Source organism: Sapajus apella, unplaced genomic scaffold (genome assembly GCF_009761245.1).
Source record: "Sapajus apella isolate SASKATOON/1434 unplaced genomic scaffold, GSC_monkey_1.0 scaffold54, whole genome shotgun sequence".
Taxonomy (NCBI): domain Eukaryota; kingdom Metazoa; phylum Chordata; class Mammalia; order Primates; family Cebidae; genus Sapajus; species Sapajus apella.
Window position 1 is genome coordinate 6,000,631 of NW_022436994.1, and position 72,089 is coordinate 6,072,719.

Below are 72,089 nucleotides of genomic sequence, written 5' to 3' on the forward strand. Positions count from 1 at the left end.
GACTCATATGAGGGCATTTACCTTCTGTTACATAAATTATTAATAACATGTTATCTTTAATTTTTGTCTGTGTGAAAGATGTGCAGATGACTGGGCGCGGGGGCTCACGTCTGTAATCCCAGCACTTTGGGAGGCCGAGGCAGGTGGATCACGAGGTCAAGAGATCGAGGCCATCCTGGTCAACATGGTGAAACCCCCGTCTCTACTAAAAATACAAAAAATTAGCTGGGCATGGTGGCGCATGCCTGTAATCCCAGCTACTCAAGAGGCTGAGGCAGGAGAACTGCCTGAACCCAGGAGGCGGAGGCTGCGGTGAGCCGAGATCACGCCATTGAACTCCAGCCTGGGCAACAAGAGCGAAACTTCGTCTCAAAAAAAAAAAAAAAAAAAAAAAAAAAAGAAAGATGTGCAGATATAGAATAAACAGGCAATTTAATTTCATATCGTTAAGAATTAGTTTTCAAAACTCTGCTTCAGTTTTGCCTATGCAATCAGTCTTATAAAAAATGGAAAAAGTTAAGAAATTATTCATAAATTAGGAATGGGCTTTTACAATGAGATATCTCAAGAACAAAAAGTAATTTAAATGTGAACATTGCAATTTCCATAACAGTGAGACTTCTGCTAAGGTACATGCTGTTATGGTAAAAAAACAAAAAAAGGTTTTGAAGGAAATCAACTTTTGTGCTTATAATTTCCATTATGTGTGATATAATTAAAAGTATCATAATGCAGCTGGATCTGTGTGGAGGAAATGCCTACAGATGAGGCATTCATCAGAAAATGTAAGAACTTAAGTCCAACAGAGAGACTCAAGAACTTATTGAAATTGGTACAGATATTAAATTCTCATAGAAATAAAACATTCAAAGTCTGTGGTATGGAAATTATTAAATGCATTTGGGGTAACTTTCATATGCTACTTTATTTTTCTAATTTCCCTAGCTCTTTAATAAATTTATGTACATATTCCAATATTTTATCTTTTATCGGAAAATAGCATTTTGGCATCAATGAATCTTTTCAGAAACCGCAAAAATATTACATTTTATGCTAATAATGGTTAGACATCTGGAATGTGGATTACGAGTTGCTTGTATCTGGCCCTGCCTGACTTCTCTGGGGACACTTGTCTTCTACACCCCCACGTACCTTCTTCGACCTTCTCTTTAACATCCAGGTAGAGAAAAGTATGATGTAAGGCTTAGAAGCAGAACATCTGGAGACAACCTTATTGGTTTTGCATTTTTGGTTGATCTTGAGAAAATTAAGTCTTCCACGTTAACTGTACTGTCTCTTTCATTTGTTGAATATTTTATTGAGATAATTGTAGAGTCCCATGAAGTCCTAAGAAACAATACAGAGAAATTCCATGTATACATGTTCCGGTCCCTCCAATGGTAATGTTTTACGAAATTATAGTATAATATCACAACCAGGATAAGGACATTGATAAAATCCACCTATCTTATTCATATTTTCCCAGATTTATTTACTTATTTTTATGTATTTATATATATTTATTTCTTTATTAGATAGTCTTATCACAGGCATAGGTTTTCGTATCTGCCTCATAGTTAAAATATTGAACAGATTCATCACCGCAATAGCTCCTCGTGTAGTCCTTTAACAACCACACTGGCTTGCCTTCTGTACCTAAATTTTGACAAATACCAATATATTTACCATTTTCCAAAATATTATTATTATTATTATTATTATTTTTTTGAGACGGAGTTTCACTCATGTTACCCAAGCTGGAGTGCAATGGAGCGATCTCGGCTCACCGCAACCTCCGCCTCCTGGGTTCAGGCAATTCTCCTGCCTCAGCCTCCTGAGTAGCTGGGATGACAGGCACGCACCACCATGCCCAGCTAATGTTTTGTATTTTTAGTAGAGACGGGGTTTCACCATGTTGACCAGGATGGTCTCGATCTCTTGACCTCGTGATCCACCCGCCTCGGCCTCCCAAAGTGCTGGGATTACAGGCTTGAGCCACCGCACCCAGCCTATATTATTTTTTAAAAATGTTATAGTCATATAGTATGTAAAGTTTTGTGATTGGCTTCAGCATTATTATCTGGAGATTCATTCTGATTTCTACACTTATACCGTTCATTTTTTAAAAATTGCTGAGTAGACACACACGGTGTGTTTATACCAAAGTTTGATGAACCTCTCACTCATCGAAGGACACTTGCACTATTTCCAACATTGAGCTATTACAAATAAAACTACTATAAACATATATGCTCATGTTTCCATGTGAACATAAGTTTTTACTTCTCTTGGATAAATGTCTAGGGGTGTATTTACTAGGCTGGACAATACAATAATCACATACCTACATTTATAAGAAACTGCCAAACTTTTCTAGACTGGCTGCACCATTTTACACTTCCAGCAGTGAGAGATAGGCTAGCCAATTTCTCATCCTTGCCAGAATCTGGTGGCATTACTGTTTTTTTTTTTTTTTTTAATTTTCAAAATTAAGATTACCTTGTAGAGATATCTCATTGAGGTTTTAGTTTGCATTTGTTTATGGAATATAATATGGAACATCCTTTAATACACTTATTTGTATTTTATATTCTCTCATTTTCCAATTTGTTCTCTTACTGTTAGGTTTTGAATGCTTTTTCTTAAATGTATATTCAGACATGAGTTATTTAATACAAATATAATTTGGAAAATTCTCTAACTCTCTAATTTGATATTCCAACCTCTTAATGGATCTATTACAGAGCAAAAGTCTATCATTATGATAAAGTCCAATTTATCCTTTTGATCTTTTATAGATCGTGCCTAAATTGTGATGATTTTATTCTATGTCTTTTTCCTCTGAAAGTTGTATAGTTTTAAATGTTATATTTAACTTCAAGATCTATTTTGAATTTATTTTGATATAAGTTATGAGTTTTATGTCAAAGTTTATTTTATTTTTATATATAATGCCTAAATGTTATACCACCCTTTATTAAATTTTTGCTTCTCTATCAAAAATTATTTTGCCATATTTGTGTGGGTCTTTTCCTGTAAATATTGCCCCCATTCGCAGTTTTACTTGCCACAGTTTCAGTTACCTGTGGTCAATAACTGCCTTAATTTATTTTCTGCTGCTTAGAAAAGAGCACTTAAAACTGGTAATTTATAAGAAACAAAATGTATTTCTTACAGTTCTGGAGGCTGGGAAGTCCAAGTTCAAATGATGGCATCTGGTGATAGCCTTCTTGTTGGTGGGTACTCTATGCAGAGTTGTAAGGCAGCACAGGGGTTTCTCACATGGTGAGGGGCTGACGTGCTAGCTAAGTCCTCTCTTCACTTCTTATAAAGCCACCAGTCCCACTCCTGTTACAACCCATTATTCCATTAATCGGTTAATACATTCATCCATAAATGAATGAAAGTTCATAAGGGAAGAAACCTCAGGGCCTAATCACCTCTTAAAGGCCCCATCCTTTAACACTGCCACACTGGGAATTAAGTTACAACATTAGTTTTCCAGGTAACAAATAAGAATCACATTCTAAAACTATTAAGCTATTTTGAGACAGAGAGCATGCAAATTCACATCAGTTTTATTATACTATGTTGTTAAAATTATTCTATTTTATTATTGTCAGCATCTTACTGTACCTAGTTTATAAATTAAATTTCATCATAGGTATAATGAAAGTTAATTTCTAAACTAGATACAGTATATAAACTATAATAAAAGTGATATGAATGTGCTTGCTCTCACAAAATATCTTTATATATTTTATAGAGAGATATTTTATGCGGAGATATAAAAATAAATTTTTATACATTTATATATGTAAAAACATAGTAACAATGTTCAGTATTCAGTTTTGGGCAGCCACTGAAATTCTTAGAATATATCCTTATAAATAAGAAGAAGACCACTGTATTTTGTATTCTCTTCCATTGATCTACTTGTTCATTCCATTAACAGTGTGTGGATTACTGTAAGCATATAGTAAGTCCTGCTATCAGATTGAGTTCTACCTCCCACTTTATGCTTCGTTGTCCAGTCATTTTAATGCCTTTGGTTTCTTTTTTCCATACAAATTTTAGAATAATTTTGACTATGTCTATGAAAAAACCTTAAATTGTGATATAAGTTGTTTTAAACTTGTAGGTCAGTTAGGAAAGAATTAACACATTTGGTATGTTGACTCTTCTAACACAAAAACAACAGCAGCAACTGTTGCCGGATTCATGAGACCGAAGAGACTGCTGAGGATGCAGAGGGATTTATTTTGGGTGCACACTGGCTCGGCTCAGATTCAGATCCAAAACGGCTGAGCGCCAGACAAAGGAGACAGGCTCCTTTTATGCTCATAAGGGTGCAAAAACATGAATTAGGATGCAGGTTTACAGAGCCAGGCACAGAGACAGGTAATCATCCTTGACATGTCTTGTGACATGTCTTACATCTTGAAAAACATGTTTACAACTCGAGTTTATCTGCATTGTGGCCTTGCAGCTGCTCTCACAAGAAAACAAGAACTTACAGAACTTACAAGGAAGGTGGGGAATAAAGTTAATGGTTTCTAGAGAAAGGCAGTTAAAATTACTTTTTTAACTTGGGTTCTGGTGGGGGACTTCCATTCAAGCAGCACTCTGCTAACTAAAGTTATTACAACCCCTTATTATGTATTTCCATTTATTTATGTCTTTTGGCGGCATCTTTTGTAGTTTTTTTAATACATGTTCTTTACATGCTTTGCTTATTTTATACTGAAGTAGTTTATTAATTTAGGGTGATTGTGGATGATAATGAGATTTTATTTTTGGTTTCTGTATGTTCATTATTTGTATATAGAAATGTGATTAATGTTTTGTTAATCTTGTGTCATATGATGCTGTTGAACTCATTTCGTAGCTAAAGTAATTTTTTGCAGATTCTTTGAAATTTTCTACACGGACAATTGTGTCATCTTTAAATACAGTTTTATTTTATTCTTTCCAATTTGTATTTTTTCCCTTATCTTATTGCAGTATCTTCAACTTTCTGTAGTATGTTGATGGATGTTGCTTTGACATTGCTTTCACTAGGAAAGATTTCAGTCCTTAACCATTAACTATGGCATTTGCTGTATATTTTTAAATTAAATTATCTTATCAAGCTGAGGTAATTTTCTTCTGTTCTTAATTAGCCGAGAATATCTATCATGAACAGGTGTTGGATTTTATCAAATTCTCTTCTGTGTCAGTTGGGATGGTCATATAATTTTTCCTCTTTAGCATATGGATAGGAAAAATTCTATTGCTTCGTTTTTAAATGTTAAATAACTAGTATACATTTTGAATAACTTCACTTTGTCATAAAGCAGGTTTTTTTAATACATTGCTGGATTTCATTTGCTCATGTTTTGTTGAGGACTTTTGCATATAAGTTGATGTTAGACTCTCTTTTTTTTTTCTGTTCTCTCTTGTATTATCTTTGACAAGGTTTCATATCTTTAAAATTTTGGCGTTATAAAATAAATAGGAAGTGCTTTCTTTTCTTCTGTGTGATTAAATAGATTGTTTAAAATTGGTGTTTTCCTCAAACTTTTGATAGAATACTCCCGAGAAACCATCTAAAGCTGAGGACTTCTCTATCACAGACTTTCTGTGTTAAGGTTCTTTGATTTTATAGGGCCATAAGACTATCTAGTTCATCTGGTTGAGTTTTGGTATTTGATGGCTTTCTAGGAATTGTTCTATTTTTTCTAAGTTCATTAATTTATGGGCTTAAAGGGGGCATAATAAACCCCTATTATTTTAATGTAAAGAATATAAAATAATACTTTTTCTTTTATTTTGCACATTTGTGACTGGCATTTTCAAAAATTTTTTGTCAGTCTTTCCAGAACCAGCAAGAACCAGCTATAATAATTCTTTTATAGGACAGGGTTTTTGTTACATTTATTTTTCTCTTGTGTTTTTATATTTTGTTTCACTGATTTCTACTTTTACTTTTTTAATGTTTGTTTGCTCTTCTTCTTCTTTTTTTTTTTTTAGATCTTTGAGAAATAAGCTTATATTATTGATATGAGTTTTTCTTCTTTTAAAGTACAAATTTAGATATGAGTCTTTCTTTTTTTAAAAAAGCACAGATTTAGAGCTACAAATTTAAACTTCACTCTCAGCACTACTTCATTAGTATATCAAACATTTTGGTATATTTTATTATCTATTTTAGTTCCATTTAATATACTTTGTATTTACCTTGAGAGTTATTGACACCAAAATTATTTTAAAATATACTTTTTATTTTTTTAGAGATTTTCTGTTTTCTGTTATTAATTTCTAGTTTGACTTCGTCATCATAACACATTGTATAATGCCAGTTCTTTGATAGCTGTTGAATTTTGTTTAGTGACCCAAGATTTGGTCTATTATGGTGAATGTTCCATGTATGCTTGAAAATAAATGCGTATTCTGCTATTGTTGGGTAAAGTATTCTATGTTAATGTGTTAGATAAATTCAGTTGATTGTGTTTTTTTAAATTTTCTATATCCTTGCTGATATCCTGTCTAGTAGTTCCATCAACTGCTGAAGGGAAGTTACTGAATATTCAATGATATTTATATAGTTGTTTATTTATGTTTTGAGTATATCAGTTTTAGCATGATATCTTTTGTAGCTCCACTGATTGGGGTACATACATTTAGGATCAATATGTCTTCCTAATAGACTGTTTCTTTTATTTTAGTTGAATGTATTTCTTTGCTTCTATAATTTATTTTTAACTTTGAAGTCCTTTTTATTAGATATGGATGTACTCGCTCCCTTTTTTTCTTATTAATGCTGGCATGATACATATTTTTCCTTCATTTTACTGTATATTTACAGTAAATTACAAGCAGTTAAATTTAAAATTAGGTTTCTGTAAAAGACATTAAATATCTACTTTGTCAATCTATTTTGAAAAGTGTGTTTAGATTGTTTAAATTTAAAGTAATTATTGACATATTATTTCTTAAGTCTGTCATTTAAATATTTTGTTTTATGTTTATTTCCTCTGGTTATTGTCCTTTTATTTCTCTGTTCTTGCCTTTTTGTGGATTAATTAACTTTATGTAAGATCCCATCGTAATGTTTTTGTGTGTCTCTATATATTTTTTTTGGTCTTGTTTACTCTTAGTATTGCATTATACATATGAAACTTGTCACAGTCTACTGGTGTCAACATTTTACCATTTCAAATTAATTATACAACTATCACTGCCATTTAGGTTATTTTATCTTCCCCCAGATAATCACACTTTTAAACATCTTTGGGGTAAGGTATGGTGGCTCATGCCTGTAATCCCAGCACTTCGGGAGGCCAAGGTGGGTGATCACTTGAGGTCAGGAGTTTGAGATTAGTCTGGCCAGCATGGTGAAGCCCTGTCTCTACTAAAAAAAATACAAAAATTAGCCAGACATGGTGGCGGGTGCCTGTAGTCCCAGGTACTTGCGAGGCTGAGGCAGGAGAATCACTTGAACCTGGGAGGCAGAGGTTGAACCTGCAGTGAGCCGAGATCACACCACTGCACTCCAGCCTGGACAACAGAGTGAGAATTTTTCTCAAAAAAAAAAAAAAAAAAAAAAAACAAAGCAAAACAAAAAAGATCTTTCTCATGAGTTTCACACTGTGTTAATATTTTTGTTTCAGTAACTAATATGACTTATGAAACATGTGAGTTGAAATATAATCTAATGTATACATACAGATTTTTAATTGTTCTGTTATTTTTTCCTGATCTTCCAAGACTCTTCTCCTATTCAATTTCTTCCCAAATTTTCTTAAGTAAAATTTAGGGTTGTCTGCTAGTGACAAAATATCCTAGCTTTCTTTCATCTGAGAATGTTTAATTTGCCTTCATCATTGAAGGATAGTTTTGCTAGATACAGAATTTTGAATTTTCAGTTGACAGGTCTTTTTTATTTTTAACACTCAAAATGTCACTTCTTTCTGGACTCCAAGGCTTCATATGAGATCACCACTGAAAATTGAATAGTTCCACTATAGGTAATTCATTATTTTTTCTCTCAGTTGCCTTGAAGATTTTCACTTGGTCTTAAGTTTTCAGAAATTTAATTATGAGGTTTCTTGGTGGAGTTTTTATTGGTTTAATATTGTTTTAAGCTCGCTTAGACTCTTCAATATGCAATTTTATATCTTTTGCCATATTGGAACATTCTTAGCCATTTTTATTTTTCAAATTATCAGCCCTGCTCCTCTCCTTCTGTGACTGTAAAAGCACAAATATTTACTATTTTGGCATTGTTTCACAGGTCCCTGAGCCTCTGTTCTTTTTTTAAAAACTCTACATTCTCTTTGCTGTGTGTATTGGGTAAATCTTACTGATCTGTAGTCAACTTTAGTAATTCCATTTTCTGATCACCTATGACACTATGGTATTGAGCCAATCTCATAAGATATTAAAATTTCTGTTAGTATAATTCTCAGTTTTGCAATTTCTATTTGGTTCTTTTTAAAATAACTGCTATTTTTATCAGTATTTTCAAGAGAAAAAAATTGAGAAATTCTCAATCACTATTTCTTCAAATATTTGCATCCTTTCTCCTTCAGGCACAAAAATTACAAATACATTTGACCTCTTTAATTGTCCCACAGTTCAAAGACGCATTGTTAATTTTTTTTGAAATATTTTTCACTCTGCATTATATTTTAGATAGTTTCTATTTCTATCTTCAAGTTTACTAATTTTGAAGTTCAGTATCACTAATAATAACTTTTTAATGTCCTTGTCTACTCATTCTTACATCTGTGTCATTTGTGGCTTAGTTTGCATGTATTTTTTTCTTATGACACTTCCTATTTTCCAGAATTTTTTTTTGTAGTCCTTGTAGTTGTTTCTCAGTTGGTGATATTGTGAATGTACCTTTTGGATAGATTTTTTTTCACCCAAAGAACGCATTTTTATTTATTTTTAACTTTTAAGTTCAGGGATACAAGTACAGGTTTGCTACATAGGTAAACTTATCTCTGAGACGGAAGAAAGGTAAAAGATAAACATGTTTTAGATGTGTGTTAAGTATTAAGGATTCTACCAAGACTTATTATATTTTACATTTTAGTTAGTTCTTACAACAAAGCAAGATGGGACGTATTATATTAGCTTAACTAAAACAGAAAGTTAGCTTAACTTAACTACTCATGCAGTGAAGCGAATTTCTCAGTAATTCCTCAGAGTGAAGCGAATTTCTCAAAGTTACTAAAATAACAGGTTTAATGTATAACTAGTGAAGTCTGCAATTAAAAGTTATGACATTTGAGGCATGACAGATAATCAATCTGAGACAAGAATACATACAAAATAATCTAGGCTGTTTTATAATGCTATAAAACAAAAAAAAATTCAGCAAAATAATCTTTGCATCAATATGAAAAAGTTTTCCTTGGGCAAATATGGAATAATATAAGCATTAAAAGAATAAAAAATGCAATATATGAAAACACTATGAATATAGATATGTCTGTTTTCAAAATAGTTAATGTACTGGATTCATTCTTGTACTTGACCTAAAATAATAGAAATAATAATAATAATACGTATACAACCTGAAACACTGGTATTCAGGCATTAAACATAAGACGGAAAAGGACAGCAATCACAAAAATCAATATGGAGAGTTTGCTACTAGTGTTTTAATTGTCCTATTCTACCAGTAATTATTTAGAAAAATGATATATTCAACTAATTTAAAAATAATTTCTGAGGTACCTTCATTTTATTCTTTCTCTGTCTGAATTCGGATAAGTAAGTACATGATGAATGGTGTCTGCATACACTAAACATAATGTGCCATTAATCTTGGAGTCTGCTGGGTTATAAGTGCTGTGTCAATATATCAAACTCTCACCTCCATCTGCCCATCAGGATGTATTACACACCTCACAGAACTTAAGACAGGAAACCAATATCAAGTGACAGGGTATCAGGGCATCTTTAATGTCTGACATAATTCTTTCTCTGCCACACAATTATGTTAGGATTCATTTTTATCCCTTTCTTGGGGCTTAATGAATGGCAAATCATTGTTACTTCGAATACAGCTTATGAGTTGTTTATTTATTTGGATTTCAAAATAATACAGAGTGAAATTTATTAAGTAAAAATAAATTTCTGAGTAGAAAATCATTACTTATTATATTGGTAGTTGGCTTTTCTGAATTTCTGCTGTAAGCCCCATAGAACAACTACACTTTAAAAGAATAAAAGAGAAAGAGAAAGAGGTAAAAAGAAGAGAGGAGAGAGGGGAGAACAGAACAAAAGCGAACATAACAGAAGAGAAAAGCTCATGAAAATAAGTAAAAAACTGTATTGGTTTTATTGGAGCAAGATTTCCATCTACCTCCTAGTGTACTCAGTCATGTGAATGGTACAGGGTAGCAGAAGAAATGTGCTAAAGACATCAAAATAATAGGTTAGAAGTCACAGGTGCTTCGTAAGAGAGAATGTAGCAAAGGGCAAATTTGCTTTCTCCATCTCCCTCTATATTTGCGCTTCTAGTCCTAGCCCAATACTGTCAATACAGTTTAAAGTAGGTTAACAGTGAGAGAATAATGGCAGCATGGTTTCAGAATAATGTGGAATGGTATATAGCAGATCAGCTGGAGAATGTTAAAGATCTGAAAAGAAGACAGGATTGCACATGTAAATCAAGTGAGAAGTAGTGACAAAAGCAGTAATGAGCAATGACTATAGAAGAGGTACAAAGAACAGGAACAGGCGTTTCGTAAAAGGAGACATACATGCAGCCAACAAGCATATGAAGGAAAGCCCAACATTACCCATCATTAGAGAAATGCAGGTCAAAACCACCATGAGATACCTTCACACACAAGCCAGAATAGTTATTATTAAAAAGTTTAAAAAAAAAAAAACAGTTGCTGGTGAGGTTGTGGAGAAAAAGGAACGTTTTTACACAGTTGGTGGGAGTGTAAATTAGTTCAGCCATTGTGGAAGACAGTGTGGCAATTCCTCAAAAATCGTAAGACAGAAATATCTAACTCAGCAATTGCATTACTGGGTATATACCAAAAGGAACATAAATCTTTCTATTATAAAGCCACATGGGTGTGTATGTTCATTACAGCACTTTTCACAATAGCAAAGACATGGAATCAACCCAAATGCCCATTCGTGATCATCTGGATAAAAAAAATGTGGTGCATATATGCCATGGAACATTATGCAACCACAATAAATGAACAAGACTATGTCCTTTGCAGGGACATGAATGGAGCTGGAGCCCATTATCCTTAGCAAACTAACATAGGAACAGATAGCCAAATACCACATACAGTGGAAGCTAAATGATGAGAACTCATGGACATACAGAGGAGAACAACAGACTGGGGACTATCAGAGAGTGGAGAGTGGGAGGAGGGAGATAATCATGAAAATTAACTAATCTGTACTAGGCTTAACATTTGGATAATGAAATAATTGGTACAATAAACCCCCATGAAACACATTTACCTATGTAACAAACCTGTACATCCTGCACATGTACCCCTGAACTTCAAATAAATGCTAAAAATAAGAAAAGGTATCAGACATAGCACAATTTCTGTAACTTCATAAGATATATTCTGTTATGATGCCCCTTTACAAATGAAAAGAACTGTGCAGAGAACCTCAAATATAGGCAAGATGGGGCAGAATTGTTTCTCCATTCGCCTCCTCACAACTAAAACCCTGGAAATAAAGCAAGAGGAGAACAAAGAACATTAAACAATGATTAAAAAAAAAGAAGAAGATGAACCCGTTTGGGACAGGACTGGAGAAACACAGCAGCGGCAGAATCTCATATCCAACAAATATGATCTAGACCCAGGATTTTCTGACCTCCAGTATAGCAGAATAAGGTGGGCAGGTAGTTTTATTCCTCTTCTGGATCAAAAAAATAAAATAAAAGTTCCACTGACAGGATCAGGCAAGCCTGGCACCATGCTGGTTAGGGGGAATTCATCAGGAACCCTGATAGATACAAGAGACCAGTGGACAGATTCTCCTTCTCACTAAGCCTGAAACTCCCGTGACCTAGCAAGAGACAGTGGGCAGAAGGGCAGCATTAGAATCGGGATCTGCCATAGCCTTGCAAAAGGACTTGAAGGCATAGCAATAGATAATAAAAACAAATTGTATAAAGTGAATAGAGAACCACTAAATCCTAGACAATTCAAGAGGACAACTCAATTTGTAATTGGAATCTCCAAAAGAGAGGATGTAAATATTAGAAGAAATCATGGTTTTTTTTTTTGTTGTTTGTTTTAACTTGTCAGAAACTATTAGCCTCGGGCGGAGAAAGTATGGGAAATCAAAACTACATGGAAGTACATCACAATCTAATTGTTTAAAACCCATGATACAGAGGAAATGTTAATAACAGTCAGATTTTTAAAAAGACACACTATACAGAGGTATAAGAAAATTAAAATTAAAACAGACTTCTCATTACAAACAATTCAAGTCAGATGACAGTGGAGAAACATCTTTTAAATATTGAAGAAAACAAATGTCATGCTGAATTCTATCCTCAATCACATGTCTTTCAAAAATAACTGTAAAACAAAGACTTTCTCAGGCTTATAAAAGGTTAGAGATTTTTATCACCAGGTACCTATGCTAAAATAAATACTGTAGCTAGTCTTCAAAAAAAAATTATATCAAATAGAAATCTGCATTGAAACAACAAAATAAATAACACTGGAAATTATCATTACATGCATAAATATAAACATTATTTCTAATTTCTAAAACATTTTAAAATATAATTATTTAAAGGAAATAAAATAGGAATGCACCTTAAGACATACGACATGTATGAAAATGTTATGACAACAGAAGAAAGTTTTGGGAGAGAGAAACAAAAATATATCACTTTGTTATTCTATTGCAGTGTGTAAGGAAGTATACTATTGCTTGAAAATAGACTGTGTTCATATGTACTATAAACCCCAAAGCAACCACTGAATGGACAAAACAAAAACATAATAGCTAATAAGCCAAAAAAGGGAGATATGTGTAATAATAAGAAATACTTGATTAATCCAAAAAAACAAAGAAAACAAAAAGAGGGAAACAAACAATAAATGGGAAAATGTAGCAAAATGGTAGATCTAGATCAAATATCAATAATTGCATTGATTAAAATTATCTAAACATCAAATTAGTATCAGAGTCTTTTATATTATATGAAAAGTATACTCCAATTATATTCTTCTTGCAGAAAACCAACTTTAAATATAAAGACAAAAAGAAGTTTAAAATAGAAAGATTGAAAAATATGTGCCATTTCAACACTAAAGGAAAGCAATCTAGAATTGCTATATTAATATGAAACAAAGTAGTTTTCAGAGAAAAGAATATTGCCAGGAATGAAGTGGGCCTTTTTTTTTTTTTCTTTTCTTTTCTTTTCTTTTCTTTTTTTTTTTTTGAGACGGAGTTTCGCTCTTGTTGCCCAGGCTGGAGTGCAATGGAGCGATCTCGGCTCACCGCAACCTCCGCCTCCTGGGTTCAGGCAATGCTCCTGCCTCAGCCTCCTGAGTAGCTGGGATTACAGGCTTGCGCCACCATGCCCAGCTGATTTTTTGTATTTTTAGTAGAGACGGGGTTTCACCATGTTGACCAGGATGGTCTTGATCTCTTGACCTCGTGATCCACCTGCCTCGGCCTCCCAAAGTGCTGGGATTACAGACGTGAGCCACCGCGACCGGCCATTTTTTTAAAAATAATAAAGGAGTCAATTTGTCATGAGGACTTAATGCTAAATGTTTATTCATCAAATAATAGAGTTCAAAATATACAAATAGAAATCTGATAAAAATGGTAATAAAAAGTAAATAGATCCACAATTGTATTTGGATATTTCAGAACCATTTTCTCAATAATTGATATAATAAGAGAGAAAATAAATAAGAATACAGAGGAACAATAATATTAACCAACTTGACTAGTTGACAATTATCATCACTCTTTGCAAAAACAGAAAAATTCGTGTTCTGTTCAAGTCTATGTTGAATATTTTCTTAGCCAATATTCTAGGCAATAAAACCAAAATCTGTTTTGATCAAGACTCTCCAGAGAAAAAAAACCAAAAGAGCTGGAATGTATGTGTGTGTCTGTGCAAATATAGTGGGGGGGGGGGGGGGGGAGAGAGAGAGAGAGAGAGAGGGAGTGAGACAGATTATGAAGAATTGGATTATGAGGTTGTGGGTGCTTCAAGTTCCTCATCTGCAGGGCAAGTCAGCAGGCCAGAAACCCTAGAAATAATTGATGTGACAGCTCAGGTCCAAAGGAAATTTGGAGGCAGAATCAATAAATGTAATTCCAATCATTCAAATTATGTTTTCTGTCAACTATGAAATTGAATTAAAATTCAACAGAAGGAAGAAATCTGGATAATCCCCAATATTTGAAAACAAAATATATTTCTAAATAAAACATGAGTGTAAGAAGAAATCAAAAGAAAATAAGAAACAATCTTAACTGAATTAAAATGAAAATATATATAAATTTGTGAGAAAAGTAAAGCAGTGCTAAGAAAGAAATTTATAGCATTGGGTACCTATACTAGAAAAGAGGAATAATAAATAATATCAGTCCTAACTTAAGAAATTAGAAAAATGAAGGCAAATTAAACTCCATATAAACAGCAAACGGGAAACAATAAAGACCAGAGAATAAATCAATGAAATATAATATATAAACAATAAATAAAATTGATGATACAAATAGACAAATCTTTCAGAAGATAAACAAAATTGTTAAAAACACAGCACAAGCATAAAAGAGAGAGAGAGAGAAGAGAACATTTTTCAATATAAAGAATCAAGGATTTTCCATCGTGACAGATTTTACAGATATTAAAACAAAAATAAAGTAATATTATAAATAACTTTTCACCAACAAATTAGATGAGATGGACAAATCCCATAACAATGCAAACATCCAAGACTCACTTAAAAATAAATTGAAAACTTAAAATACACTATATCTATTTTTAAAAATATACTGAGTTTATAACTGATAAGCTTCTAATAAAGAAAACTCCACACAAAGTTGGCCTCACAGATTAATTGTATTTATAAAGCTATTATACCAATTATACACAAAACATTCCTGAATCATAGGAAGAATGAATACTTCCAAAGTTCTTCTATGAGGCCATTGTTATTCCAATAGAAAAATAAGGAGAAAACATAAGAAAAAAATAACTACAGATTATTAAAATTTGTGTATATAGATTCAAAAATTCTTAAAATAAGGCTGAGCAAATAAAATCCATCTGAGTGAGATTAATCCAAGGAATGCAAGGTAGATGTGGTATTTAAGAATCAGTCAATACATTAACAGAATGGTACTGGCATAAAGCCAGACATACAGACAAAAACAACATAATGGACGTCCCAGAAATAAATCCATACATTATGGTCAACCAATCTTTGATAAGTGTGCCAAAAATACACAATGGGGAAAAAATAGTCTCTTCAATAAATTGTGCTGAAAAAAACAAATATCCACATGCAGAAGAATGAAACTGGACTATTATCTCACATTGTATATAAAAATATTCTCAAAATAAACTCTTAAATGTAAAACCTGAAACAGCAAAACTGCTAGAAGAAAACAGTAAAAAAATCTTGATGTTGGGCCAGGCACAGGAGCTCCTGTCTATAATCCCAGCACTTTGGTAGGAAAAGGCAGGTGGATCACCTAAGGTCAGGAGTTCAAGACCAACCTGACCAACATGGTGAAACCCCGTCTCTACTAAAAAATACAAAAATTAGCCGGGCATGGTGGTGGGCACCTGTAATCCCAGCTACTCAGTTTGGAGTCTGTGTTAGGAGAATCCCTTGAACCCAGGAGGCGGAAGTTGCAGTGAACCAAGATCACAATATTGCACTCCAGCCTGGGCAACAGAGCAAGACTCCATCTCAAAAAAAAAAATCTTGACATTGACCTTGGCAATATTTTTTTCAGTAAGAAATCAAACACCCAGATAACAAAAGCAGAAATAGACAAGTGAGATTACATCAAACTAAAAAGTTTCTGTACAGCAAATGGAACAACAAACAGATTGAAAAGACGAAGTATGGAATGATTATCTGTAAAAACAGAAAAATTCATATTCTGTTCAAGTCTATTTGAATATTTTCTTAGATAGCCAATATTCTAGGCAATAAAACCAAAATCTGTTTTAGTCAAGGCTCTCCAGAGAATCCAAACCAATAGAGCTAGAATGTGTACGTGTGTGTACATGGAAGGAAATATTTGCAAATCACATATCTGATAAAAGTTTAACATATATATATATATATGTATATATATATATGTGTGTGTGTGTGTGTGTGTGTGTGTGTGTGTATCTGGAACTCATAAAACTCAACAGCAAACAAAAAATAACCATGTTAAAAAGTGAACAAAGGGACTCATATGGAAGTTTTTCAGGGGTTGGGGAGATTTTGGTCAAAGAATACAAAGACAGAAGAGTGACCTTAAAAGATCTCATGTAAGGCATAGTGACTATAGTCAGTGAACATATGTTGTATTCTTGAAAAATGCAAAGAGAGTAGGTTTTAGATCTTCTCACCACAAAAATGACAACTATATGAGGTAATACATTTTTTAATTAACTAGATTTAACCACCCACAATATATATGTTTTTAGAACACTATGTTGTACACAATAAATATCTATAATTTTATCTGTCAATTTAAAAAATAAGTCTCAACAGTTAGTCACACAGTTAAAAATTTAGTACACTTCTAAATTCACTAAATTAACAAAAGCAACAACTTTTATTTGAAGAAACATTCTAAGATTCATTTTTTCAATATATGCCTCCAAAGAACTCACTTATAGAGATTAGGTCCACTTACTGAAAGTTAAAAACAATATCCAAGGAAGACATACAAATAGCCAAGAAATATATAAGAAGGCACTCAACATCAGTAATCATCAGAGCAATACAAATCAAAGTTACAATGAGATATCACCTCACAAATGCTATTATCAAAATCATGATAACAAGTGTTGGCAAAGATGTGGAGGAAAGGGAACCCTGTACAGTGTCTGTGGGAATGTAAGTTGGCACAGCCATTTTTAAAAACAGTATATAGGCTCCTCAGCAAACTAAAAACAGAACTTCCATATGATTCAGCAAGCCACCTTCTGAATACATAGGCAACAGAAAAGAAATTAGGACCCCAAAGACATATTTGCACTTTCATGTTCATTGCAGTATTATTCCCAAGAGGAATTATGTGGAAGAAAACTAAATGACCATTAATGGATGAACGATAAAAGAAAACATTATTTATATATATATGTGAAGAAATATTATTTGGTCTTAAAAAAGGAAATCCTAACACTTGTAACAAAATGGATGAACCTAGAAGATATTATACTAAATTAAATAAGACAGGCACAAAGGATAAATACCGTATAATCTCACAATCTGTGGAAATGAAAATAGACTCATAGAAGCAGAGAGTAGAACGGTTGTTGCTATGGATGGCAAGGAGAAGGAAATAGGGAGATATTGATAAAACTGTACAAAATTTCAGTTATGCAAGGCAAATGAGTTCTGGGATTTAATGTTCATCATGGTCACTAAGTTAGTAATACCTGAAATTTGCTAAGAGGTAGATCTTAGCAAATCTGTGGTTCTCACCACACACACACACACACACACACACACACACACACACACACACCCAGAGAGAGAGAGTGAGAGAGAGAGAGACATAAAATGGCAACAATGTGATATGTTAATTTGTTTGATTATGGTAATCATTTTCCATGTATATCAAAACATCAGGTTGTACACCTTAAATATACACAATTTGTACTTGTTAAGTGTACCTCAATAAACTGAAAAATTTAATAAAATGTTTAGAAAAAAAATCAATGAACCTGGGTGAGGTGGCTCATGCCTGTAATCTCAGGACTTTGGGAGGCAGAAGGGGGCAGATCACCTGAGGTTAGAAGTTCAATACCAACATGGCCAACATGGTGAACCCCATCTCTACAAAAATACAAAAATTAGCCAGGCATGATGTCGAGTGCCTGTAATCTTAGCTACTCGGGAGGCTGAGACAAGAGAATCACTTGAACCCAGGAGGCAAAGGCTGCATGAGCCGAGCTCACGCTATTGCTCTCCAGCCAGGGAGACTGAGCAAGATTCTGTCTCAAAAGAAAAAAAGAAAAAAATCAATCAAATTCATAGTGTAAATAAACTAAAAAGAACAAAAATATCATCTCAAGAGTTAAAGGATTTAGGGAAATCCACCATCCAATCCTGATTAAAACAAATAACAACAAAAACATCAGAAATATATGCATATAAGCATATCAATTAAACCTGATGGAAAGCATCTATGCAAAAAACATCTATAGCTAACATTGTAATTAATGGTAAAAGATTAAATCATTTCCCATTGGGATACCAAACATGGCAAATATGTGTGCTTTTATGACTTCTGCTCAACATTGTACTGTAGATTCTACCTGCTGCAACAAGGAAAATGGATAAAGCAAACCTGGATTGCAAGAAAAAATTAAAATTCTCTTTACTCACATATTCACAAGCAAACTTGCTAAACTGACTTGTTTGTTCTAGTAACATGACAGTAGATTCAGCAGAATTTTTTCTATAGATCGTTACACACAATGGGGGAAAATAGTCTATTCAACAAATGGTGTCGGAAAAATCAAATATCCATATGCAGAAGAATGAAATTGGACCGTTCTCACATCGTATACAAAAATCTACTTAAAATAGATTAAAGACTTAAATGTAAGACCTCAAAATAGATTAAAAGTTTAAATGTAATACCTGCTTTTTCTATGACATCTATAGAAAAAATTCTGCTGAATCTACTATCATATTACTAGAACAAATAACTCAGTTTAGCAAGTTTGCTTAATATTCTTAATACCATGAAACTGAATATTACAAAATATTAGTGAGGAAAATTAAAGAATAGCCAAATAAATGAAGAGATACAGTGTGGTTACAGATAAGAAAATTCATTATTGTTACGGTGCCAGTTCTCTCAAATTGGTCTATAAATTCAGTGTAATCAGAATTAAAACCCCAGCAGCCTTCTTTGTAGAAACCGACAAGCTTATTTAAAAATTAATGTGGAAATACAAAAATAATTTTATAAAAAAGAACAAGATTGAAGGAGCTGCCTTTGTGATTCCAAGATTTACTATAATGCTAAAGTAATGAAAAGAGTTTGACATTAGTATAAAGCGAGGCACTAGTTCAATAGAACAGGGAAGAGGATGCAAAACATACTCACACACCTATATGTTCAGTTGATTTTTTTAAGAAAGGTGCCAGGACAAATGAATGGGTATAAAGCGTACTATTTTCAACAAGTGGTGCTAGAACAATTGAATAAATAGGAATAAAAAATAAGCTTCATTTACAACATACAGAAAAATTAATTTGACATGAATTATGGCTATGAGTCAACAATATAAAACATATTAAACATTACAAGAAAAATTTAGTGACTTTGGATTTGGCCTATATTTTTGTAACATTCAAAGCACAATCATTAAAAGAAAAAAAAGTACTAAAATAATAATGGATCTAAATGGGAAGATAGAAAGTCAAACTATCCATGTTCGCAGATGACATGACACGATGTCTAGAAAACCCCATAGTCTTGGACCAAAAGCTCTTTAAACTGATAAATAACTTTAGCAAAGTCTCAGGATACAAAATCAATGTACAAAAATCACTAGCATTCCTATACAACAACAATAGTCAACCCAGAGCCTAATCAGAAATGCAATCCCATTCACAATTGCCACAAAATATATGAAATGCCTAAGAATACAGCCAACCAGGGAGGTAATAGTATCTCTACAAGGAAAACTAAAAACCACTACTGAAAATAATCAGAGAGGGTCACAAATGAATGAAAAACCAATCCATGCTCTTGGCTAGAAATAATCGGTATCATTAAAATGGCTGTACTACTCAAAGCAGTTAAAAGTTTAAATGCTGTTCCTATCAAACTACCAATGACATTCTTCACAGAACTAGAAAGATGTATTTTAAAATTCATAGTGGAGGCCGGGTGTGATGGCTCATGCCTATAATCCCAGCACTTGGAGAGGCCAAGGCAAGTGGATCACCTGAGGTCAGGAGTTTGAAAACAGTCTGACCAACAGGTTTACTAGAAACCGTCTCTACTACAAATAGAAAAATTAGCCCAGCATGGTGGTTTTAGTCCCAGCTACTCAGGCGGCTGTGACAGGAAAATCACTTGGACCTGGGAGGTGGAGGCTGAAGTGAGTGGAGATCACGCCACTGCACTCCAGCCTGGGCAATAGAGCCAGATTCCATCTCAAAAAAAGAAAATCATGTGGAAACTAAACACAGCCTGAATAGCCAAGTCAATCCTAAGCAAAAAGAACAAAGCTGGAGGCATCATGTAGCTCAATTTCAAACTGTACTACAGGGCTATAGTAACCCAAACTGCATAGCACTGGTACAAAAACAAACACCAAAACCAATGGAACAGCATAGAAAGCTCTGAAATAAGGTTGCACACCTGCAACCATCTGTTCTTCAACAAAGCTGACAAAAACAAGCAACGGGAAAAGGATTTCCTATTTAATAAATGGTACTAGGATAACTGGCTGGCTATATGCAGATTGAAACTGGATCCCTTCCTTACAACAAAAGTCAACTTAAGAGAAATTAAAGACTTAAATATAAAACTATGAAACTATGAAAACGCTGGAAGGCAACCTAGGCAGTAACATTCTGGGTGTAGGAACCGGCAAAGATTTAATGATGAAGATGCCAAAAGTAACTGCAACAAAAGCAAAAATTGACAAATGGGATCTAATTAAACAAAAAAACTTCTGCACAGCAAAGCAAACTATCAAGAGTAAATGGGCAACCTACAGAATGAGAGAACGGATCTGCAAACTATGCATTTGACAAAGGGCTAATATCCAGTATCTATAAGGAACTTAAACAAATTGACAAGAAATAACTGCATTAAAAAGTGGACAAAGGAAATAAACAGTTTTCAAAGGAAGATATTCATGTAACCAACAAGCATATGAAGAAAAGTTTAACATTCTGATCATTAAAGAAACGCAAATCCAAAACACAATTAGACGTCATCTCATATCAGTCAGAATGGCTGCTATTTAAAAAGTCAATAAATAACAGATGCTGGGGAGGTTGCAGAGAAAAGGGAATGCTTATTCACTGTTGATAGGGGTGTAAATTAGTTCCACCACTGTAAAAAAGGCAGTGTGTCAATTCCTCAAAGAGCTAAACTCACAACTACCATTTGACCCAGAAATCTCATTACTGAGTATATGTCCAAAGGAATATAAATCATTCTATCATAAGGACACATGCATGCACATTCACTGCTGCACCATTCACAATAGCAAAGACCATGGAACCAACCCAAATGCCCATCAGTGGAAGACCGGATAAATGAAATGTGATATATATACCATGGAGTACCATGCAGCCATAAAAAAGAATGAAATTACATCCTTTGCAGGAACATGGATGGAGCTGGAGCCGATTATCCTTAGCAAAATAACACAGGGACCAAAAACCAAATACCACATGTTCTCACTTATAAGTGGGTGCTAAATGATGAGAACACAAGGAGAAATAGAGAGGAAAAATACACACTGAGGCCTACCTCTAGGCAGAGAGAGGAGGAGGGGAGGGGTCAGAAAAAAATAAGCATTAAATACTAGATCTAATACCTGGGTAACAAAACAATCTGTATAACAATCCACATGACACAAGTTTACCTATATAACAAACCTGCTCATGTACCCCTGAACCTAAAATAAAAGTTTTAACAATATCTATAAAATCAAAGCATTCATAAGCAAAATTATTCTTGTTCTTGAGACTTAATATAATTTCTGTTGGTTTAATTTTACTCATTTATTTATAAATATTTTAAAACATAATGTATAATGTAAGACTGTTCCTCTGCATTTGTCCATCTTCAGGATGAATCCTGAAGAGTATTAATAGTCACAGAGTGAGATTATCCTTTTCCATATTATAGTTGACAGTAAAGAGATTATCTATTTTACTACCTATGACCTAATATATATCTACCTGGAGCCTTAGTGGGAAGCTGAGTCAAGAAGGAGCCATCACCCTTGGGGGCAGCCACCTCTTTGCAGAACCCTAGGACTCCAGCAACAGAAGTCAAGCTGGAACTTAAGGTGAGTAATCAAGATAATTTCCCATATCTTCAAACTCCACTTCAAACATTTCCTTCACTTTCTAGTTCCAAGTAAACTGTATTCCTATATTGTGATCTTATTTTTTTGAATTGTAAAAGCAGTGAAACTCGTGATACCATTTCCACCTTCTACCACCACTCTCTTTTTCTTGTTTGCTTTACAACAAAACACGTTCACAAAGTTGTTTCTAATTATGTTCCCAATTCTCCTCAAATTTTTACTTGAGTAAATTCCAACAGGTTTTTGCTTTCATCATTCCACAACTCATGCTTTTGCCATGTCCAAATAATATCCATGTTGTTATATACAATGTTAATTCTGGGTCATCAGCACAGGACAGAGATGATCACTCAGTTCTCCTGGGAAGCTTTCAATGGGCAATTTTTTTCAAAACTGGAAATTTACTTTAACTCAAGACATTATGTAGTTAGCTTTCTTTTTCCCTTTTTTTGTGAGCTCCATTTTAATCTCTCTATCCTTCGCTGTTACTTCATCTGTTAATATTAAACACATGAATGCCACTTGGATCTGTCCTTGAATTCTCCTTTGAGTCTACCTATACTCATTCCTTTGATGGTCATGCCCATTTATATGCTGATTACTCTAAAATTTACATTTTCAGCTCTGACTCCTACCCTGATCTCCAACTTCCCAAATCCTACTGTCAAATTGATGGCTCCTGTGTGAATCTGATAAGCACCTCAAATTTGACCAGTTGAAATAGGAGCGCCTGACATTCAGTAGCCTCTTCTCACCAGCTTTCTCCCGTGAAGGCAAGTCCATCAATACAAACCTTAACTGTTCTTAACATCAAGTCTGGGTGATTAGAAAATGCAGTTGGTTCTATTTTCAACTATGGATATAGTTGTACCTAACCGTTTAAGATCACCCTGACAGTTAACTGATACAAACCACCTTAAAATCTTTTGAGTATTTTCCTCCTTTTCTTGTAACTCAAGTCATGCCAGTTTTCATGCTTGTCCTGACCGTGTTAGACAGACTCACCTTTATAGAACATGCAAACATCTAGGCGCAAATTTTGGATAAGGCTATTTTTCTTGTAGTCTGCTACAAGAATTGACAAATGTTAATTTTATGTAAATAGTACATATTTGAGATATGGCTAATTAAATATAAATCACAAACAAGGAAACTATAAAAACCTTAAAATGAGAGGCAATGCAATCTTTTCTGAATCCATCTGCCCTGGGTTCATTGTGTTTTCTTTAAGCACTGTAGCAGCAAGCATGCTATTAACATAGGAATTAAGAAGGAATTACTTAGGTAGATAGCAAGGGCATGGCAGTGCTCAGTAAGGTTTTTCTCTTTAATGAAAAGCAGCCCCAAATCATTTTCTAACAAAGAGCAGCCTCCGAGCTGGGAGGTTGCATGGGTGAATACCACAGGAACAAAGGGCTAGACATTTTCAAAATGGCAGTTCCATCTTCCTTTCTCTGCCAGCCATGTGTACTGTAAAGGAGCAGACAAGATGGTGCCAATCAACTGGAAAGACCATTTGCATAAGAAGATTAGAGTGGGATGACCAGCCTTCCCCATGCACTGTGTGGACATCATACCTTATGAAACCAATCTGTCAGCCCTGTGTAAATCAGGCACTGCCTTCTCCAACATGACTGTAAAATCTTCTGCAGTCCACTGCTTCTTCCCTTTTTCAGAAGTCTCTCTCTCCTGCAAGGAGCTGTTCTCTTCTCCCCTTTCTTTTATTAAACTTTCCACTCCATAAACCACCCACATGTGTCCACATCCTAAATTCTTTCTCAGCATGTGACAACAAACCCCAGGGTATATACCCAGGACAGTGTAGCCACTTCATTATTGCATTGAATCATGTATAAAACCACCTACTATCAGAAAGCATTGTCCTTTGAAAAAAAGGAATATAGTTTTTCTTTTGTTATTTCTCTAGTGCCTAGCAGATTAACTGACACGTAGAAAACATTCAATAAATATTTGTTGAATTAAATGGCTATTTCTCTATTTAATATTTCTTGCTAATCATTATGCAGATATAAACTGTCTGCCAAGTAATTGCTATGGCTACTTGAACAAGTTTCAATATGGAGGGTTCTAAAAACTTTGTAGAGTTAACTTTGTCAACTCAATTATTTCTGAAAGGTTTTTCAATATTTCTAAAGTTTAAAAAAATACAACATAATTTATCCCCTCTAACACACCACAAAAGCAAAAATAAGAATTTCACTTTAAAAAGGGGTCAGTTTAATTATATAAAGTCCAATTCAAAGTATAACCTTCAGTTTTTGTAAAAATGTGTTCGCTCTAATCCCTCAAAGTAAAGGAGGTAAGGCAATTGAACAGCCTGTGAAGGTAAAAAGAGATTTTCCAGTGAGAAATATGCTAATTGGCAGGCATATTTGAAAGTCTAAAATAAACTTCAAAGATCCAAGATCATCCTTCAAGTACAAAATTCAAAATTCCAAGAAAAAATAGCACAACAATTTAAAAAAAAGAATAAAGAGAATATGTTGTGTTTTGGAACTGGCACTAAAACATATTTATGAAGAAAAAAGTAAACTTACTACTTTAAGATTTTGGTCTTATTAAATCTGCATTAAAATGTTTAAAATTATTAAAATATTTGAGAAAGATGTTGTCTCATTATTTTAAAGTTGTTTATGAAAAAAAAAAGAAAACTAAGCCTCACTTCAAAAATATACTAGTGAGTGACGTTGGCAAAAATGGCAGAATACACAATGCCAATAGCTTCTTCCTTCATAAAGCAATAAAAATTGGCAAAAGCAATCGAATAAACATTTTTAGAATTCTGTAGACTAATCAGCAGCTTGCAGCAAGTAGGAGAACAATTAATTAGGGAAAAAATAAAACAGCTGATTCAAATCATAAAAAGACCAGCAACATTTTGAGGTGTTTTATGTATCCTGTATACAGTCAGCGTTCGACTTACGACCACGATTGGTTCCGACAGACCGGCCGTCACACGATTTGGTCGTAAGTTGAGTAGGCTATATGTACAGTACTGTGAAATGATGTTATAAAAATCTTTAAGTCATATTTTATCCTAATTTTCTTTCATTATTGTTATATATCATAATTTTCTTTGTTCATTTTATGCCATTTGAATCATCTCTACACCATTTTGTTTCTTATTTTTACATTCGTCAGGTTTAAGTAAAACACTGCATTACCAGTACAACTGGTTTAATATTTGCAAAACATACAAAATTACAAAATACAGGTGCATACAAAAATACAAAATACAGGTTTAAAAAATACCATAGGAAACATTTTCCCAATTGCAAAACACATCAAAATATATAAACACGTAAGAAACATTTTATTGGCCGCTGGTGCTTGGCTGCGGATCGTTGATGTCGTCATCTGAGGCAGCAGTTGGGGTTACCGGAGTTGATATTTTCATAAACATGGTGAGCTTTGTCTGAATTGTATGTTTCTTTTCTTCTTCATAAATTTCACGATACGGACGAAACACATCGTGCGCCATCCGTTCAATCCTTGCAAATCGTTCGATGTTTGGGTCCATTGCTTCGAAATGTATAAGAAGTTTATTCAGTAAAGATAAACCGTCTGAAAATCCCTTAGTGGTGAACTTTCTTTCTGGCTCCTCCTCTTCTTTCCCTGCTTCTCTTCTTTCTTCTTCCGCCACTCTTTCTTCTTCCAGTTCGATTAGCTCTTCATTTGTAAGTCCTCCGGATTCTTTGTCTGGCAACTCTTCAACATCTTCCATTTCACACTCGAAAGAAAGGTCTTTAGCGAGTTTTACTATTTTAATCGTTTCAAGTTCATGTTCACTGTCAAATCTGTCAAAATCATTAACATAGCGCTTAACACAATTTTTCCAGATGCCATTCATGCACTTTGTTGTCACAGTCTCCCAGGCGATAGCGATATTCTTGATACACATCGAAATGTTGTAGTGTTTCCAAAAATCTACAGCGGAGCAGTCGTGGCTAGCGATTGTGGTCGTAAAGTTGAATGGTCGTAAGTTGCATAGGTCATAAGTCGATCAATACCTTTATATGTATGTGGGTCTGTATTCTGCTAACTTGTTAGTAGTCTTGAAGAGTACATTCCACACTCCTACTACTGGATACCAGTAAAGTAAGAAGCAGAACAGATCTCATTTGCAAAAATATTGTTGTTGTTCTTTTTTTTATTTTACCTGTCTATTGGCTCCTTGGACTATCAGCTCAAAGGGCTTCCCTTTATCTCTTCTTACCCAGATCTCTCCTAATCTTATGCTCTGGGGAAAGCTTGTTTAAAATATTTAAAATATTGATAGGTAAATCTATTAGTCATTGCTGCATGTACCCATAAATAACAGTTGTAAACAACAGACAAACAAAAAAGATTGAGAGGAAAGTCTGTTTTATCAGATTCTTTGAGGAATGAGTTTTGATGCATCCCAACGTATTTCTGATAATTTCTAAGCCAGGTACATGCTAAGGGCTGTGTGCATGTCCAGGAAAGTTAGAAAAAACCTGTAACCTATTGCTTCTGGCTGATCTTCAGACTCTGAGCTAGCAGAAAATGGAACCTGAGGAAGAACAGAAAACTCCCTGACTGAATATCTAAGGGAAAACTTAAAAACCCACACAACCCATCTATGAACTGTTCAATCACTAGGTCACCAATAAGGTGAGATAATGGAACTGAGACTAAAGTGGCTACAACAATAAAAAATACACGCTTTAAAAACGTAGCTCAGAAAAGTCACTAAGCAAACAATGAACAACTACAATAAGCAGCAACAGGAAATTCTGGGGAAGGGAGGCAAACTAACTTTCATAGCCACTGCATTATGATACTAATTATGTTCAGCTTTCAACAAAAAATCATAAGGCACGCAAAGCAATTAAAAATATAGCTTACTCATGAGAAAAAAATAGAAATTGTCCCTGCGGAAGATCAAATATTAGATTTACTATACAAAGGCTTTAAATCAATCTATTTCTGATTATTACAAACTGAATTTGATTTAGGTACAGTAACTTTTCTTCAATATATCTTCATTCTCACCCCCTTACTTTTTATTATAATAATCATACAAGTAAGCTATTAATATAGTATAAGGCCATCAACACAGTTTTATAATTATTGCTATGAGGAAATGTCTCAAACAAAAAATACATTTATAAATAAGAGCATAATGGAGGAATAGGATTCACCTGGAACTAGAAGGTGAAGGCAATGTTTAAAGTAGAGCTTGAAGATATGTGGAATTATCTTGATTTAAGTTACAGTATGACCAATGAAAATATTTCAGGAGATAGGAACTGAGGAAGCATTGTTTTACATAAGATTTATATACCTATTATTGTTGCTGCATGTATTCTAGTTATTCTGTAATATCCTTTCACTTCAGCCTGAAGAACTCATTAATATTTCTTATAAAACATTTCTGTTAGTGATGAATTCCCTAAAGTTTTATTCATCTGAAAATTTCTTAATTTTTTCTTTGTTTTTGAAGAAATTTTGTCTGGTTATTAAATCAGGCTTGAGAATATTTCTTATAATAATTTGAAGGTATCATCCTAGTGTCTTCTAGTCTTCTTGCTTTCTGATGGGAAGTCAGCTGTTAACCTCATGAAAGATCTCTTATGTGATTACTCATTTTCACTCATTTCTTTTAAGATTTTATCTTAAACTTTGATTGTTTTTAATTGATTATGATGTGTCCAGGTTCAGCTCTCTTTTAGTTTATTCTTTTAGAATTGTTGAATTTCTTAGATGTGTAGATTAATATTTTTTATTGCCTTTCTGAAAATCTTGGCCATTTTCAAATAATTTTTTTCTCTCTCTTTTTCACTTCTTTTCCTGGGACTTACATTGAGTATGTTATTTTACTTGGTGGTGTACCACTGCTCTCTGAGGCTCTGCTCATTATTCTCCATTCATTTTCTTCTGCTCCTCAGACTAAATATTTCTATTAACCTCTATTCAAGTTTATTGATTGAATCGTATGGCTATATCTTTATTGGTACTCTCCATGTGGTGAAACATTATTGTTATGCTTTCTTTTAATTGGTTAAGCATAATTTAGTTTAATTCTTTCAATATATTTATATCAGCTAAAAGACTGTGTCTGCTACATTCAAAATATGTGCTTCCTGAAAGACATTTTCTATTTATTGTTTTTCTTGCCTCTATCTATAGGCATGTTTTTCTGTTTCCCTATATTTTTTATTAAAAATGGAAATTTTTGAAAATATAAAAATTCTTTCAATTCCTCCACCCTTCAAGGTTTATTGTCATCAGTTTGTTACTAGTTCTGGTTGTGGTAGTGTTGTAATTTTTTTGTTTCTGTTGAGTTGTTTAGCATTTTCCTAGATAATTGGGTACATTATATATTCTCTGAAGCGTGGAGCCACTGAATTATCTGTTAGTTTTTAATTTTTAATTAATGTTTCATTGTTAAGATTAGCTTTTTGGAGGTCACATCTATGTTATTTTAATTTAGTGGTAAGCAATGAGTTGCTAGGAAATTGCCTTCAATGCCCTACCTGTATGCCTTCTATCCTTTTCCAAGTAGATTTGTGTGAGAAAGCAAATATTTGGATTTCAGAAAGTTTGTGAGACAGCCTTAGCTCTTGCTTCCTGCTTGTGCAGACCAGCCAAAGCTGAGTAACTGGTGCTTCTCCTTTCCCACATCTTTCCTGAGTATACCCACAACCCATTAGATCCTCAGGAACATATTAGAGTTTCTCACAATCTCCTATGATTGTCTATTCTCCAAGAATTTCTTTTTTAGATTTCCAGCTAGGCTCTTCTTTGCTTCAGCTGAGAACACAGCCACAGGTACCTGAAATACTGCCAGTAGTTTGTTACTGTCTAGATAATGTTCTGGGGGTAGGGCACAACATTCTGCCTCATTAGGTTGATCTCTCAGTAAAATAAAATAGCAACTGCTTTCTGAGAATAGATTTTTTTTTAGGGACCTGCAAGTTTAGAACAACATATTGGTTGTTCTGAGCCCTGGCAATGGTCCTTTTATTTATTTATTTATTATTATTTTTTTTTTGAGACGGAGTTTCACTCATGTTACCCAGGCTGGAGTGCAATGGCGCGATCTCGGCTCACCGCAACCTCTGCCTCCTGGGTTCAGGCAATTCTCCTGCCGCAGCCTCCTGAGTAGCTGGGATTACAGGCACGCACCACCATGCCCAGCTAATTTTTTGTATTTTTAGTAGAGACGGGGTTTCACCATGTTGACCAGGATGGTCTCGATCTCTTGACCTTGTGATCCACCCGCCTCGGCCTCCCAAAGTGCTGGGATTACAGGCTTGAGCCACCGCGCCCAGCCCGGCAATGGTCCTTTTAATGAAACTTCAAAAGTAGCCATATCCCTCTATTTTCTGCCATGCTGCCAGCTCTTTGCTATATTACCACTGAGATTTCATTGTTAAGACATTGCTAGGGAAAGTTGATAAATCTAAGTTAAAATTTGTCTTATCAAGGTGATATGATTTGGCTGTGTCCCCACTCAAATCTCATCTTCATTTCCCATGTGTGGTGGGAGGGACCCTTGGGAGGTAATTGAACCCTGTGGGCAGGTTCTTCCCTTGCTGTTCTCATGATAGTGAATAAGTTCCACAAAATCTGATGGTTTTATAAGGAGGAGTTTCCCAGCACAAGTTCTCTCTTTACCTACTGCCATCCATGTAAGACGTGACTTGCTCCTCCTTGCCTTCCACCATGATTGCAAGTCCTCTCCAGTTGCATGGAACTGCAAGTCTATTAAACACTCTTTCTTTTGTAAATTGCCCAGTCTTGGGTATGTCTTTATCATACCCAAGATAGCAGCATGAGAATAGACTAATACAAAAAGTTCAATAGTTTATCTTTGGTAGATAATTTTCAGTTTTTTCTTTGGCTTTGAACAAATGCAAAAGTTCTAAAATAGTTTATTTTGTTTACATTGCCTTTATTTCTTTTGTTTTAGAAGAAGAACAAGTTAACTGAGCACTTCACTTTCCCATTCTGGTAGATGATCAAGAAAATTTCTTTAAACTTTAGGGAATGATAATGAACTAGAAAGATATTTCTTCAGAGAGCCCATAGAAATCTTCTGGGCATTTATAATAATAAGATAACATTTTTTTCTATATTTTATTTATTTATATATACATTTTTGTTTCTTGAATACATTTTATACATTATCATAAATTTCAGGATTATCAGTACTAGTTATGACTGTTTTTGTTTTTTCCTCACAAGTGGAAAACCAAAGATGTAACTTTCTTGGGACACTTACATGTTTTTTTGGCTCTCTTTCATATTCAATTATCTCTAATTGGTTTTTTCACATGCACTCAGGTTTTTTTTGGGTTCCAACATAATACGGTCCCAGGTTAAGGTATAACTGAGAGTCAGAAACGAGCCTCAATAACTCTAGAGAAATTGTACTTTCTTGTTTCTTACAAACAACTCCTACCAGTAAACAACACAGGGACTTAGTATGTGGAAACAACCCAGCTACTGAGAAAATCTAAAGTGTGGAGTCTTGGATGAAAAAGAACTTTATAAATGTAACAAAGATGCTAATTAATTAAAGAAGAATCACGTAGTCATATTTGTTAAGTTTTAACTGACAGAACTGAATCAACAATGTGTTTAGCTTAACTAAATTCAGTTTTGACATTTTGAAAATGTAGAACAGGAAGCCATATAAGTCCATAACATAGAATTTATTACAATGCCAACTACTATCATTGTCAACTGATTTGTGCTCATATCTGGTCTATCTGTGCCACCAATAACCCTATTACATTCTTAAAGAAATACACCACAGGAATGAAATTTATTATATTATTATTTTCTGTAAGAGTCATATCAGATTTGGGTCGACTAGAAAGTGGGATGCATTTAGGAACAATATCTAAAAAATATGAAAGTGGCTTTGAAATTGAGTAATGGATAGAGACTTAAAGAGTTTGAAGAAGTTTAAAAAAATACTAGATTATTTACTGTATTAATCTGTTTTTATGCTGCTGATAAATTAAATTGCTAAGACTGGGCAATTTAAAAAAAAAAGAGAGATTTAATGGATTAACAGTTCCATGTGGTTGAGGAAGCCTCACAATCTTGGCAGAAGTCAAGGAGGAACAGGTAGAGTCTTTCATGGAGGGCAGCAGGCAAAGAGAGAGGGAGCTTATGTAGGAAACTCCTCTTTATAAAACCATTAGGTCTTATGAGATTTATTTACTATCATGAGAACAGCACAAGAAAGGCATGCCCCCATGATTCAATTACCTCCCATCAGGTCCCTCCCACAACATGTGGGAATTCAAGATGAGATTTGAGTGGGAACTCAGCAAAACCATATCACCAGATTTTCCTAAAAAAATTCTTAGCATAAATATGAATGTTAAAAGTAATTCTGTTGATAACTTGAACAAAAATTAACATGTTAGTGAAAAATGGAGAAAAGATAATTTTTTGTTATAAAATGGCAGATAGCAATATTGTGTTCTAGTGTTTCATGGAGAGTATAACATATAAGTGATGTACTTGGATTTTTAGCTGAGGCAATTTCTAAGCAAAGTGTTGCAGGTGTGGCCTAGTTTTTTCTTGCTGCTTAGAGTAAAATGCAAGAGGAGAGAAATAAACTGAAAAAGAAAATGCTGAGCAAAAATAAACTAGCACTTAATAATTTGGAAGATTCTCAACCGACCCAAACAAGATACTCTTGAAACAGTGCCAAGGGTGTGGCTGGACAACCATTTGCTAGATAGCTTTGCTGTGTGACTCATGCATCCAGTAAACCATCTCAGCAAAAGCCAGAAATAGAGATGTGATTACACAGGAAATATCCACTTTTGTCTACTGGTTTGAACTCCCACGTCTAGCACATGAGGCCAACAAGGTTTTTGAAAATTTTATGCCAGCATAACACTGCAAGCCTGCTTAGACTGAAAGAGGCAGAGAAGAGACAAAATAGAGGAAGAATAATTTTTAGGGTCTGTGGAACTATCACTGTCACCATAGACTGAAGGCCTAAATTAAAGGTGATGTAGCCACTGCCCAGGGCCAAGGAGGTATGGTCACCACCCTAGCAGATCTGTAGAATAGAATATGGAGTCAGCAAGGATTACTTATAGGCCCCAAATCCTGGTGGAATTTACCCAGCTAGATTTTGGCCTGGTTTGGAATCCATGATTCTCTTCCTCCTTCAGATTCTCCCCCTTCTAATGGAAATGCCTATCCTATGTCTGATCTACCATTATATTTTGGAAGCAGATTATTTTTCTAGTTTCACAGGGTTGCAGCTGGAGGATAATTTTGCCTCATGATGAATCACACCTCAAGTCTTACTCATACCTGATTTTGATAACACTTAGATAAGATTTAGGGCTTCTAGTTGATGCTGGAGGAGTTTAAGCTTTTTGAAATGTTGGGATAGAATGAATGTATTGTGCATAGGAGGAATTTTGGGGGGCCAGAAGGTAGTCTTAAGAATGGAATTGTGCTCCTTCCCCAAAATTTACTTGTTAACATCTTAACCTGCAGTACCTCTGAATGTGACTATATTTGGAAATAGGTTATTTGCAGATGTAATTAGTTAAGATAGGATGAGGTCATACTGGATTAGGCTGGGATCCTTATCTAATGTAATCAAAATCTTTACTGAAAGGGGAAATTGGGAGACAGACATGCACACAGGGAGAACACTTTGTGAAGCCCAACCCCAAAGATTGCCAGCTAATCACCAGAAGCTAGGACAGAAGCTTGGAAGAGATTGTTCCTCACACCACCAGAAGTAATCATCCATGTATGCACCTTGATCTTGGGCTTCTAGTATCTGAAGTATGAGAAAATAAGTGTCTGTTTTTTTAGCCTAACTAGCTTGTATTATTTTGTTATGGCAGCACTAGAAAATTAATATAGCTTACAACAAGAAAAGATAAGAGAAATTATTCATTCTTGGGGTTAAACCCAGCATTCACATGAACAATTTGTAAACTGGATATTTATTAGTTAAGATTGCCTATGATCATAAAATAGTTTTAAAAGCTGTTATATCACATTTTATTTCTCAAGTCTCTTATTTATCTCTATATAGCATATGAATTAATATTCAGATTTTATCATGAGCTTATATTCTAAGTAAGAAAATATCACTTTATAGTGAAGTAAAGTAATTCACCTTAACAAGTTTGCATGCTTAAATTTGTATCCGCAGGCTGGGCATAGTGGCACGCACTTGTAATCCCAGCACTTTGGGAGTTCAAGGCAGGTGGATCGCTTGAGCTCAGGAGTTGGAGAGCAGTCTGGGCAACATAGCAAAACCCCATCTCTACAAAAAGTACAAAAATTAGCCAGCTGTGGTGATGTGTGCCTGCAGTCTCACCTACTTGGGAGGCTGAGATAGGAAGATCACTTGAGTCCGAGAGGTTGCAGTGAGCTGAGATTTTGTCACTGCAACCCAGCCTCGGTGACAGAGTAAGACCCTGTCTTAAAAAATAATAATAATAAAATTAAATAAATGTGCATCAAGAGTTCCCTAGTCATTTCAGTAGCAGAATATACATTTCCACACAGCTTGCCCACTCTTCAAGATGCAGATTACTATGTGTGGGACATTGAGCTAATGATACGCAATCTCTGATTCTCATATCTGATTGAAGAGATGTTTGATGTAAGTAGAACATGGGGAGAATTAATTGCATAAGGGCTTTATTCAGACACAAAAGCATAGCTTGTCTGGAAGTATAGCATAGTCCTCAATTTCTGGTCTTAGAAATCATAGAGAATTCCAAGATTTTGGTCTCAATGAGATAGCCGTTTTTATTCTGCTCTTATTACTTTTGAACCTACACGTTTGACCATGTGCCTCTACTTTAACATTTTCTGTATTTTAATTTCAGCCTCTGCTTGGCTATTATTTCATAAAGCAGTTTAAGAAAATTACCGGAGAGACAGACTGTTCAGCACTTTCCTGAAAACTGTTCCCTGACCCTCGCCCTCACATGCATCCCTTTCCTCTGTAAACATTTTCCTTTATTTCCATGCTGCAGTGTTATGTTACAACTATTTTAAATCATACATTGAGAGTGATTTTCCTCAGCTTACCTTAGGAATACAGGGGGCACACAATAAAGTCTCTAATTTCCGTGATATCCTTTAAGCAAAGCCTCTTATTTTCCATGATATCCTTTAGGCAAATTATAATCACAGATATATATTAGACATTTCTAAGGTTTTGTTTAAAGAATTCAGGAAAATATGAATACACAAGAAAACAAACCTAAGCTTTACTCAATGTAACATTTACCCTACAACCAGAAAATACATTCTCCCAATTAGGTAACTCACATTAACAATAATCACTCACACTCAATATTTTTTTTCCTTTTCATACCCTGCGCTAGCCGAAGCTAAATTCACATTTGCAATGCATGGCTTTGGCAAAGATAAAGTACAATTTCTTCTATTGAGATTAACGTATCACAAAGTATTTTTGCCATTCCTTTTTATCTTCTCCATCCTCATGTTCATAATTGGAAATAATCCTGCCAAATTTCTGAAATAATTTCTGCCAGCTTGACATGCCCATTACCTTGAACAGATATGTCAGTGTTTTATTTCAGACATGTTACATTTATATTTTCATATGCTATGGCCTAAAAATAGGTAATAGTTTAAAATTACTTGCAAGGTGATTGTAAGGACAAATGGATAGATTGGTTGTCATAAATTCTATGATTTTTAAGTAAGTGATTCTGACCGCCAGTGTCGCTCCTATCCTTAAATCCCTGAGTGATTTATTTCAGGTTGGTACATTTGTCAGTAGCATTTCTAAATGTAAAGGTTTGGATTAGATGAGCTTCATTTTCTATTACATTTTCATAATGCTATAATTAATCTTTTGCCTCCAGAAGTTTTTGAACCCTGAATTTATGAGAAAACTTTGGTTAATAGTATGTGTGGTGGTTAGTACTGTCAACTTGATTAGACTGAAGGATGCAAAGTATTGTTCCTGGGTGTGTCTGTGAGGGTGTTGCCAAAGGAGATTAACATTGGAGTCAGTGAACTGGGAAAGGTAGACACACCCTCAATTTGGGTGGGCACCATCTAATCAGCTGCCAGCTCAGGTAGAATACAGCAGACAGAAGAACTTGGAAGGACTTGACTTATGGAGTCTTTCAGCCTTCATTTCCCTCCTGTCCTGGATGCTTCCTGCCCTCAAACATCAGACTCCAAGTTCTTCGGCTTTAGGATGTAATACCAGTTGTTTGCCTGGGGTCTTGGTTCTTTGGCCGCAGACTGAAGGCTGCACTGTCAGCTTCCCTACTTTTGAGGTTTTGAGACTCAGATTGGCTTCCTGGCTTCCCAGCTTGCACATGTTCTATTGAGGGACTTCATCTTGTGATCATGTGAGTCAACACTCCTAATAAATTCCCTTTCACATATACATTTATCCTATTAGTCCTGTCCCTTTAGAGAACCCTAACACAGCATGCTAAAGAGGTAGCCATTGATTGCTTATTTTGTAGTAGGAAGGGTTCCCCTATGTTGAGATAAGAGGGGTTTAGTTCACAGAAAAGTTCTCAAAAATGGAGCATGTAAGAGGCACTTATTTCTATTAATAAAACCTGATCATACATGAGAAATACTTAAATAAGAACACTTACTTTATTACAAATACACAATATATAATATTTGAATTTTCATGGACTGGTACAATTTTCAAGCCATTTCATAAAAATGCATCAGAGTAGCATTTATTGGTTGCTTGGTGTTTGCTGTGCATTGCCTTGTCTTGTCATGTAAATTATTGAGTTTAACCTTTCCTCCCTCTGAGTTATGCATAATCCTCTTCATCTTACAATTTGAAAAACTAATGCTGATAAAGCTTAAAGAACTAAAGTTTAAAAGGTCAAAAAGTTCTCCAACACTTTGAACTCAAGTCTTCTGATTTCATGATTTCTCTAGAGTATTTCATACGAAACAGAGTGGAGAGGTATAAGGGTAAGTACATCTGTAGTATGGCATATGCTCCTTTTACTTGAGGATCTGTAGACACCCACAAATCAGTTTTAAAGTGATGTTGTAAGGGCAACACTACAGTCAGGTACATAATCCCGGGCAGCCATTTAACATCTCTAGATCTCAATAGCATCATTTGCAAAATAAAGAGTTCAGCCTATGTGAGCTCCAAGGCTCTGTACAGCTCTATAATTCAATCAATAACATAGCTTCACAGGAAAAGCTGTACAAATTCACATAAAAACTAGATCTGTACGTACAAGTCTGATGAATAGAGAGAGGCTTCACTAAGAGCATAATTTATTGCTACCAAATGTTATATCTTCGTGGTTTCTTCCAAGATGGAATAAACATGATGAATTTTTAGAAACTAAATTTGATTTTTTTTATACTTATTATCCACAGAAATATATGACTTGTTTAAATCACTAGTTTATTTTTGTGCGCTTGTCAATCAATAACTTAACAAAAAGTTTCCTTCTTCCTATGATAAAGAAAAAGCAGAGAAAACAGAAAATGCACCACAATTTGAAGAATCTTTCAAGGAACACCTCTAATATGTCATTTCTCCATTGACTATCAGGGCTGCATTTTCCCCAAGTTAGAGTGGATCTTATAATTTCTTTCTCTCTTTTTTTGAAAAGGTGGAGTCTCATTCTGCCACCCAAGCTGGAGTGTGCAGTGATACAATCATAGCTCACTGTAGCCTCAAACTCATGGGCTCAAGTGATCCTCCTGCCACAGCCTCCTGAGTAGCTGGGACTAAAGGCAGTGCCACCACATCCAGCTTGATCCTATAATTTCTATTTAGGAGAAAGCACTTAGAATCAAAACTTAGGTAGGAGTTTAAAAAAACAACTTTCAACACTTTTAAACATGCCAAATGAAGGCCATTCACTGAGAAGCTCATGGATTTTTATAAAACTTTAAAGCACAGTCTTGATTGCCATAGCTCTCACCATTCGGTGTGCTAAGATACTCGGCCATGAGGCTTAGGAGAAGCCAGAATTGATGTATATCAGGACTTAGCTAAGGAAAACTGAGCAAAAAAGGGGCTTTATCATGAAGTATTAATTCTCAAAGTACACCTCCAACATCCCACGCCATGGTCCATGGCTATGGAGTCCATTATCAGAGCTGGTTGAGTCCAGCACTGTGGGGTTTCTCAGATGCAGGTAGCAACCCAGAGGGCTGTGTGCAGAGATCTCAATAGAGGGGATCTTCAGGGAAGACCTCAGCCTGAGAAGGAGGGTAAAAGCACTCTTCCTGGCTGCTTTATCCCGGACCCCACAGGACAGGGTCTAGAGGTTTGCATACTATTACAGAGGAGTTGAGAAATCAAGGACTGCTAAATGTTGCCAAAAGACAGAAATGTGTGAGGTTTTCTAGAGGGCCTGGCCACAAAACAAGCATGTCAGATTGTGTGGTGACAGATGCCAACCTTTCAAAAGCTGAAGATGATGAAGCTTATACTCTCACGGAAACCTGAGAGAGCTTAAACATTATTTGTTATTTTCTAGGCCTTAACATACATGGAAATAAACCATCATCTGTGCACATATATCTCAGTGTCTGCTACCCAACACCATACTTATTCTTTTTTATTATTGGGGGAATATGAATTCTGTCTTGTATCTCACCATTCTCTGCTGTTCTTGATGAATGATGAATTTGTCAATAAATACTTGTTGAGTAAATTTATGAATGGTTGAAAGAATGAATGACTAAAGGAATTAGGACCAGATATTCAAAGATAGACTGACTATGTCAGACGTCACTCAAAATGAGAAACATTCCAAAAGTTCCTGACTTTGAAGCTTACCACTTAGCAACATTTAAGCAGAAAGCTAACGATATGAATACACTTTAATAGCAAATAAAAATGGCCCACATTTTAAAGCACGTTGCAGTTTAATATGTGCTTTCATATCTTTCTTCAGTTAATTAGCATTACTGTCTTATGGGGTAGATATTATTCCCATTTTAAAGATGAGAAAAACAAAAAATCTATGTGACAAAGTTAGAATGAACATTTAAGTCTTCCTAGCTTCAAAATTCGTAATTATTTTTCCTGCACCTGATACTTCAATATAAAAATCTACATAGGGTTGATGGTGGTTGAGGACAGGTAAATGTGGAAGCATTTTGCTTCAGGGTGGATTTCTCCCTCATTTTCTAGGGCACTGGACCACTTTGCAGGTGTTTATATAACTTCCTGTAGGACTCCCCTTCCCCCAAACAACCACTCATCCTACCCCTTCTATTATAGAAATAATAAGTCTACATATGCTAGCATTGATTAAACTCAGTAAGCTGTTCTTAGAAGTGATCATTTTTATACACAAATATATGGTTCACTTCATTTTTTTCCCACCTTCCATACCAATTTTACATTCCAAATGTCAGGCAATAAACCACAGGAAAAAAAAAATAATTTAGACCACCTGATGTGTGAACAGCATATAATCATATATTCTGTGTACTCTACCATGTCATTTTTAAATGCCTACTGTCTTAAATTACCTAAAACATGAAGCTCAAACTCCTGAGCAATAAACTATAGACTTTCTGATTTAAAATACTGATGATCTTTCTACCTCATGTCTCACTTCTGTGTTTTTCGAACAATAATTATTTTGTCTTTCATGTTTTTCTTTTGACCACAGAAGTGTGACCCATCTACCTTTTAAAAGTTCTTCTGGAAGAGGAGTACAATGTCTTTTTCATTGGCATATTCTAAATTTTACTTAGGCTAAACTTACCTTAGTACAGTCCTCACATATAAAAGGAAATCAGAAAATACTTGCTATATTATTCATTCATTTTTGGATTGGAATGTGAAATGCTCTCTCTGTACCATGCAGTTTGCTTAATATTGATTATAGAAAAGTGCATAGAACATGTTTCCTTGTTTTAAGGAAGAAAAGTTGTCACTTAAAGCCACAAAACTAAATGACATCATTAACTATTAAATGAAAGATACATATTGCTACTCTTTGTAAGTGATATAATGGACTAAAAAGGGAGGCAAAGTTAACTCCATGATATGCAGGCAGTAAGGGTAATTGGGGAAAACTGTGAAGAGGAAGTGTCATTTAAACTGGCTCTTGAACCAGGAACTCACTGAGCAGTCGTGGGTAAAAAGCTCTCTTGCCTTAAGCCGTGAATTCCACAGCTGTTTCTCCAGATATGACAGTACATGCTGAAAATATCTATGAGGATCTGAGTTGTTACCCTGCTTTCCAGTTAGTGAGTTAGACTGCCACGGTTTCACAGATGCTGGGAGGAGACACCAGACTCCTGAATCAGACACAAAGGGCTTTTCTAGATAACACAGCAGGCAGCCTGAGCTCCATGCTTCAGTCAGCTCCCTTTTCCCCTAAGTCAAACATGGGCAACATGGCCTGAGTGGATTTTGTGTATGAACTGAGTCTGTTCCTTTCACAGGTGACAAACTTCAAGCTTAGGAAACCCAAGTTAAGTACAATTGTCTAAACTTTTTCCCAGAGGGACATGTGTTTATTATGCTAGACAGAAACACACCTACTCCCTTCTTCAGAAAGAGTTGCTAAAAGTCCAGAGAAATTCTTCCAAGCTATTCACTAAATGAACAATCTTGGAAAGGTAATCTAGAGCAAAAGGCTACCAAGTCTTCTGCTCCCAAGACACATGAAAATATGAGAGATCCAAAAAGAATCATCCCTCAAAATATTTACCACTCATTTTTGCACCATGTTGTCTTCTGGTAATTTTTTAAATAAAATATTGTTTCCTCTGACACTTTGATTTATCTGACCAACAAAGGCTGGAACCAAGTCTGATTAACGTGTCTCATACAGTATTTAATTAAGGGTATTTGTAATAGGATTTCAAACATCAGGATAAGCCCATCCCATGTCAATATTGACCTCAACTATGTCTCCATGTTTAATAATTTATTAAAATGTTGAGGATCTACATTAGGAACCCAGATAGGATTCACTCTCAGCGCCTTTCCACTTGGTCTGTGTCTAGGACATAATAGTGGATGCACAGACTCTGCCTTAGACTTCAAGGAAAAAGTCCAGAGCAATTCTGTAGTTCATGCACTCTGGCTGGTGAGGTAAGACTGACCTGAATGCTTGGCAGGACCAAAATGGTCCCATTAATTAATTTAGATAAAGTGGAAAAAATTGTCCAAATGGTCCACATAAAACGCCAGTTGGCTCTGTTTCTGGAAGCCTTCTCAAACTCAGTAACCAGGAGAGCTCCAATTTGGAGAGATCTTTTTGGAATCTAGGGCTACATGGCATTTTACTTAAACGCTTACACATCTCTTATAACCACTCTAAGGGCCAGTCATTGTGTTTTTGGAAGGGAGACAATTAACAGCTGACACTCACAGAGAAAAGTCACAGGGAGCACATGAGCCTCCTAGAAAAAAAAAAAGTGTTGTTTGCAATTTTCTCCCCTCATGAAACCTATATTATTTTGGGTGGGCACAGCTTGACAGTGTCCCCTTCGTGGTCTCTTGGCCAGCTGGTAGACTTTAGGTTGTTTCTAGTTTACTTTAAATAATTGAGGTCAGTCCTTGGCTTTGTAACGGTAACCTAAGGGAAATCAGTCAGTCTGTCCTAGTCAGTGTGTCCATGACATCAGCCAGATGGCATTCATTTGATCCACCAAATGACGGAGAGACCACTCTGGGGATGGGATGGGAAAGACATGCAGTGGTGCTCACAGGTGCAGGAACTGGGACCATCCCCTGGTGTTTCCAAAAGAATTTGCAAGAGGGTTAAGGGGCATATGGTCAAATCATGGTCAGAGTTCTCTCAGCGAGGGCATGGCACATCCAACAGTCAGCTATTTCCAGGGAATTGATAACAATTCAGGAGAGCAGAAAGGGACATTTTCCTTTATGAGAAAGGCTCCAAAGGGCAATTCTAAAGATGTGACTTAGCAATGTCCCTCCTTCCTCAATAAGTCCTGGTGTCTAAGGCCTTTCTTCCCCAGGTGCTGGGGTTGTTACTGTCTACAAAATTAGGATGTTCCATTTCAGTGACTATAACGTCACCTTTTGCCAGCTATCCCCTAATTTCACCTATGCTGTGCATCTGGAAGGGTGAGGAAAAATGGCATTTTTATAAAACTTAACCAGAGTTAGTATAAAATTGTTAAGCCCATTTAGGCCCAGTTCCTTTCCAAAGGTTGTACCAGCTTCATTGGACTGTGATTTCCTAAGAAGTTCTTCAGGTAGAAACTGAATCTTGCATTTCTTTCTTCTGAAATCTACTGCTACGAATACCTGATTCCTGTAGGTACAGAGGTAACCGTAGGGGAGAGTAAGTGTTTTAAAATCTGATGACAAAGTCTCAGTCTCTTAGCTGTGTCCTTGAGCTGTGTTTCTTCTCTTTTATTCCCCACTGACATAAAAAAGAATGGCTAGAGGGGGCCGGAGTGGGTGAATTCCCTCCACCCTGGGTGAGGTAAAGCTCATGAAAAGTGTATTCTCAAGCAAAAGCCCTTGTTACAGAGAACATTCTGGACATATTTCATAATGGTTATTTTTCCCCTCCATCTGTCAGGGACAAGACAATTTGTTTATTTGTTTATGGCTTTTTTGCTGTGAGAAACTGGTGGGGTTCCTAGAGGTAAAAATAAATAAAAATGTGGGAGTCCCAGCAGGATCTCTCTCATATTACTCTACACGCATCCTCCAGCTGTTCGTCAAAATGACAATTCATGATTCCCACGAGTTCTGGCCCAAGCAGAATCTGCTCCTGGTGAGCTGACCTTGGCTGTGGTTCTTTGCATTTGCTGGTGTCTTCAGTTTTCAGAGGGGCCATTTGCCCTGCTCTTCTCTTACAGGTCTAAGAAAACTCACTGATTTCCAGTTTGTATTGCTTTTTCTTTGGTGGGGGGTGGGCCAGGGGGGGAGGGTGTGAGGACTGTAGTAATAACTGCCATGCTTTTTATGTGTCAGAACTGACTAAGATTGTACAAGTATTTAAAAGAGCAAATTGAATATATCTAGGAAAATTAAAATAGGGAAACCCTTTTACCTTATTGCAACCAAGTGTCCTCATGTTTTCTAAGAAAAAAGGGATGAGTTAATATTTTCAAAAAATTATTTTCTCTTCCTATCTCACATTCTCCTGTTCCCTGTTTCCTACTTAGCCTTTCAGAAATGCAAATGTAACCTTTCACCTCCCCCTCAGCATACATTCTCGGCAGGGCAAGTTCTTCTAACTGCAGGCTTCAAGATAGATCGCTCCTGGAGAGTTGACAGTAGATTTGCAGACCAAAGCATACCTGCCAGGGACCCTCCACCTTTCAGGGTTTGCCCACAACTCTCATCTACCAGGAGGGCATATCAAAAGCATGCCTGCTTGGCCTCTTTTACAACTTATCTCTGTCCAGAAAGGTGCCAACTGATCTGCCCTGGTAGATAAGGCACCAAGTTAGGATGACCTGTTCCCTTGCTCGCTCCCCCCCTTACCTTGTAAAAGTGTCCACTTTCTGACCCAAACGCAAAGTGGCACATTTAAAAGCAGGACACTTTGTGCCCATTCCCCAAGCTGGCTTCGAAATAAATTGCTTGGTTTGAATTGGACCTCACTCTTGCTAACTGAGTTCTCCAGGTGGGGAGCAGCTAGCCTGCATTTTGGTTACATTATCATTTCACTTTAAATGGTTTATATAGACATTCCCATGCATTCTCAAAATTCATGATAAACATGTCCCATGCAGTACTCTATATAGAAATAAAAATTTAGAAAAAAAATGTTCATTGTCTCTTGGTGTAGGGATGAAGACAATAATTGTTTACTGCAATGAAGATTCACATCCAAAATAGAGTGATTAAGTTTGCTTTACAAGTACGAACAGAAATAAACCTCAAAACGTAATGCTGAGATAAGAGAAACGCCAAAGGTTGGCTGTGTTATTTTGTTATATATAGTGCTACTTACGTAAAAATTAAAATGCATTGAAGAGTGGTATAGAGTTTATGGTACAAGATACCAAGGTATGCATGGAAAATGTAGAAAGCAATTTCCACACAGTGCTATCTCTGGGGTGTAGCAAAAGCAAGAGATAGAGGTGAGGCTTTGGTTGTATTTGCAAACACTGTAAAAGTTATAGAGATCTGAAGCAAAAAATGCCAGTTTATTAAAGTTAAACCAGTGCTACATAAAGAAATTCCTGATATGTAATATTCTGTTCTGTATATTGGAGAATGATTCAAAATTTTTGAAAATGAAAATCTAGATAGAAATAGTTTTTTTCTTATTGGTACAGAAAAGAAAACAGAAGGGATGATGGGGAGAGAGGCAAAACATATCAGGGATCAGCAAAGAGGAAGAATTTAACATTTATTAATTGACTGTCATTCTCTCATAACTCTACATAGCAAACTCTCATACTTTTTAATTTTATCTTCACAAACAATCTTTAATGCAAACTTTTCTTCCATCTTTATAAATAATAGGATAACAACCTAGATGAGGCCAAAAACATTAAAAAAATGCTCATCATCACTGGTCATTAGAGAAACGCAAATCAAAACCACATTGAGATACCACCTCATGCCAGTTAGCATGGTGATCATTAAAAAATTTGGAGACAGCAGATGCTGGAGAGGATGTGGAGAAATAGGAACACTTTTACACTGTTAGTGGGAATGTCAATCAGTTCAACCATTGCGGAAGACAGTGCGGCGATTCCTCAAGGACCTAGAAATAGAAATTTCATTTGAGCCAGCAATTCCATTACTGGATATATACTCAAAAGATTATAAATTGTTCTATTATAAAGACACATACACACTTATGTTCATTACGGCATTGTTTACAATAGCAAAGACTTGGAACCAACCCAAATGCCCATCAATGATAGATTTGACAAGGAAAATATGGCTCATATACACCATGGAATACTATGCAGCCATCAAAAACGATGAGTTCGTGTCCTTTGTAGGGACGTGGATGAATCTGGAAACCATCATTCTCAGCAAACTGATACAAGAACAGAAAATAAAGTACCGCATGTTCTCACTCATAGGTGTTGAACAGTGAGAACACATGGAAACAGGGAGGGGAGCATCACACAGTGGGGTCTGATCCGGGGGACTGGGGAGGGACAGTGGGGGATGGGGAGGTTGGGAGGGATAACATGGGGAGAAATGCCAGATATAGGTGACAGGGGGATGGAGGCAGCAAACCACCTTGCCATGTAAGGACCTATGCAGAACCTAAGGTACAGTTAAAAAAAAAAAATAAGTAAAGAAGCGTTATTTTCTGATCACACCACTAGAAATGATAAGGCTGAAGTCCAAAACCAGACGAATCTTTTTCCAAAGTCAATCCTCACCATTTACACTTTTTAAAATTACAATCAACCCACTGTTCGGCATGGATTTCAGTCACTTTTGTGTAACTCAGATCACTCTGGCTGGAGGGTTATCACCACTGATTTCTTTACTTTAGAATGTACATTTGGATGGTTATTCTTGAGGTCCAAAATGAATGGCTCCTGGCCTTTGTGTCTCAGGTTTCTGTCTAGCTTCATGGTGCTTCCAGGACGTGGGAATGTTTCTATCCTTGCCTTAGCCTAGAGCCTTCCTACCGAGCTGAAGTCTGAGCTCCTCTGTCCCCACAGGTGTGTCCATTGTCTCTGAAGCCATTGGGTCCACCCTCACTGAAATCACACCAACAATCTTTATCCCCTGGTTTGGTTCAACAACCTGCATATCTCTCAGCATTTCCGCATAGACTCCCAGGGACGTAGACCGCTTACGTGGTGCAAACCAAATTGCATTTCACTTCATTTTGTCTAATTTGTTGCCATTCCATCTTTACTCTGCCTGTTATCGGCAGCAAATCTGATGGGTCTGCAGCAAACTCGATTTTTGCTTTCTTGGGGGAAATCATTCAGTGGAGGGGCAGAAGTAGTTTCAATGCAGAGGCAAGTTTTAGAGCAGGAGCGAGAGTTTATTTTAAAGTTTTAGAACAGGAACAAAAGGAAGAAAAATGCACTTGGAAGAGGGTTAAGCGAGCGATTGAGAGATCCGAGTGCCCCATCGGGCCCTTGACTTGGGGTTTTATACATTGGCATGGTTCTGAGGTTTGTGTTTTTTTCTCCCCTCATTATTCTCTTGGGGTGGGTTCTCTGCCTGCACCGTGGCCTGCCAGCAGCTGGGAGAGGCCACATGTGCAGCGTGTTTACTGAGGTGGTGCGCATGCTCACATGAGGCCTTTTACCCCTTACCTGCGGGATATTCCTATAGGAAGATCATATACCAATTTAACTCTGCCAGTTTGCCTCTTAATGCGTATGCTTGAGCCCATTCGCCCCCCTCCTTACATCTTGTCAGGAAGCTGCCGACCACCAGCTTTAGTTGTTTTCTATCTTTTGTGAGATTGCCTTTCCCTGTTGCTGGCTGTGACCAATTACTGTTTTAGAGAGACAGTTTAATAACCACCTAACACCTGATGGGCACCTAAAATTCCTGGGACTGGTGGTGGGGCGTCCTCTCGTGCCCTGCTCATGTCAGCCTAACTCCCTACTCTAAGATTCCCACTACATATGGAAGAGGCGGGAGCTGGAGCCATGGAACTCCTATCCTCCCCCTGAAACTGCATCCTTTCTGAAGCTGACCTTCCCTCCTCCGGCTCCTCAGACATCTTCCCATCTGCTTTTCCCATAGTCCCATCAGCAGCTTTGACTCAAAGCCTTGGGATTCCCTTTGAGCTTTTGTTATACACATGTAAACAAAGAATTATAAAAACACAGAGGGATCAATTAATTCTGCTGTAGGGGATCAAGGAGGACATCCAAAAAAAGGAGACTTTTGAATTTGGCCTTGAAGCATGATTAGTATTTAAATTAAAAAATACCAAGAATTTGCTTTCTGGTTAGAAAAGCAAATCTTGCTCTCTTGATTGACTGTCCTGACTGAAAACAGGAACATGTGACACTACTTTCTAACTTGCTTGGGATTTTCTGAACCATTAAGTTCTGGCTACAGCAGAGAGTCAGTGGTGCTTGGGATGATTCAGGTGAAATGACAGCAGCATCTCAACCTAATGCTTTTTATGGTTGCTCCAGGTAAACTGTAGATATCTTAAAAGCAGCTGAGTGAAGTGGAACATGGATATTTTCCAATCAACCACCTTACCGAGTGGATCGTCCGCTCAGCTAGACCAGCTGGGAAGAAGGTATGACACATGCTCATAAACAAACGTCTGTCTTACTTCTTACTTTCCTTTGCTTCAACCTCAGCCTTGAATTCTCCCAAACTATATCTTAAGATAAAATTAATTACATAGTATTCTGAACCGTGTATTCAAAGCCAGACATGAATGTTAACATCAGCTTCATTTGAAAATAAAAAGTAGAGTTGTGTACTGGGAAGAAAATTGGCTTTAAGTTCAAATAAACAAAAAATTTTGAATCCTTGTTTTATCACTTTATAGGGTTACTGAGGGAACTCACTATAACTGAGCTTCCATTTTCTCATGCTTATAATGGGAATAAAGGTGTCTATTTCAATGTGATGTTTCAGATTTGGAAACTATGTTTGTTGTACAGTAGCAGTAACTGATTAAGGCATGTGTTTATATTGAGTCAAAGATTTTCTTGTTTTGGTTTTCCAGTATTTGAAAATAAATGCAGATTCCAGGCACTAAAATTTAATCCAAATTTTCAGATTTTAAATTGAAATCAAGTAAAGAAAAACACTTCATTGATTCAAATGAGATATACGAATAAAGAGAAATAAAATTTATTCTATAAACTTTTAATGCTAAGTACCTTTTTCACCCTCTAGCCATTTGATTGCCTGAGATAACCATTCATCACTCTAAAAATATTCTGAATTTAAGATAAACAGGCAGCCGGTCACAGTGGCTCCTACCTGTAATCCCAGAACTTCCCAGAACTGAAGCGAGTGGATCACCTGAAGCGGGTAGATCACCTGAGGTCAGGAGTTCGAAACTAGTCTGACTAACATAGTGAAACACCATCACTACTAATAATACAAAAATTATTCAGTATGGTGGTGCACGCCTGTAGTCCCAACAACTCCAAAGGGTCGTGCAGGTGAATCTCTTGAACCTGGGAGGTGGAGGTTGCAGCGAGCCAAGATTGCGCTATTGCCCTCCAGCCTGAGCAACAAGAACAAAACTCCATCTCAAGAAAAAAAAAAGATAAACAGGTAACATAAACTAAATATTACCCTACATCACAGATATACTTCGTATTTTTGCTATTTGCTATACAATTGGAAAGATAAGCAGAAATTAAACATTTTAAAGACACATATTTAAAAATATCCCACTCAAGAAAATTAGAATGAAAACACTTAAATTTTAATTTCATCTAAGTTGGTTTAATTCAGAGAGTGAAAATAATGAAGTTATATGACTTCATCATAAAATTGTTATGGGTTTCAAAAATTATTTTGAAATTAAATTTGAACCCATTTTTCTAAATGAATCTTCTAAAGAGTCCTCTTATATGCACCAGGCATGAAGGAGAATATTCTGATTGAGGGACTTACCCATCCCCACCCACACTGCTTGCACTTAGCTGCCCCCTTCCTCAGAGCTGTCCCTGTTGCCTATTCATGGAGACCCTGGGGGTTTACAGAGTGCTAAGTACATAAAGTTGAGCAAGATGATTTATTAGGTGAGTGCAAAAGTATTTGTGGTTTTTGCATTTTTGGAATTTGCTGTTTGATATTGGAGTACATTCTTAAATAAATGTGGTTATGTTATACATCATTTTAATGGCCATTTCTTGCTTTATTTTTGCTAATGACATATTACTTGCAGTTTGTTTCATGTTTATTTTAGACGATGGAAATGATGTTCAACAAAAAGGAATTCGAGTTCAAAATGGATTGTAAAGCCACAGAGACAACTGGCAACATCAACAACGCATTCAGCCGAGCAGCTGCTACCTGATGTACAGTGCAGTGGTGCTTGAAGTTTTGCAAAGGAGAGGGAGCCTTGAAGATGAGGAGCACAGTGGTAGGCCATTGAAAGTTGACAGAGAGTAATTGAGAGCAATCATCAATGCTGATTCTCTTACAACTACAGGAAAAGTTGCAGAAGAACCTAACATTGACTATTCTATGGTTGTTCTGCATTTGAAGCAAATTGGAAAGATGAAAAAGACTGATAAATGGGTGCCTCATGAACTGAGCAAAAATTTAAAAAATTGTCATTTTCAAGTGTTGCCTTTTTTTTATTGTACGCAACAACAAACCATTCCTCAATCAGATTGTGTCTTGCGATAAAAAGTGGATTTTGTATGACAACTAACGATGACCATGTCAGTAGTTGGACCTAGAAGAAGCCCCAAAGCACTGCCCAAAGCCAAATTTACACCAAAAAAGGCTCGTGGTCACTGTTTGGAGGTCTGCTGCAGGTCTGATTCACTACAGCTTTCTGAATGCCAGTGAAACCATTACATCTGAGGAGTATGCTCAGCAAATCCATGAGATGCACTGAAATCTGCAATGAGAGCAGTCAGCATTGGTCAACAGAAAGAACCCGATTCCTCTCCATGACAACACCAGACTGCACGTCACACAACCAACTCTTTAAAAGCTAAAGTAATTGGGCCACAAAGTTTTGCCTCACCCACCATGTTCACCTGATCTCTCACCCACTGACTCCCAATTCCTCAACTTTTTTGCAGGGAAAATGCTTCCAAACCTACCAGCATGCAGAAAATGCTTTCCAAGAGTTCATCGAATCCAGAAACATGGATATTTCTCATTGGCAAAAATGTGTTGATTGTAATGGTTCTCATTTTGATTAATAAGGTTGTGTTGTGTTTGAGCCTAGTTATAAGATTTAAATTTATGATCTGAAACCGCAATTACTTTTGCACCAACCCAATATTTAGCTTGGTAATTAAACTTGCTATTAAAAAAAATGCTCAGGCCACTTTCTGTCTGAAACTTTTTATCACCTTCCTTTGCAGAATAAAGTCCCCCTGCCCTGGCTGTTGACGTCCCATAGTGACTTAAACAATTGTTCTCTTTGCATAGCAATTGTTCACAGCACAGGTGTTACAAACAGCCTGAGATCAATCTCAGCTACGTGGTACATGCCTGTGGGCCAATATCTCAATTCTCTGACTGTATTCTTCCGTAAAATAGGAAAATAATAATTCTTAAGATACTGTAGGTAGTAGTATATTGAATATACGGAAATATATAGAGAGTAAATAGAATTATGTGAAATAATGTTTTCCTGTGGAACTATCACATTCTCACGAAGTTGTAATGATTAAATGTGTTAATACAATAGAAATCCTTAAACAGTGCCTGGCACACGGAGAGCGTTGGCTGTTCTCAGCTTTTGTTCTGCTTGAGATTTTGTGCTATGAGATTTATATACATTGTTTTTACTTCTCAGAATAATCCTGTGTGTGTACATATATATACATGTATGTATGTATATATATATATACATGTGTATGTATACACATGTAAGTGTATGTATACACATATATGTATACACATATATAATCCATTTTAAGGGATAAATTAAGATTAGAAAATTAATTCTTGGGGCAGTTAAACATTGCAACGTACCCAGGGTAACCCAACTAAAACCTGACCCAGGTAAGAATCTAACTAAAATGACTGCCTTTCAAGGCTATGTCCTTCCTGCCCCACCTCCCCAGGCCTCTGTGCAGGTCCTGACTCTTCTGTGCTCACACTTGTGTCTGTGGGCCATTCCCAGGCTGGCAGAGCTACATGCTGGTGTATCCACAGCACTAGGGATCCTCCTCTATTTAAGAACTTGATGCATTTTCTTAATAGGTAATTCTGCAGTTACATACAAGATGTAAACATAGTCTGCTTCTGTTAGCATAGAGAAGTCTTATATCCCTTTCCACATCCAGTTCTTACCAGAGCCATTTACAGTTACAGTTCTTGTTACCATAAATTAGTTTGATCTTGAATTTCATGTGTGAAATTTCACTCCTTTGTACCTGACTCCTTTACCTCAGTGTAACATCCCTGACATCTTTCCATACTGTCATGTGTACCGGCAGCTTACTATCTTTTGATGCGTTGTTTAATAGGCCACAATTGCTACTTCCTTCTGTTGGGACTTCTAGATACTCTGTCTTGGCTATTATGGAGAAGGCTACTCTGAATATTCCACTCCTGAAAAAATACTTTGTGGGCAGATGTTTTCATTTATTGTGAATAATTGCTACGGCAATGTATATGTAACCTTATGAGTTAGTTCATACATAAATTTATAAGAAAATTGTTGTAATGTAACTATCTTTATTGCATTCCCCACTTCCTTGTCTCACTTCCTTGGCTCACTGTTTCCATGCATCCCTCCCATGTAAACTACTTGTACTGAGATATTTTCTCAGTGTCATTCTAAGCTTTTAGCTTAGAATTTTTAAACAACTTTGGTGATGCTACTTTTCTCTGAATATTTTAACATTTAATTACCTCTAGTTTTATTCCTTTACCTTTTTTATTTGAACTTTACCTGCCTTCTCAAATTAATTTTTTTACAGATTTTATCCATTCTATAATTGCCTTAAAATACATAAGATAGTTCTACTTTCATCTCCCCCAGCTTGGAGCTCTTCTCTCTTTGTCCTTTATCCATTATTGGTGATTTCTGATAGAATTTTTTACCTTGTCTATTAGCTCACAAATTTTATTTCAGCCAACATATTTTGCTATTTAACTCATAGTCTGAGCACTTTATTTTGATGTTTATATTTACCCAACTCGGTGTCTCTACTTGGTTCTTTTTCTACATAGCTGCTTGATTTTGTTTCTGTTTCTCTGAGAATGTTACTTACAATAATGGTGAAGTTTTATTTTTTTCTATTGGATTACTTCATTTTCTTCTAATTTGTTCTTTTTTATACTGTCCTTTGAATTCTATCATATCAACATTTTATCCTGTGTTTTATTTTATTTAATTATTTTTTAAGAGATAAAGTCCATTCTCTTGCCCAGACTAGAGTGCAGTGGCAGCATAATGGCTCACTGAAGCTTTGAACTCCTGGGCTCAAGTGATCCTCCTGCCTCAGCCTCCTCGGTAGCTGGGACTACAGGTGTTTGCCCCACCGGCATTTTGTTGTTGCTGTTGTTATTGGTAAAGATGGGATCTTGCTATATGACCCAGGCCAGTTTTTATTTTATTTTTTAAAAATTGTTCTATGTTCTCCCAAGTGCATGAATCCATCCGTCTCCCACAGTAGTATGGCGGTGGGGGATCATTTACCTGGATTAAATACCCAGTATGCCATTAATTAGCTGTGTTACTAGGACAGTTTCTTCAATATCAGTAAGCCTTGGTTAATGACTGTAAAATGAAGGCAATACTACAACCTACTTCATATAGGTATTTGGGATATTAACCGAGATAATACATGTGCAATGATATGAGTGTACCTGATCAAAGTGACTACTTTTAAAACATAGCCATTATTGTGATGCTGTTCATGAATCTGATTCTTGACCTTCTGAACTATTAGAAATGTCTCTGAAGGAAGTGATCTTCCCAAGTAATGTTGGGCCAAACACAGACATTATTTTAAAATTATGATATTCACTCAGTTCTCTTAGTTTTGGTGGCCTAAAAGTGATGAATTAACAATTGAAGCCAAGAGGCAAGATTTATGGGGCATATTGAAGAAATCCAAATATATATCAGAATTGATAACAAGTGTGTTGAGTGTAAATATAACAAGTTGCAAATACAGGAATTAAAAATAATTATGCACATGCTGCAAAATACAGCAATATGTTCCAATGAAGATGATGTAGGGAAAGAGCAAAGGACACGCAGAAGACGTTAAGCAGAGATTGGAAAAGGTGGAGTCTATTTTGATGAATTCAGAAAATATTCCTTTAGGCAAATTTACGGATAGACCCACCAGCTTCTTATTGAGAAGTAACTAGAATAGTATTCCCCAAACTGACTTCCAAGGAAAGAACTCCAGTCACATCAGATGCTTCATAAAAAATATGTATTTCCAAAGGGAAAATTCTGCAGGCAACATTTCAATCTGGGAGACTGACTCTTGGACATTACATTCTTGTACATCCATGATGAAAATATTTGAGATACATAAGCTTCCTTAGCTCAGCATATCTCAGATGTGTTTGATCACCAACACATTTATTAAGGAATTAAATTATTTTAATATACCAGAATACGGGAAGACACATTGGAAAAGTAGAGACTGTCTAGATGCCCACCAAGCAAACGCCTCTTCCTGGGAGAAGAGAAAAATTACAAATGAAACCTGTGTGTTAGGTTGGGCCATCTGAATATATTTTGGACAGTGTTGTGTGAGTTAACATGAGGTAGTCTGATGTATTCAATGGGACATTGAGAGTATCTCAAACTTTCAGGTGATGAAAATTTAATGAAGGCCCAGATACAGAGATGTGGGCAGGACTAGGAGATGAACAGGTATTGGAGAAACTTCCAGGGGATAAGAGGAGCAGAGAACCATTATTACCTGCATCTCATGGTCACCCATTGAAGCTGTCAACCCATACTGGATATAGGTAAATGAGATATGATTTTTGCTGCATTAAGCTACTGATTTTTTTTTACATCAGCTAATGTTAATTGGCTTGATTAATATACTAATTAAGAAGTTTATCACTGATTCTTGACAAACAGCCTTTGCAAGTAATATATAGATGTATGTTTAATCAGATCTGTAATAATGTGTATATTAATTTCATTCAGTAGCACAAACTTCTTCTGTCATATTACTAACACCTCCAGGAGTTAAGATAAATACTGCACTAAATACAGATACGTCCCAGTGATGGTGCCCGAAGTGAGAGAACCAACTAAATATTATCCTATTTGAGTGCTACCTTAGCCAGATATATTTCTGCCTACAAGAGTTATATGTTACAAGTGCAATTTCTAAACAATGAATGCAAATTTTATGACAACAATACTGGATAGATGGTGTTTATTAAATACAGCACAAGAAATTGTATTTAATAAAAAGGTGAACTAGTGAATAACTATTGCTTGCCTACCATCATTTCAAATTAACACTGTCCCAGTGTCATTTAGCGAATGAAATAGTGTGGATGGAACTGCATTTGCAGAAAATTAACAAAAACAACAAAAACAAATCTTAGCTTTTGACCGTCTGAGATTATGCAGGTACTATACTGATATAAAACTTACAAGTGCCCACTAAATTCAAGTCCTGAGGGTTAAAACAGTAAAATGACTTACCCATGAGCAAACTAAAGGATGCAGATGCACATTTATCTAACCTCACAGCTCACACTTTTTCCTCTGCGGCATACTGCCCACTGCCTTAGCTACTCTTGATATATTGCTCATATATGGTAGAGATTGGCTTGCCTAGCGCAGTGTTTTCCTGCATAGTATTTCTTGTTTGAGTTTTATTGTGCATTCAGAACGATTCCTCCCTGAGTGTTGCTCAATGAAATATTTATAACATTGCAGCCCATTAAATAAACAAGTGATGCCATTCTGGGTTTATTTGTCTGCCCTCAGCAAACCTTTTAGTTCTACAAAGTTCCTTCCTTAGAAGACCTTAGAAGACCCAGAGAATGGGATTCCTGTGACAATGCCCTTTCATTTCTCCTCAATCTTGATTTACATCATGCTTTATATTAGTTAAAGCTAAGTAAAAGAACAGAAAGTAACATCATATCCATGTGGGTTGCATATATAGTGACATTTTGCCATGTTTGGTTTAGACAGTTCTTAGGAAGTAAAACCATAGATACATTTAAAGTTTTCCTTAGTAGCCAAACCTTAAAATTTTCTCTCTGTGGAGAAAATAACAAAGTCAAAATTGTTGTATTTAACTACATTGATATTCATAAATATTATCTTATTAAAAGCAAATTTTAAAAATTTTATCTATAGTAGCATAATTATACAAATCCTTCTGTGTCTTTAAAATTATTTATTTAAGCTCCTTCCATGTTTATGTATATTTATCTAACTCATTCAATTTAGCTACAGCTTATAATTCCATACTATGAAAGCTAATGAAAACATTTCTAGGGATTTGGGCTTGTGCATGTGGATGAATAATATGACCCTTAATTGTGAAGGGAAAATATGGGGTTGAGAAAGGAGTGTGCAGGTGGAGATCAGGAGTTGATTTGGTGTCTTTTATATCTTTATTAGATATATAAAAAGAGACTAGAGTAGGCAGCTGGATAAGGAGTCTGGAGCTGAGGGGAATAGCAGAATCTGAGTTGTAAGGGAAAAATGCATTAGCATGGAAATGGAATCTAAAGCAAGAGGACTGTAAGTTGCAGGGAGTAATTATAGCTAAAGAATGAAGAGGTCCAGGTATTAAAGGCTTGGAAAATCTAACATTTAGAGCTCAACAAAGAATTCAGCAAAGGAGATGGTGAAGGAGTGGGCTTCTAGGTGGGTGAAGAATTTGCATGTGTGCTCATGACTCTCCCTATATATCTGGGACCCTGCTGTGTGTCGCAATGTCTGTGGTATCATCCCTGTGCCTGTTCTGTGGGATCTAAATTATTGTAGTTTCACTATAAATACCCAAATCTCCTTTTTGTGTGACCAAATCCCTCTTCTTTACTGTACTTCACAATTGCTCTGTTTTTCATAACTTTTATGAGTCATTTTGTCCCTTTTGATTCAATTTTTCTATGTTCCTTATATTTTCCACAGCTCTGTTTCACTGTCCTGCAATCTGATGACTGATCTGCCATTTGCAGATAATTGTATAGCTTTTCTCACTGCTGGACCATCTTTGGCCTCCCTGAGGGCAAATTATGATAATGTTCTCATGCTTTGGGCACTATTATATCCGGAATTATAGTGTATAGAGGATACTAGGAGCTCTAAACGCAATGTTCATGGTAGTACGTGGCCATTGAAAAGATGATTTAATCTTTTCATAATAACTTATCATTGGGATTGCAAAAAAGTATTTCCCTGCTCTTCTTGTTGGTTATAAGATAATTTTCTTTCAATAGTTCATACCTATAAAATAAATTTTTAGAAACAGAAGATAATACATTGGATAATTTTACTAGGATTATATGTATTTTCTGAATTTATAGCCTTCTTTTTGCTGTTGTAGTTTTTCCCCCTATAACTACTTGTACACTTTATGTATTTGTTAGTTAAATTTTCAGGGGCTTCTATGAGGCATTGATCATTTGATGACAGAAATTAATAAATGCGATGACTAGGCTACAGTTTTATTAACTTTATTTTATTTTTGGTATTTTTATTTTGAAGAAAAATAATTATAGATCACAAACAGAAAATAATATCTCAAAATATCACTGCCAGATAAATATAACATGAGAACATGATATTATGAAGAAAAATATTTTTAAATAAACTGATTAAAAATTCCTTAAAAGATTCAAAGGTGAATAAAACATTAAAAGCACATCCACAAAGTATAAAACAATCATTTTTCATGATGGGTGTTCAAATGTTCTGAAGTGTTAGATTTTAGAGAGACTATCAGGGAACTAAATCTTTAAACAAATTCAGCTTTGGAAGAATTGACTCTGGATGAATTAGTTTAAAAGAAAACATGTCAAACTACTACAGGAATCTAAAAGAGAAAACGTTTGGTATGATAGTCGGTTCTGCTAACTACTGCTCACATCCACGGCCTTCTTAAACTCCAGTGGTGAGAAACATTATCGTCAATCGAAACATTGCTCTTTAGCCTTCAAAAGGATCCAATATATTTAAACCGAGCAGCACATCTCTAATGTAAATGATCTCAATTATGTTATTGGCTAAAAATAAAAGTGCCTTATTGGGGATGAAAAAACACAGTAGCTTTATGCACAAATAAAACAGTTTAAAGGAAGGAGATTGCTGGAGTGATGGGAGTCAGTTTCAAAAATGATTACGTCAGATATATGGAGAATGAAATGCCATTGTTTCATGAAATATGGTCAAAGGACCCCCAATTCTCAGTCCTCTGTGCTGGGAGCCTGGTATGTCATGCTACTGTATGGTTGAGAAAGACCATTTCTGCTTCATATCTCGCAAAAGATGAGTGTTGACATTTTAAATCCATATTTTTCTTTCAAATGCAGCAAAAGTTACCTTAATAAGGATGTGGTTAAGAACTAGGAAGAGCCATTCTATAATACAAGTTCTCAATTGGGCAATGTCTAGAGACGTATTTGGAGGTATGTTTGGGGACCACTACTGGCATCTGATGATTTGAGGCCAAAGATGCTGCTAAACATCCTACAGTGCGCAGGGCAGCCACCACAGCAAAGAACTGCCCAGCCAAAATGTCAGTAGTGTGGGAGACGGGACACCCTGCTCTGTCCTTCCACAAGAACAGGTGAAATGGAATGATTTTCCTTCAACAAACACCAAATGCAAAAGTCAGTATTAACATTCATTTCAGAAATGGAGTAACTAAAGAACAGACAAATTAAAAAATTAAGACTCACTACAAATTTCTATCGTTGGCAGGGCTAAAGAGGATGCTGAACTTGTTTAAAAATGGAGCAGAGATGTCTGAAAGGAAAGTTAAAATATGACACACAGTTTAAGAAAGTGTTCTTAGGAAAAACAACAACAATAACAACAACTACCATCACATACATGATCACCAACAAAATTACATACTAGCAGCACGGATAGCCAGACTGGATGTGAAGAAATTCTTACCAGTATGTGAAAATGAATGAACTTGCCAGGGAACATTGAAGAAAATTACAAATGTATGACAACATGAAACAAAACAGACATGGTGGAGAGATATATACTCTCTTTCTCTCTCTCTCTCTCCCCCTACACACACACACACACACACACACACACACACACACACACACTTTCCTTTCTTGTGAGGAAAGCAGAGCTGCGAGGAGAAATGTAATGCTTATTTACATCATAAAATGAAATATTGAAGAGAAAGTTTTGAATCTTGAAATTAGCTATTTTGAAAAAATAAGTTTTCAAATTCTATAGGCATTCATGAAACAATCAAAAAGAGTTACTCCACAAAGGGAAAATAATTGGATGTCTTCAATGAAACATTGATGACAACGGGACAATTCCAATAACACTTGTATCTGCTCCATATGGTGCTTGTGACAACTAGTAAGAAAATGTCAAACTCTTTGCCCAGTGCCTGTCTAATGATCAGGATTTTGGAGTGTTGAAAAGAATTGTTGGTGTTTCTTAGAAAGTTATTGAGGCTCTAAGGACTTTGGACTTCACCCCAAAGTCAATGTGGTTTTACTGGTTTTCTTTGAATCTGGGAGTGACAGAATTATTTCATTATTTTGAAAAATCATTCAGGCAGTGAAATTAAAAAGGAGACAATTTGAGCTTACAGACTAATTGAATAGCTTTTCAGGAAGTAAGAAAGCTGGTTTTGAGATCTTTAATCACATTTGTGCAGTGAAGATGAAGAGGAGGGTGTAAATGTGAGGGACTTGAGAAATGTAATCATTAGGACATGACAAATAATTTAAGGTGCAGAGGGGGCATTTGGGAACAGCATCTGCTTTATGTTCTTAAGGTTTTAAACCATTTTTATGTGAAAAAATAAATGAGTGATATCTAAGGAAAAAACATTATGTCTTCAATTAGAACATAGTATGAATGAGCTTCACCTTATGTTCATAGTTAGACAGTTACCAAAATTGCCAAAGAAATATATAGTGTGCTTATTTTTAAATTATGTGTTAGGGATAGAGAGGCAAAAAGAAGCCCCCTTCGTAATTTTTTTTTTTTTATTAATTTTAATTTTATTTTTGAGAAAGGGTCTCACTCTATTACCCAAGCTGGAGTTCAGTGGCACAATCACAGTTCACTGCAAGCTCTGCCTCCCTCCTAGTCTCAGGAGGTCCTCCCGTGTCAGCCTCCCAAGTAACTGGGGTCACAGGTGCCTGCCGCCATGCCTGGCTAATTTTTGTATTTTTTTGCGGAGACAAGGTTTCACCACGCTGCCTAGGCTGATCTCAAATTCCTGACTGAGCTCAGGCAATTCTCTCACCTCAGCCTCCCAAAGTGCTGGGATTATAGATATGAGTCAGGGCACCCAGGCTCCCCTTCATCTTTTTAAAGTATGGTTGTTGTTGCTTTTTTATAAAAAAGGATATTGGGGCAAACAAATACATGGACACATTTTAAATGCACAATATTAGACACTGGATTAGAAGGAAATATAGTCAGTTATGGGAATGTGTAGGGGAATGACCTTTAGTACGTGTGAAAGGGATACCTAGAAATTGTATGTAATCTGCATGCTGAGAATGGACAGAAGTTGAGGAGGCAAAGCTGAGGGGAGAAGCGAGTCTAGGGGATGAAACACCAGGGACAAGACAGAGTGGCTTGGAACCACTGGAGTTTGCAGAACAAATTACCTGCTTACAAATTCTAAAAAGGTTCTACTGATCGTTGACAGCCTGTGATATTTGAACTGAAGAAAATGAGGTAGCCTTTGTTTTTGTATTATTAGTAGAGATGATGATTTACAACAACTCACTCAGCACCATTTCCAAACGTGAAGTAAGATACTGGGGTGCTTTATTTCTTGTTTTCTAAGAAATGTTTTGCTGACACTATGATGAGGTTGTGAGGATGATGAGGAGGAGGAGGAGGATGGTAGTGGTTCTGGTAGTAATAGTGAAAAGTAATCCCTATGGAGTAGCTCTACAAAAAAGTCACTGTTCTTAACTCTTTATTTAGTCCTGAAAAATATAAGTACGTGTTAACCATTTCTTATCATAAAGGTGATTGAACTGCATCTGAACATACTCTGAAAAATAAAATGGAGTTATTATTTTTCAGCTAGAATTTATTTGGCGCATTTTCCAATTACTTTTCCAAACAGTGGAATTTGACATTATGCATCCAAATTCTAATTGACAGTATTGATTACTTTTTAAAATGTAATTTTATGAAACAGTAAAATGGATAAATCAGTGGCCATTTCATAGCACATATTTAAAATTCCTTTAGTTACAAGAATGACTTCTAGAAATATTACAGACAAAATTGTTTTTCCTCAGAATTACTGTCATTTTATTTTGTATTTCAAATCTGGCAATAATTATGTTCATTGGATCTAGAAGTTTCAGATGTGCTATTTTTTTTTCATGTCAGCATTTTCAATTTCTATTCCATGGCCGTATTTTCGTTTACTTGAGCCACGGTCCCTGTTAAATAACTTTTATTAATAGTGTCCATCTCCAGTATGTTCCCTGTTCAATCTCTTGTGTCTTGTGAATTCTGAGGGTGGATCATTCACAAGATGGACTGACTTTAGATATTTGCCTTAGGCTATATTTTATTTCCTATCTTAACCTAATGTGGTGAGGAAAGAATATTATTGAATTAATGAAGATTCTACCTGGAGGTATGGCTACATTTTTTATTTTGAAGATTTGCCTTAAGGTAAACAATAATTAACTCAGAGATTTTAACACACAAATTCCAGCATAGGCTCTTTGCAATGTGGTCTGTGGGCTTATTGCACACAACGCAACTACGAGGCTATTCTCTCAGAGCATGTATAGAAAAACCTTTATGATTAAAAAATATATATCTGTTATTTCTTTGGCCACATTTCACCTTTACTTTTAAAAGTGAAACTAAAAATGTGACTAAAAGTACAGCTCCATACTATGAAGCCATAAAAAAAAGATGAGTTAATGTCCTTTGCAGGGAAATGGATGAAGCTGGAAGCCATCATTCTCAGCAAACTAACACAGGAACAGAAAACCCAACACCGCATGTTCTCATTCATAAGTGGCAGTTGAACAATGAGAATACATGGACACAGGGAGGGGAACATCACACCCTGGGGTCTGTTGGGAGTGGGGACTATAGGATAGATAGCATTAGGGTAAATACCTATTATGGATGATAGTTTGATGGGTGCAGCAAACCACCATGGCACCTATATACTTATGTAACAAACCTGCACATTCTACACGTGTATCCCGGAACTTAAAGTATAGTTAAAAAAAAAAAAAGTACAGCTCATGCTTATGATGTAAGAGTGTGTGTGTATGAATTTGCGTGTGTGTATGCTGTACAAGAGGTACACCTCTCAGTGTTTAGAGAACCTTTCTTTACAAGCTAATTATGATGTTCCTAAGAAAGAAATTTTGGTTGCGATAAAGTGTCTGAGACTTGAAATTTATGTATGTATGTATGTATGTATGTATGTATGTTTGTATGTATTTGTTGAGACAGAATCTCACTCTTGTTGCCCAGCTGGAGTGCAGTGGTGCGATCTTGACTCACTGCAACCTCCACCTCCTGGGTTCAAATGATCCTCCTGCCTCAGCCTCCCCAGTAGCTGAGATGACGCCTGGCTAATTTTTTGTACTTTTAGTACAGGCAAGGTTTTACCATGTTGGCCAGGCTGCTCTCGAACTCCTGACCTCAAGTGATCTGCCCACGTTGGCCTCCCAAAGTGCTGGGATTACAGGCATGAGTCACCATACATGGCAGAACCTACTTTTCTATTGCGGTATACCTTAGCTTATTCTGACTGATTGACATACACATGAGGTTACATATATGATTTATTAAATTATAAATTATTTTTTGCTTTGAGAAGTATCTGACACATGGAATATGCTTAATAAATGTTAGCTACTGTTATTTGTACTCTTCTTATTTTTGTTTTCTAGTATAGAGCCTCCAATAAGGCCTTTGGCTGACAATTGTGTGTTACATCAAGTAATAGACTAATAAAAGGAAGATAATTCAACTCATTACTGAAGGTATCAAGGTTCTGGTAGGAAAGATAAGTCACACTCTGTAGATGTCCAGGAGGGCTTCAGTGAGGGAAATCATTATCAAGGTAAGGACAAGGTCATGGGAAACCAACAAGAAATGATGAAATACCCATAGACAAGCTGCAAAAGCAAACTTTGTGCCTCACAGCTGAAGGGCAAAGGCAAAAGGTCATTACTAGAATGAAGCAAGAGCTACATCTGTAAACAATAACTGCCTTTCAAGAGCTGTGGCTTTTTGTAGAAGTGAGAGGACATTGCTAAGTTTCCTACTGGCAGGGAGGTTGCTGGTGGAATAAATACTTCAGACTCTCCTTCAACCCCCTTCAATCTGCCATAGATGCTTAACTGGAGGCCAAGGAAGCTTGTTTGATACAGCCCCTAAGTATTAGCCTGTGGTTCACAGAGCCAAGTGTGGCTGTGAAGGAGTAAACCAAGAACATGCCACACAATAAAGGACATATGTTGAAAACTCACACACACACACACACACACACACACACACACACACACATATACACACACATACACACACACACACACACACACACATAAACACACACACACACAGACACACGAGTTTTGATTCTCAGCACTATGGCCTCATGTAGTTCTGATTTTATTACCCTGAATTCAGATAATATATTTCTTATGGAGAGAAGAGGCAAGCAAAGATGAAATCAAAGTCCTTCGAAGGAAAAGGAATAATTTTTCCTAAGACTTGATACAACTGCCTAAGTTCTCTCCACCCAAAATGTCTCACTGTACCTTAGACCATGTCAGAAAAGTGGTATTTCTCTTACAGGATACATCCTCTAACTCTTTTTCCACATTATTTTATTGTGATATAAGGAAGAAGAAATTATAAAACAAACAGAACATATTAAAAAGTCAATAACTTTTATTTATTTCCATGAAAACTAAAATTCTATCATCAAATAATTTTACTGATTAATATATTTGCTTTCAGCTTACTGCTTTTTAGTGTTAAATGAAGTTTGACTTTCTAGTCCCCATTAATATTTTGCTAATATTGGTGGTGGCGGTGTCTTTTCCCCCCACTCCTGTATTTTCATTTTACTTTATCTCACTTATTTTTTTATCATAATTTAAAACTTTGATTTTTTCAATTATTTGATTAATTTTCATTCATCCTAGTTCCTTTTTTATATATGTTTTGTTTTGTTTGTTTTTAGTGATTGTAAATTTCTACCCCACAAACAATTGTTTCAAAATTTTACTGTTACCTTGTTGCCAAATATTTTTATGTGCCTTTTCCATTACATGAAAATGTCATATCTTTTTTTTTAAATAACACAGCTTCATGTCAGGAATTCAAACTATTATGAAAAAAGTAAATAAAATACAATTTGGCTATTTCTTTTCTGAAGTCACCCCTGTTGATAGCTCTTCCTCATTCTCCTTCTTCTCTCCCAGTCTGCTGCTCCGCAAATCATGTGCTGTTCCATCTAGGGAGAGGAGTCTAGGAGAAGCTTCAAGCTTTCACAAAAGACAATATGAAGTTTTAATCTAAATTGCACAAATCATTAACTAATTTCTGTTAAAGATAATTTATCACTTTGAAGCTTATTTTGCTCATCAGTTAAAACATTTGTTCGGTTCTTGTGGGAATTACACTTGAAAATAGCAGGGTTATTTGCAGTTTAAATTTTTTATTTCTTCACTTTCTCACTGAGGAGTTTTACAGAAGAATGATTGAGGAGGTGGGATATAAAAGGTAATTTTCAGTGAATTAATGTGAAATAATAGGCTAGTGCTTCATGGAAGTAGGCCTGCTCTGTCTAGAGATATGTGGCTGAAATGGCCTTGTTTTTACTTAAACGTTAGGTGGCACTTACTATGGGGGGCGTCATATGAAGGGCAATGTAAATCCATGAGTTTGATTCTTGCTTATGAAACCACAATACAGAGAAAAAGCATAGATATTTCCTTACTAGCCAAGGAATCTCCATGGAGAACAGGGCCAATGACCTGATACCAACCCTGCTAATATTGCCAGGGTCTTTTATGAGCACAGTGATATCAGATGTAGTCCACATCTACATGCAGGAAAAGACTCCAAAGGATCTCGGTAGTGTAAATGCTCCTGGTCACGGAGGGCTGACCAGTGGAGGTCAAAGCTCTTCCAGGATGCTCCCACTCTGGTCCTGGAGCAGATTGGCATGCCAGTGTGAAGGATATTGTTCACATTTACTAGAACAGATTAAATGCTTTGAGCTTGTTTTTCAAAGGGAAAGTTATTTGGGGGGAAATTCAGAATAATTATGCTGACTCAACCTCAAATGCCAACACTGAAGAAAAATAGTTTAATCTACTCTTGCAATAGAATTTTGCTAGTGGAAAGCACGGGCACAGGAAATAGGCAGAAATATTCTGAGATTTCTATTTACAGGAGGTTTGGCAGGAGCAAAGGAGAGAATATATTGCTTGAAATGTGCTTACTGGATTTTTTTTCTGTAACAACTCACTGGAAGTAGGAAGTACTTATGGAGATTTTCAAAGCCATATAATGTCACAGTAAGAAGTACTCTGTAATGAGCAGTATGAAACCACATTCCAAAATTATTTTTAACCCCAAACAGACCTTTATTTTAAAACAGCCTGACTGGAGCTTAGTAACATACTATTAGGCAAAGAAGAAACACCAGCAGTCTCACTGGATAGTACTGTATTTTTTCCACAGTGAGAAAGACTCACTGTCAAATTTGAGCTAAGTATCAATATCAGAAATCTAAGGACAGTTCCCCATCAATAAATACTTAAGAATATTTTTACTGAACATCTGCAACATACTCAGTATTGTGTTAAGGGAAATGGATGGCAAAGAAGTATAACACCAGGCTCACATCTTTGTGCAGCCTTCAGTCCTTTTGAGAGGGACAAGCGGAAGACAGTTGGCATACCAGGAATTTTGTGTTCTAGTAAAGTCAGTCATTAAATATTTCATTAAATGGATCAGATTGGCATAGTACGACAGATAGGTGAGAAATTAGGCAACACACCAGCTGGTAAAAACTTACCATCAAAGTATTAAAGTTTTAATGAGTGAAATAACAAATGAACTTTCTAATTTTATATTACATTGTGATGTCTTGCAGTATCTCTACTGTACTCAGTATATTTTCCATTTGATCGGAGCTTTTGGTTCAGGATTAAGCTTCTGAAAGTAAAAACTTAGATTAGATTTCCCTTATCCCCTAGCATAATGCAAAGTCCATAAACATGTCAATAGTTGTTCATTGGCTGAATTAATAAATACATGATGATCGTATTAACCAATGAGTTAGAAATCAGATTCAATCTCTACTATTAGGGAAGGATGTCAGTAATAATGATGTGTTCAAGTTTAGTGGACATGGGCACTGTTGCAAATGCATCAGACCTTTCCTTCTGTTGGAATACCACGTATGGCTGGGGAGTTAGATAGACTTGAATAATGAAATACAGGCACCGTAGTGCTACTGGATTCCCCAAGTTTGATATTTAGAACCCAAGGTGGGATAAAGCGTTAATACGTTGTTGTTTCTAGATAGAAACTGGAGCAGACTTAGAATTTCACTTAGCCCCCAATTTATTTGTTGATGAGAGCTGAACAGGAGAGATGTAGGAACGGCGGGTCAAGAGTTCACACTTTATTCTGACCATCTCTGAAAGATGAACATCTTCATGGGGAAAAGGATTTTTAAATATTCCCTATAGTTCTTCACTGATGTAGAGGGCCCTGCTGTTGCAATAAACTCCATCCCTCATCCCATATGCCTAACCTTAACCTGCTATCATGATGTCTCAGTACCTCATGTGTCCCAGAAGTTAAAGGAAAGGCCGGTGTTGAAAAGTCAATGAATAGACTCTTCTCCAAGAAGCAATGGAATTGAACAAGGATGCTGAATCCATTCCCAGACTTCTCTGAGGAAAACAAAGATCAGGAACACCAGGTTAGGTGCAGTCTGCTAAAATCAATTTTCCACTGCTTCACAAATTTCTCTTTTTTACAGCATCATGAATATGCTGAAGTTTATTACCCTTTCACTTAACTCTGTTGCCTCAATAGAAATTACAATTTGATCTATAACATGTTCAGATAATGGCTGATGTTTGTGGTTTCTTTTTTAAAATCAGAGTTCATTTTAAGAGAGTTCTTCAACAGAATCCAAAAAAAGAAAAAATATAACAAAAGGCAAGTGTAGGCCAAGGAAAATAAAAATCTTAGATAAAATCCAAGATAAAATTATTAGCCATAGGATTTACCAACCAAAGTGGATGAACAAACAAGTCTACATGCTACAATTAACAACAGGCACAATGGACACACACCCCATCTAGGCCTCTTTAGTGTGGCCTGTGGCTTTCTAATCTCCCCAAATCCCCTCCAAGTTAGCGAGAAGTCCTGGTGTCTCAAACTAGAAATCCTGGCTTCTTAAAGTCTTGATGCTGTTACTTACATGGCCCACAGCCTGATTTAGCAGTTCCAGATCACCTTCCTCATCTAAGGTGAAGGCCTCTAGAGCTTCAGGTCCAGTGACTCCCCAAGCTTTGGGGCACTGCTCCCCCAAGTTCTCCCAGTTCTCGGGACCCATTGCTGTGGAGACGTGGCACTTTGAGGGCTGATTCTGGGACAGAATCATCGAGGTCAGCATTAAGTAAAGGCAAGGCTTGGCTGTGCATTCACCCAGCTGGACCATCTCTCCCCACCTCCTACCTCCTGCCTGCACAACACCAGAACCATCACCCCTGGAGAAGCCCAGCGGTGGTACCTCCCTGGCATTGCCAGGGCTGCTGCTGCTGCTGCTGCTACACACTCTGCCCAGAGACATCATGCTTAGTTTCTTTCATTCTCTGTCATGAAGTTTCTTCTTTCTGTTGTCTGTCTGTTCTTGTCTTGTAGATATTCATATTTCCTTAAGCTGGCATAGTTCAAAGGAGAGGAAACACTCTGACATTTTGCTATGTTCCTGTTTTTATAAGATTCCTGCATTTTATTCCAGAGAATGGTCAACAGCTGAGCTGTGGGGAGGCCTGCTGTGGTCTCAGGACCTCTGTGGGTCCCATGTGCCTCAGTGCCCAGCACTCTGTGTCTCCTGGCTCCCAGCACCTGGCTTCACACTCATCCTCCAACTTGCATTCCCCATATCAGAGACTTAGAGGCCAACAGCTCCCAAAATTTTCCTCTCATCTTGCCTAACACTTGCAGAGAGTCAACTTTGACTTTCTGGATTTGTAATTACAATGAGACATAGCGCTAAAACAAATAAATAAAAACTAAAGCAAGAAAAGGTCGCTGGCCTTACTGATGTCGGCTACACACGCTGACCCAACTGAGTCGCTGGGGACAGGAGGTGATGGAAAGGGGGATCACCTCATGACCCAGTCACTCCAATAATTATCATGTTGTCAAGACAATAGGCGGCTATTCCCATTGACAGGTAACTAGGCAGAGAGGCCGAATGCAGGCAGCTCTTCATTTTGTTTTTCAGTAACCACAATTTCTAATACAGTTATGTTAATTGTACTCCATTACAGAACAATCCCCTACCAAGAAAGAAACAAATATTATAAATTGTGTATCAGAGTCTTTTTAATGCAGCTGAAGTTAAATACATATTTTAACATAATAAATCAAATTTGAGGATTCTGCTAAGTTTTTCCCAAAAGACTCAATTGCAGGGTGAAAACAAATGGCCTTTTTCTTATTCATTTCATGTAAAAGTAAACTGATTCACAGGTTTAACTGGGGCAATACAGGTGCCTAGATAAATTCCCAGCTTATTAGTCACTATATGTAGCATGTAAATAATCTCCCCTCTTACAGGCATCCCCAAAAATTGCAACCATTACTGTCTGGCCTTCATCAACCACTGCAAAATGATACATCTAAATGCTCTGCTAAAACTTTTTATATACGCAGAAAGCACTTCAGTCTCAAAAGACGGAGCAAAGCATTAGAAAACGAAGCATGAAGTAAAATATCTGTCCATAACTAGCTCTCTTAAGAAATTTATAAACTATTCTAACAGGAAAGTACCCAATCCAAGTAGAACACTTAATGATGTACTTTTATCTGGCTCATGACTGCATGCTGTGCACTCAGCTGTAACTGTCCTTAATTGTGAAAACATGATAAAATCTGGAACCCCTGCCTGCTGCAGGCACATTTTACTGCCTGGGAGGGTTTGCATGAGTAATAATGGATCTTTTCCTGTTTGAATTAGACCATTTGCATCTCACAATCGAGAATTTTCTGCAATTTCTGATCCTTCCCCAGCCTACTCTGATTTGATGTCATTCTTCTTTCCTTGTTTTTGTTTTCTTGAGATGGACTCTCCCATTGTCACCTGGGCTGGAGTGTAGTTGCGCAATCTTGGCTCACTGCAACCTCCGCCTCCCAGCATTAAGCGATTCTCCTTGCCTCAGCCTCCTAAGTAGCTGGGATTACAGGCGCCTGCCACCATGCCCAGTTAATGTTTTTGTATTTTTAGTAGAGATGGGGTTTCACCATGTTAACCAGGCTGGTCTCGAACTCCTGACCTTGTGATCTGCCCTCCTCGGCCTCCCAAAGTTCTGGGATTACAGGTGTGAGCCACCACACCTGACCCTCTTTCCTTATTTAAAATAAAGACATGCCTGCTGGCATATGAAGAAGAGGATAATGGTGTTAGCCCCAAACTTACAAAATGCAGTTCTATGAGATTTGTAAGCAAAATAAATTAACACATTCATACATATCCCCCACACAAGCTTTTTGCCACTAAACAAATCCTATGATGGTATTGTTATGGGATGGAGCTGGGCCAGGAAACAGCCAGATGACCATATCTAAGTGAGATTCCTCACTGCCACCTTGACAGTGTCCTGGCCAGGGGATGCCTGTAGAGTCCTGCAGATTCCTTGGTAGGGGACCTCTGTAGACCTTCCATCTGCTTTATGCTGTAGAATAACATGGTGAGCTCTATAAGCCACCATGATGGTCAGAAATAGGAGACAGTCAAGGTACAAGCACCAAGATTCAAATGATAAAACCAGATCCTGGAAGAGAAATTAAATTTTCAGCAACAGTGCAATTAGATGAAAGCAAAAGCAGTGCTGGCTAGGGAACAAAAAGAAAAAGATACTCCAGAATTCAGGGTGAATACGGTTTTTTTGTTTTGTTTTGTTTTTTGAGACAGAGTCTCACTCCATCACCAGGCGCCAGGCTGGAGTGCAGTGGCATGACCTCGGCTCACCGCAACCTCTGCCTCCCAGGTTCAAGCAATTCTTCTGCCTCAGCCTCCTGAGTAGCTGGGACTACAGGCGTGCACCACCACACCCAGCTAATTTTTTTGTATTTTTATTAGAGACGGGGTTTCACCATGTTGGCCAGGATGGTCTCGATCTCTTGACCTTGTGACCTTGTGATCTGCCCGCCTCGGCCTCCCAAAGTGCTGGGATTACAGGTGTGAGCCACCACACCCGGCCAGAATTCAGGGTGAATACTATTGTATGCCAGTCTTGTTTTGTAGGAAATATAAAAACCAAGAACAGCATTGACATAGAATTGTCACCTTTGGATCAAGCATTAATAGATTGGGACAGTATCCCAGAAGAGATTATGAAATTGGAAATAAAAGTGACTTCTACAAAAATTCAGTAGGACCAAGTTCCACATCACAAGTTCAAGTACACAATCAAAGGCAAGAAAATAATAGTATGCGTGATGACTTGAAAGATGGTGAAAATGTCCTGTCCCCAATCCCACTTGTAAATTTAAAGATGCCATTTAATCTTATCTTGAGCATAATAACAGGAAGGCTGGCTTTCCCAACCAACACCATTTCAGTGAATGCATATACAAGGGTTCTTCAAAGACTAGATATTAAAGGCATACCCAAACTCGAAGAGAGAAGACAATGTCTTACCGAATCTCTGTATTCACTCACTAGACTGTCAACTAATAGCTATGGGAAAAAGAGAGGAATAGATCTTACATACTGTTCCTTACAACTACTAGGTAATTAGATAGTCAAATGGAGGCTAAATATTATAAGTATTCTTATAAAGGTTTTAAATTTATTTATGCATATATTTGAGGGTAAAGATACTACACAAACAAAGCTAGAATATAGTTATTGCAAAACCTAGAAGAAATAATGATTTGCAAGTGACTGTGTTAACATTAAAAGATTAACCCACTTGGTTTTCAATGAAGCCAGTAAAACACCAGACATTGTATTTAAACCCAAAATAATATATTTTGTTAAATGTGTATCTAGTCTGGCTGATATTTATGATTTCTGCACACTGGAAAGATCCTATCTACTTACATAATCTTATTCTAAAGATCTTACTATTTGAATATGTTGTTACATGAGATCTAATTGCTCTAAATACAGTTAATCAAAATGTAATTGTCTCTACTAAAAAAGAAAAAATGTATCTTATCCAAGTTCTTCTAGACTGAATATCTAGACTATCTTTCAAATCAGTCCTTTTGTTTATCTGTAGAAAAGCGATTACTAATGACTTACCAAATGACCTAAGAATTCAAGACTCCGTACAGCGGCAAGAGTAGAGAATAAAAATGAGCAGTAGTGCACTGCCAAACAGGTAGAGCACCAATTCCGACTGCTACTGGTTCAGCATCCTGACATCTTGCTATTTAAGATAGCAGGGCATTATCAAATTTTACATTTAGCTTTTGTTAGTAAGTTTAGCTTGTTTTGTTTTGGCTTATTGTTTGTTTTATTTTTGCAGGTGGACTCATTTCTAGATGATACATATGGTTCCTGGGTTCTCAAAAAAAAATGCAGATGTTTATTGTTTGAGTTACTGAGTAAATGGAACACAAGAGCAGCTTTGACTTCTTATTTAAGACAAGTCTTGTGAAAGTCTGTTCATTTAAACATTTTCTTTTTTAAAAAAATTCTTTAATTTTTCTTTGTTTTGTATAGTTTAAATATTTCAGTTTAGTGTAAACTTCAGATTTACTTATTAAATATGTTTACTTTGGTGCTAAAAAATAAATCCAAAACATTGATTTTCTTTTCAAATGACATGTTTCTCCTGAAGATTACAGTATTAGGAGAGTGTTGGTCAGGTATGGTGGCTCGTACCTGTAATCCCAGCAATTTAGGAGGCCGAAGTCAGGAGTTCAAGACCAGCCTGGCTAACATGGTAAAACCCTGTCTTAACTAAAAAAAGCAAAAATTAGCCAGGCATAGTGGCAGGGGCCTGTAATCCCAGTTACTCAGGAGACTGAGACAGGAGAATCTCTGGAAACTGGGAGGCAGAGGTTGCAGTGAGCGGAGATCCCATCATTGCTCTCTAGCCTGGGCAATGAGAGCAAAAAACTCCTTCTCAAAAAAAAAAAAAAAATAGAGAGTGGAGACCTAGGTTTTCGTCTTAATTTTTTAATTATCTACTTGTGAGTTCTTAGCCAAGATATTCATCAATCATCAAAACTAAATTTCTAAAACATCATTTTATTGAAATATTATATAATAACTAATGATAGATATAATTTATTATAATTATAAATATTACAATATTTATAAAATGTAATTAAAAATGTAATGCTATATTATGTAATATTATGTAATAATATTGGTAGTAAATACAAAAATAAGATTTCAGTCAATGATGAATTTTATATACAATGGTGTTCTATAAGATTATAATACCATATTTTTAATGTTCTTTATATGGTTGGATGCACAAATACTGACCATGGGTATTATAGTTGCTATATTCAGTACAATAACATGCTGAACAGGTTTGTAGCCTAGAATTAGTAGGCGATACCACATAGTTAAGATGTGTAATAGACTATCCCAACTGTTTTTGTCAGTATATACTGTGATGTTCACACAATGATGGAATCACTTAATGATGCATTTCTCAGAATTTACCCTCATACTTAAGTAACACATAACTGTAGCATTATTACTTGTAAATAATAAAATCAGCATTTCAATATAATTATTTAATAACAACTAAATAATTATGCAAAATGTCTCTGTCACCCAGGCTGGAGTGCAGTGATGTGGTCTCTGCTTACTGCAACTTCTGCCTCCCAGGTTTAAGCGATTCTCCTGCCTCAGCCTCCTGTGTAGCTGGATTATAGGTGTGCACCATGACGTCTAGCTAATTCTTTTGTATTTTTAGTAGAAACGGGGTTTCAGCATCTTGGCCAGGCTGGTCTCAATCTCCTGACTTCATGATCTGCCCGCCTCAGCCTCCGAAAGTGCCATGATTACAGGTCTGAGCCACCTCGTTCAGTCAACATTTGTATTCTTAAATAAAAGACCTACAAGGAAATTTAACACATAAATCAAAATCAAGATTTCTGTCAAAACAAAAACACACACACAAAATCCTCTCCAGGATTAAACACACTCTCTTTCCTGCCTTTAAGTGGATCTGTTCTAGACAGGGATCTGCAGCGCGTGACTTCTCATAAGTGCTAGAGCTGCCAGTGTAGGAACACTTTCTAGAAATCCTTGAACCTTCTAGATCTTCTAGTACAATTAAGTGGCAGAAATATCGGCCACAAATTTCAAATAACACTGTTTCTATGACAGACTTTTTCAAAATCACTCTAGCACCTGAGGGAAACCCTCAGCTCTGTAACAAGCTATGTGATTTGATGAAACCATTTTATTCCTTTAGGACTATAGTGATCTATAATAGAAACGTAATAGTTCCTATGTGGTGGGGTTAGTTACAAGGAGAGTGAGACAGACTGACTCATAGAGGATGCTCAATATCTCACAGTTACATTTCAAGACTGGTTGAAGTTCAGCAGGAAATACAATTTTTTCTTGATGTAGAAAATGTAAATTACTGAGGTGGAAGATGTAAATGACTCCTAGGCTCCTCATGGCAAAGACATCATTATTTGGGTTCCGTGTAAGCCAGGGGCAGAAATTTTGTTTTGTTTATTGTTGCATCCTTAACTTCAAGATCAGCATCTGACCTACACTAGGTTTTCAATAAACAGTTGATGAGTAAATAACTTCTCTT